This window comes from Oryctolagus cuniculus, chromosome 14, assembly GCF_964237555.1.
Source record: "Oryctolagus cuniculus chromosome 14, mOryCun1.1, whole genome shotgun sequence".
NCBI classification, from domain to species: Eukaryota; Metazoa; Chordata; class Mammalia; order Lagomorpha; family Leporidae; genus Oryctolagus; species Oryctolagus cuniculus.
In genome coordinates this window covers 19,005,879-19,077,967 of record NC_091445.1, presented here as the reverse complement: position 1 = coordinate 19,077,967, position 72,089 = coordinate 19,005,879, and the positions used below count along the sequence as shown (strand labels likewise).

Here is a 72,089-nt window from a genome sequence, read left to right as displayed (position 1 = left end):
AGGCAGAGAAGAAAATGTTGTGGATCTACAAAAAAAGTGCATAAGAATAAGAACGTTTACAAGGCAAGACCAGATTAGGAACTTCAGGATTCCAGAGGAAGGGATGGCGTGTTCCCAAAATAGAGAGAAGAGTAGAACTTGGAGAGAAGAGACAGATTTTTATTACTATTATTATTATTATTATTATTATTTGACAGGTAGAGTTATAGACTGAGTGAGAGAGAGGCAGAGAGAAAGGTCTTCCTTCCGTTGGTTCACTCCCCAAGTAGCTGTAATAGCCGGTGCTGTGCCGATCCGAAGCCAGAAGCCAGGTACTTCTTCCTGGTCTCCCATGCAGGTGCAGGGCCCAAGGACTTTGGGCCATCCTCCACTGCACTCCCAGGCCACAGCAGAGAGCTGGACTGGAAGAGGAGCAACTGGGACTAGAACCCGGTGCCCATATGGGATGCCGGCGCCACAGGCGGAGGATTAACCAAGGGAGCCATGCACTGGCCCAAGAGACAGAGTTTTAAAGAGGGACAGCCTGTAAGAAAGACAAGAAGAGGGCAAATTTAGAAAGACAGGAACTAGTGAAAATGACAGAGCCTGGAGATCCAGAGAATACCCAAAAGGGACTCATGAAACATCTGGGCAATGAGGCCAATTCTCTGGTGCAGATGACTACACAATACCTTTGTCGATTGAATCCTCCACAAACCCCATTCTGTATGTTTTCATTTCACTGCTGGAAGCCGGTATGTTCAGTCTAGGATCAGTGGCCCAGGTCATTCTTTGCAAAGGCATGGACACAAGGACATTGGGCCTCTCCAGGACAGATCACAGGAACCGTGAAGCACACACCCCATATCTGGCACTTCAGCATCCATCCCAAGGGCATCTCATGGCTCACTCCTTGAGATTTCGAAAGAGAACTTCATACGGGTTGCAGAAATAGGCTTCTCTTTATTTAAAGGAATTGCACTGTAAACTTTGCTGTTTACCTGGTATCGAATAGGCTATGGCAGGTCTGCCCCTGGAGAGCTGCTCAATGCACATAAATGGAAACTTCCCCCAATTCAGGTGCAGAATTAAGTCAATCCAAAAAGCTTGTGTTGCAATAAAAATCTCCGGACCCAGCACCCAGACAAAGGCCTAGATGTCAGGATTGCTGAGTTGCAGAATTGTTACCTTCCATGGGAGAATAAGTTGATTCCGAGCAAGGAAACAGCCTGGAAAGCAGGAGAGAAAAATCGGCCAGCTCTCTCTTTGCCCCAGGCCTCTCTGACCTGCCAGATTTCTCATCTGTTCAAGTTACTGCCTTCCATCTTGCCTCTGGGGAAGAATACAGGGGCCATGCTTGGTTAAATGCATCCTTGTCGGCATTTGATGCAGGGCACAGCTTGCGAACAGAACTCACTGGTGCCCGTGAGCTCTACTTCTGTCATTTAAAATCCAGTGAGCCTTTGCATATCTTGGCCTTAGGCAAATTGCTGAATCTTTCTAAACTCCAATTTCCCCCACTAACAATAGATAACCAAAGTGATTCCTTATAGAATTTTTGATAAAATTAAATTCATCTAATGTTCTTAGCAGAAGGGTGAGGGTAGAGAAATTGCTTAATTTGCTTTTCTTACTAATGTGTCACTTTCCACTATATATTAATACATTTCCATGTCAACAAATATTCATTAGCACAATTTTTCATGGGGATGTAGTTTTCCTTTGTATGGTTGCCCTATGGTTTATTTACCTAATCAAATATTTGAGGTGATTTAGACTGGGTCTATTTGTTTGGCTATCACACTTCCAGGTAAAGTTTATTAATTAAATGTACTCATATGTGTCTATTTTCACTCCCTCATAAAAGTCTTTCAAAACTACAGTTAAAATTTATTTTACTTTTTAGATTTATTTTTATTTATTTGAAGGGTAAGAGAAAGAGAAAGATTTTCCATCTGTGAGCTCACTCCCCAAGTGCCTGCAATAGCTATGACTGGGCTAATCTGAAGACAGCAACCAGGAACTCAATGTGTGTTTCCCACATGAGTGGCAGGGATCAAGTACCTGGGAAGTCACCACTGCTTCCCAGGAGGTACATTAGCAAAGTTAGGACTCGAACCCTGGTGCTCTGGGGGATGCGGGTGTCTTACCTTTGTGCCAAACACTCATAGAATGGGGAGAACAGGAGTGGAAACAATAGCGACAAAGGCATGGAAGATGGACAGCAAATAATTTAGCAGGCTCAAGAACACTGAATTTTAGGGCCAGCACTGTGGTATAGTGGGTAAAGTCTCTACCTGCAGTGCCAGCATCCCATATGGGCACCAGTTTGAGTCCCTGCTGCTCCACTTCAGATCCAACTCTCTGCTATGGCCTGGGAAAGCAGTGAAAGTCCTTGGGGCACTGCACCCATGTAGGAGATCCAGAAGAAGCTCCAGGATCCTGGTTTCAGATGGGCACAGCTCTAGCTGTTGTGCCCATTTGGGAAGTGAACCAGCAGATGGAAGACCTCTCCCCACCCGATCCTGCAACACCACTTTTTGAATCAATATTTTTTTTTTAAAAAAAAGCACTGATTTTTGAGCCAGCAACAGGTAAGCTAAAATGAACTTTTCTATGACCTTAAACTCCCCCAAGGCTTAAGAAGTGGTGATCACAGAATAGCTCTAGAAGTGGGGATGGAAAGAGATGCAAGGGATTGCTTGAAAGTCAGCTTCAGAACCTGGCCCTGTTGCCATCATCATTCTCCACTGCCAGGAAACCTTCCTGGAAACTCTCCACAGCGTAGAAGCCACTCTGGCAACAGACCGAAAGTATTTTTTCCCCAGAGAGTAAAACACCTGGCTCAATTAAACAAAAAGACATCACGATGAATCACTGAACTAAGTGAGGTCTGACAGATGCTGAGTTCCTCTCTCACTGGCAGCCAGCCCCTCTCCCTCTAGCTTGGAGCCTGGAAAGTCTTCCTTCTGGGATATGGTGAACCAAGAGGAAAGCCATAAAGACTCCAGTGTTGGAGTTTTTGCAGCTCTTCTACCTGGCAGGACAGTGCTACAGCAAGGATCGCAGTTGTCAGTCCCCATTTCAATGGCCACACAACCTTTCTGTCTTCACTCTTAAATGGGCTCCAGGAACCAAAGATCACCAGAGAACTGAGGAACACCCTAGCCATGAGAGAAGGGGCCGAAACCAAGTTGGAGAAACATCACAATAGTCTACACTGGAGGAGGAAAACCTTAGCAAAGCAAGCAAATGAAAACCCCTGGCATCAACGTTCCCAAAGACACGAGAAGACACTGCAGCCGTGAGAGATCAGGGACAAAGCAGGAGGGAAATTCCCAAATTTCTTGGAAATTCAGAGCATGGTGGTGAAAATGAATGAGCTGGCATACACCAAGGTACTTCCAAGCGTTCATGGAAAATGGAATTAAAAGATAAATTAATTTGGGGCAAAAAGTTTTAAAATTTGTGCATAGTTCTTTTACAATGTGCATTTTCCATGCCTTTTTGAAGACTCCTTGTAATTTAGGAAAAATTCCTCCAGAAACTACAGCAAAAATGATTGTAAATGAGAGAAAACGTAATTTGCATCTATTCTAGACAATGATTTGATGGGAATCTTTGTAGGAAAGAGTATTTTAAATTGAAGAAACCAACATATTTTGTCACTTGAGAAAAAAACAGAGAAGAATTCTATTTGCAAAAGTCTTTAAACATTGAAACATGGAAGACAGTGGAAGTTTATTCTCAGCCAGAAGAGTATTCACAGTGATCTTTCTAAATTAGACAGGTCTTATCCTTAGCTCCAATGGGGTGAAAAATTTGTTTCACAAGGCTTATTGGCAAATTGTGATCTCAAAGCATCTATTTTCTTTTTTTTTAACTTTTATTTAATGAATATAAATTTCCAAAGTACGGCTTATGGATTACAATGGCTTCCCCCCTATAACGTCCCTCCCACCCGCAACCCTCCCCTTTCCCACTCCCTCTCCCCTTCCATTCACATCAAGATTCATTTTCGATTCTCTTTATATACAGAAGATCAGTTTAGCATACATTAAGTAAAGATTTCAACAGTTTGCTCCCACACAGAAACATAAAGTGAAAAATAATAGATGATTTTTTAAATGATGATGAAATCAGATCAGACCTATTGTCATGTTTAATCCCAGTGAGAGTCAAGTTGGGAATTGCTAATTTCTTCTTTTTTTTTTTTAACAGAAGATCAGTTTAGTATACATTAAGTAAAGATTTCAACAGTTTGCACCCCCATAGAAACACAAAGTGAAATATACTGTTTGAGCACTCGTTACAGCATTAAGACTCAATGTACAGCACATTAAGGACAGAGATCCTACATGAGGAGTAAGTGCACAGTGACTCCTGTTGTTGACTTTACAAATTGACACTCCTGTTTATGGCATCAGTAATCTCCCTATGCTCCAGTCATGAGTTTCCAAGGCTATGGAAGCCCCTTGAGTTCTCCGACTCTTACCTTGTTTAGACAAGGTCATAGTCAAAGTGGAGGTTCTCTCCTCCCTTCAGAGAAAGGTACCTCCTTCTTTGAAGACCTGTTCTTTCCACTGGGATCTCACTCACAGAGATCTTTCATTTAGGTTTTTTTTCCAGAGTGTCTTGGCTTTCCATGCCTGAAATACTCTCATGGGCTTTTCAGCCAGATCGGAATGCCTTTAGGGCTGATTCTGAGGCCAGAGTGCTGTTTAGGACATCTGCCATTCTATGAGTCTGCTGTGTATCTCGCTTCCCATGTTGGATCACTCTCCCCTTTATTTATTCTATCGGTTAGTATTAGCAGGTACTAGACTTGTTTATGTGCTCCCTTTGACTCTTAGTCCTTTCATTATGATCAATTGTGAACAGAAATTGATCACTTGGACTAGTGAGATGGCATTGGTACATGCCACCTTGATGGGATTAAATTGGAGTCCCCTGGTATGTTTCTAACTCTACCATTTGGGGCAAGTCAGCTTGAGTATGTCCCAAATTGTACATCTCTTCCCTCTCTTATCCCCACTCTTATGTTTAAGAGGGATCACATTTCAGTTAAATTTCAACACTTAAGAATAACTGTATATAATTTTCAATGTGAACTGAAAAGGCCTAAGCGCGAAATGCAGGCCAGTGTGCAGAGCATCCTCTTAGGTAAGTTTCTGCAGCCAGCCTTTTTTTTTTTTTTTTTTTTTTTTTTTGACAGGCAGAGTGGACACAGTGAGAGAGAGAGACAGAAAGGTCTTCCTTTTGCCGTTGGTTCACCCTCCAACGTGATCCGATGGCAGGAGCCAGGTACTTATCCTGGTCTCCTATGGGGTGCAGGGCCCAAGCACTTGGGCCATCCTCCACTGCACTCCCTGGCCACAGCAGAGAGCTGGCCTGGAAGAGGGGCAACCTGGACAGAATCCGGCCCCCCGACCAGGACTAGAACCCGGTGTGCTGGCGCCGCAAGGCGGAGGATTAGCCTACTGAGCCACGGCGCCGGCCTATCTGCAGCCAGTCTTTAAAAGCTTCCCTAAGAGCAGCTGGATGTGGACGAGCTCTCAAGCCCTGGGGCGGTTTCTGTGATGACTCTGATTCAGCCATGAGAAATCGTTAACCACCAGACTTAATTTGCTTTGCCTATGTTTCTTGTATTGCTAAGTCCATCTGGAATGTCCTTAACGTTCCATATGTTACTGTCTGGAATATTGTGACAAGATCAAGTATACCTTAGCCAAATGAAACTGGAGAATCAAGATCATTAAAAAAGAAATCCTAGACTAATATTTCACTTTCCCTAAAATATGCAAGTAATTGGGTCCCAATTGTTCTTAAAACACTGTTTTGTTTTACTTCTATGCTTAATCAATATCCGTGCTTTGCAGAAGAACACAGAGAGCAGGAGACTGTTCAATGTGATTCATTTGTCCTCAGTAGACACCCCATGGTGACCAATAGAATCATCTAGCATGCTCTGTGCCACTCCAATTAGATTACAACCTCTGGGTTTAGGGTCAGGGCACCAGTTTGTCCGGAAGCTACTAAATGATTTGAATGTGCTGTCAGAATTTTGATAATCACTGATAAAGATGATCAATTACATAATTTAGGTTAAAAAACACCTTGGAGACAATGATTTGCATTTCTCTAAAAGCTGGCAATTGGGAAATATCTACTTTCTTCAAAAGGGGCCACAGCTGGTTGGTGTGAGTGGCTTAATATTTGGCACTTGAACTTCTTATCTAGTTTCTCAGCATTTAGGTGCAGTAAGTTGGTTGAGACCTGGGGAGGATGGTGGCAACTGATGTCATTCTTGAAATGTCTGGCTGGCTTGAAGCAAAGGATCAATACAAGCAAGATATCTATTGGATTGTAAAGATAATGATCCCATACCTGGTTATGCTTCTTCACAGGAAAGACTTTAAAACTTACTGTCTGGGAATCATTAAATGTGGATCCAACATTAATAAGCTCTGGAAACATCCATGGGCTATTTTGCTCTTTGTGAGAGGGTCAGGGCTTATAGTGATGTGAATAAATTATCACCTACTGATTAGCTGCCTAATTGCCTCCAATAAAATATATATATATATATATTTGAGTAATTATTTTGTTTTTTTCCCTCTAGGTTCAGTGGCATTTTCTCTAAAGAGATAATAATAGAGCTAGCCTAACAGTCGAAAATAACCTCAGGCATCCATTAGAAAGGCTTAAAAAAGAAGAAGAAAGAAATGAGAAGAATGTAGAGGGGCGGATGAGGATGAGGATGGGGAGAGGTTGAGAGGACATCAAGGAAGGTGGCGGAAGAGGAGGAGGAGGGAGGTGAAGAGGAGGAGCAGGAGGAAAATCACATCAGGGGAGGAGCCAAGACCAGGTAAGGGACTTGCACAACATTCTCATGACTTGGGAGGGCATTTGTCACAGTCTGTAGTCCCCTGGGCCCCACACCATCCCAGGGTCAGGATGGGGGAGGGGAACTAAGGAGTCAGCTTGTTAAGCAAGCACGTGAGGTGCAGAGGATGTGTGATAAATCAGCTGAAAGCGATCACAGTACAGTACTCGGATTTGGGGCACTGATGCCAGGGTGCTTCCATGTTCACTGATTTATTTTTCCAGCTTTTATACTTCTCAGAGCAACGAAGGGTAACACTATTTTATGACAGTATAAACCCAAGGACATACTTCTTCTGGGATTAATCTGAAACTATGAACAGTTCTCTTTGATAGGAAGCCAAGGAATTGATGAGCAGACAGACCAATAATCAGGACGGCTAGCCTTTACTGAGCCCTTGCCATGGGCCATGCTCCGTGCTAAGCAATGTATGGGATTTTGTCATATTCAATTCTCCCAAACAAGAGGCAGTGTGATTTTTCCCTTCTCCCAGGTGAGGAAGAGGGAGCTTCAGGACCTGTCTTAGCTGACCATGCAGAGAGGACTCAAACCCTCAGCTGCCTGCAATGGAAACATCAAACTGTTCGACAAGATTGGAACACGGCAGCCACTACAGACCAGCATTTTAGCTTCAGCTCTGTCAGATCACCTAAGCAAGCCACAGTGGCTGCACCTGCCTGTGGCTTAGTTTACCCACCTATGAAATGAGAATGAAATACTGGCCTAGCGAGAAGCCAATAGATCGAAATTATAAAGTACTATATAAACGCCTGTTATTACTATACTCCCGAAATCACAGCTCAGCCGGACTCCATGCACACCTTCCCATAACAACTTAGGAAATGAAGTAACGTGATTACTCTTTGATCACACGCAAATGTCAACTGTGTAAAGAGGAATGATCTGGCATGCAAGTCATATTGTGCAAGCTATGAACAAACAACTCACTACCCTTCATTTCGGGGAACTATGGTTAATAAAACCTGCTCTACTTCTCTCAATAGGCATACAGGAAAAAAAAAGAAGTTGACAATACACAGGACGATGAGAGACAGAAAGGAGGAAGGGGAGCAGTCTGAAATCAGTGAGTAGGACAACAGGAGAGAGAGATGGAAGAGTTGGAAGCCAGAGCTGGGCACCTTTAGACTTGGAAGTTCAATGCTCTATTCCACCTGCTCTCACAACCACACAACTTCGTCTCCACTTCAGGGTTTGAGAAGCATTTCCTTAACAAACTAGGATGTAACCAGCGTGCTTGTTTTTTGCACAAAAATAACTGTCATCTACTTGTACCAGACAGTGTTGTGTGTTACATCTAATACCTCCATCAGGTAAATAGAATCCAGTTTATAAATGAGTTAAAGCCAAGGAGTGCTGCAAATACGTCCAATGTCCCCGGCTAGTAAGTGGCAAAGCTGGGGTTCAGGCCCAGGTGCGCTGCTTTAAGGCTGCTCTTAACTCTGTGCTTGATGCTTTTTGAAACAGCATTCCCTAGAGACTGGGCAGTTTGTCCGATGGTGTGAGTTTTTCCATTAACTCTCAACTAGGCCTGGAAATAAAGTTCAAGCCGCTGCTCTGCTTTGTCCTGCAATAAAGCACTAGGAAAGGAGAAGCCGGATGTTGGCCCCTGCCCCCCAGAAGCGTGTCCCCACACCCATTTCTTCACCAGCTTTCCAACAGCCAAATCTCCACAGACCCCTTATGTGTAGGTGTGTCCCCCATCCCAGATTTCTCATCAATTCAGAGAGGGCAGAAGAACCTGAGTAGCTTTAAACTAACCCCCTCTCCCTGCTGCCATCTATCCCACCCTCCACGCACAAGCCCATTTTTTCCCAAGTTCAAGGGCTTAGAATGAACTCTTACTACCTGCTGGTAACATCCCTAGCTAGTACCCATTAGTAACCTTCCTCCCTAGGATGTGACCACCCAGACATGGCCAACACACACAATTTGCTTGAGACGTGGGTACCCACTAGTCTCTGCCTCTCTTTCTTGCTGTGGGCTAAGAGTGATGACTTCAGAGTGGCCAGGTGCGAGCAGCTCATTAGAGTCTGCAGGAGGCTGTGTGCTCTTGCAGACAGAAATGCTCACAGGAGACAGGCAGATTCCAAATTGGAATGGATTAAGTTAGATATATTAAAAATCTCCTTTTTTATATTTATCTGTTTATCTTCCATCTGCTGGTTTACTTCCCAAATGCCTTGCAACACCTGGGGCTGAGCCAGGCTGATGCCAGGAGCTGGGAAATCAATCCAACTCTCCTAAGTGGGTGGCAGGGCCCCAGGTACTTGAGCCATCACTTGCTGCCTCCCAGGGTGTGCATTGGCAAGAGACTGGAACTGGAAGAGGAGCCAGGACCTGAATCCAGGCACTCTGATATGGACTAGTTAGAGTCTTAACCACTCTGCTCCACAGAAAATTTTCTTCAAAATCAGGGAATACGTGAGGCTCTGGAATTCGACTAGATGGAGGAAAAGGTGGGGTAGATGTAATTACAGAAGTTGATACTTTGGCTCGCCAGAGAATAGTCAGAGTCACTATTTCCAAATAGACATTTTCCAGTTTTTACAGAAATCCAGATTTTTGACTAGGCATATGCTCCAACTACTTTAGAATTTTTAAAGTAATGCACTGTGGACTGATTCTGCTTTAGCACCTCTCATTTTCTCCTCCAGCTGGTGTCAGTCAAAGGGTCCCAGGAGGACACAGAGAGAAGCAGCCGAGAACTACGGTGTCTGCTTGGGTGTGAAGCAGCACAGATGTAGCAACATCACCGCAGGCTTTCTTTCTAGCAGATGCCACTGAGGGATAAACCGCAGTGCACTGGTCCTAACATCACCTTTCCTCCTCTCCTTCCTCCAGTGAGTGCTGGAATTCATCTATCCATCGTTGAAATGCATGTAATCCTTGAACAATTGCATTGGAATTCTTATAAACAAGCAGGGAAAAGTAATTGTCTCTCCGTGTGGTTAAAAAGATAGAGCCACCCTCGGTCCCAGCTGTGATGAGCAAGAAATACAAACAGCAAGACTGGAAAGTAATCTTCTGACATGTGGAGTAACAAGTAGTGACTGTCACAGACATACATCCATGCACCAAAATGTAAATTTGAAGAACATTACTATACAATGGTTCTCTGCATACTGACTGGCAGTAATTTTTTTGCATTAAATATTCTTTTTCAAATAATAACTTTGTTGTGGAGAAACCTGGCCAATATCATCTTTAGCATCTCTCATCATTAGACAGAGACAGCAGGGACCAAGGCAGTGAAACCTCACAGCATCATTTCCTGCCAGGAAATGTATAACCCCCACCTGATAACAAGAGATGTTATGCTCGTTATGCTTCAAAAGTTTCAAGGTCATGAAAGGCAAAGAAAAACAGGTTACATTCCAGACTGGAAGAGACAAAACAAACAAATGCAATGGGGAACCTGATTTGAGTGTTGGACCATAGAGAAGACATACTAAGAAAACAGCTAGAAAAACAGAACTACAGGCTGGTTAACAGCATTCCGTGAATGTTGATTTCCTGCTTTATCTAATATGATAGTTACACCAGATGGAAGCCACTGGGGAAGCTGATGAAGAGTACGCAAGGGCTCTTAATACTGTCTCTGCAACTTTTTGTACATTTAAAATTATTTCAAAATGAACAGTTAGAATAAAAAATTATTTTCTTCACAACTCTACCTCAAGTCTACTTCAAGTAATTTAAAAGAATTTAAATTCATTACATGTTATGTTTGCATGATTTTATCTACATTAACTAATTCAGCACTGATATTTGCTTTTAAGCATGAAGTGCAGGAGAAGCATATGAAAAAGGGAAAATTACAAATCGCCAATGATGACTTTTTCCTTGGGTTCTCCCTGCTGAAGGTCGTGGTCCTTGTTTACAATCCTTAGCACTTTTTCTTCCTCTATTATGAGTATCTCCACCCATCTCCCTCTGTGGGGAAGAGCTCTTACTGAAAACACTGGCACAGTGGATGTGGTTACTGAGACAGTGGTGTGGCTGACACCCTCCTTCCTCCTTCCACTTTCAATGTCAGGTGAGCCACAGGGCCTAAGCCTGACCAATCACAAAACTAAAACTTCCTAACTATGATGACCTGGCCAGGGAGAATGAAATATCCAAGGCCAGTCCTTAACAGTTCTTCTCTGTGGCTTTAACACTGAACAAGAAAAAAGATTCTCTTTTTCTTCTTCTATCAAGACCTGGAAAGCTGTGATCCCACAAGTACCAACATTTATGTGCTTCACCCTGCAGAGACTCTGAAAATGAGAGCGATGAAGGTGTAGATGCTACGAACACAGAAACAGAGAGCGGCTATCACTATTTAAGTCTGTGCTTCTAGCGTCCTTGGCCAGCCCCATGTTTACTTTTTCATGCTCTAATTACATGAGCCCATACATTTCCTCTTTCTTGCTTAAGCTAGTTTTAGTGAGGATATTGTTCTTGGTTTTTGCAGTTGAAATAATTTTGATTCATCCAAGGTGACTTTTGTTTTGTCAGGCAAAAAAATGCCATATATCAGATGCTACTATTTATGTACTATGATGAGTCTTATTCAATTGGAAGGAACGGGTAACATGGTTAAGTTTTTTTGTTTTAAGATTTATTTACTTATTGGAAAGTCAGAGATACAGAGAGAGAGAAAGGGAGAGATCTTCCATCTGCTGGTCTACTCCCCAGATGGCTACAATAGCTGAGGTTGGGCCAGTTTGAAGATAAAGCCAGGAGCTTCATCTGGGTCTCCCACATGGGTAATAGGGGCCCAAGCACTTGGATCATCTTCTGCTGATTTTCTCAGGCCATTAGTAGAGAGCTGAATTGGAAGCAGAGCATCTGGGACATGAATTGGTGCCCATATGGGATCCAGGCTTTGCAGGTGGCAGCTTTATCCGCTATGCAACAAGGCTGGCCCCCATAGGTAAACTTTAATGTCAGAATAAATTGGCTCTAAGAAGGAGACACCTGAACTAGTGTCAGAGCTCACTGAGGACTATTAGAAATTAGAATCAAGATCAGCATGTAAGGACTGGAAAAGGTCAATAATTTCAGTTCCAAGAACAAAAATATGATGTTTCCATGAACTAGATCAGAGGACAAACATTAATTTTGAACAAATTATTAAACAATTGATTTACATTACTCACACACACACACACACACACAAACTGACCACTGGCACTCAGCATGGATACAACAAGTCATGCTGAAGCCAGCCTGAGTCAATGTTACAGCCTTTATGTGAGGACAACTGGACTTTGTTTTTTATTTCTTAACAGAATAGTCACTGGTAAGGTAAAATAGTAACTGCTTCTACAGAGCACTGATCATGAGATCAATTTTGACTAAAGAGTTCTTGGTGGCTTTATATTCTGGCAGAGTAGGTTTAGCCTCCATCCGTGGTGCCCACATCTCATACAGGTGTCAGTTTGAGTCCTGGCTGCTCCACTTCTGATCAAGCTCCCTGCTATTGTGTCTGGGAAAGCAGTGGGAGATGGCCCGTGGGTTTGGGTCCCTGCATCCATGTAGGAGAACTGGAAGAAGCTCCTGGCTCCTTGTTTTGAATTGGCCCAGCTCCAGCCATTGTGGACATTTGGGGAGTGAACAGGTGTATGGAAGACCTCTCTCTCTCCCTGTAACTCTGTCTCTCAAATAAATAATTAAATTTTAAAAACAAAAACATAAAGCCAATATAAGTCAGGTTGGAAATGTGACTTAATAGCAGAACATGTGAATAAAAATAGAGATTATAGATTTCTAGCTCAGTAAGAAAAAAATAAAACTAATTTGATTTTAGGTAATTGTGTCAAAATAATAATTTCCAAAAGAGGGGAAATGCTTGCTTTAACCAGTCAACTATCTTTTATTCTGGCTGCCATAATTTTACACTTATATTTATAGGATCCTATCCAGACAAGAGTAACCAGGATGTAAATGTATTAAAAACATTGGGAGTGTATAACTACAGTTGAAAAAAGTTAGGCAAGACATACTAATCATCTTTCAAGTACAAAGAACTAGGGCTGCCATGTGGGAAAGAGATTGAGAGCTGTTAATGTGATATTACAGGGCAAAATCTGCGCGCTTGACTAGACGTAGATAATGAGGGGCAGTTTATGTCACAGCAAGGGAAGGACTTTTTGACCATTTGTGCCCCTCTAGACCAGTGAATGGGTTGCTTTGGAAGACTATGAATTACCCAACAACTTGATAGTAGTATCACAGAGGAGTATCATGTATATAGAGAGTTAACTGGGTCAGTGCTTCTGAAACTAATTTCATACAGATTTCTAGGGAGTTGTTGAAAACACAAATACTGATTCTGTAGTTCTGGGGCAGGTCTTGGGGTCTGCATTTCTAAGATCCTATGGGATGCCTGGAATGCCAGTACGTATACCAAACTTTGAGAAGCAAGGATCTAGATAGCCTTTCACATCACTTTTCAATACTAAAAATCTGTAATTCTTATAGAAAAATAAACTTGAGCAAAAGAAAGCAGTCTACTAGGTCTTCCATATTTAAAAAAAAAAAAGGCAGGATTTGCAAGCAGCAAAGAAAACAGGACTTTTGCCAGGAAGTAGAACAAGCATACTCTCAAGTTCACTCAGTACCTGTACGTTTAAAAAGAACCTGCTCCAGGGGCCAGAGCCGTGGCACAGTGGGTAAAGCTGCTGTCTGCAGTGCCTGCATCCCATATGGATGCCAGTTGGAGTCCTGGCTGCTCCACTTCTGATCTAGCTCTCTGTTGTAGCGTAGGAAAGCAGTAGAAGATGGTCCAATTCCTTGGGCCCCTGCACCCACATGGGAGACCTAGAAGAAGCTCCTGGCTTCGGATCGGTTCAGGTCCAGCCATTGCAGCCAACTGGGGAGTGAATCAGCGATGGAAGATCTCTTTCTCTGCCTCTCCTACTCTTTCTCTGTAACCCTGACTTTCATATAAATAAATAATTTTTTTTTAAAAAAGAACCTTCTCCAACAAAAGAAAAGTTGTTTCTAAATACTTGCCTGAAACTATACTTAACTAACAATTTTCATTAGAAGAAACCAACCATATCCCACCACTGGCATTAATAGTTCTCATTACTCCATTTTTATCATTGTTGAACTCAATGCTACATTAAATTTGAGATTTTAAATGTTTATCTAATTCATTCAGTGAAAATCCTTCATAATTATTCATTCTCCTGAATGTACACACTTGGCTTTGTTACCATCATTCCTCCACATTGATAGATCAGAGCTTCCCAAACTGGAAATATGTTCCTCGAGATAATGAAGTTATGCCTTGCTATCTGTGGCAGAACCTGCTATGTGTGTGTGCCTTTCCATCAGGTGAGAGGGTCTCTGGACCTGCAGGAGAAGTTCATAGCCTACGTGTTTATCTAACACAGCATGCCCACCACAATTTGGTCATGGGAAGAAGGACATTGAGAAAGCAATTCAGATGCACCTGGCAGATGTGTGAGCAGGTGATGGCCCCAATATCAGTCTTCTATATATGAGATGCTTGTATTCATTTATGGTAAAGCTGTTGCACATAAGCTCTCTTAAAGTCACGTGAATTTTTCAGTATAGGATTTTAAGTATATGTTCTGTAATACTTGACATATAAAACTTAGGTAGATTCTAAATCTTTAGGCATCCTCATATGAAATTACAATGGCAAATTTGGCAAATAAATAAAGGAAGAAGCTGTGACATTATTTAAATTTTGAATGTTCCAAATTTTTGAATGGTTAAAAGTGGTTTTAAAATATTTTACTCTCTACTTGTGTACAAGAACATTTTCATTGACAGCAGCTTTTAGGAATCTGAAAAGATCACTTGTCATTAAAATGCTTCCTTAGAAATGCTACACAGTTTTCAAGCATAAAGCCTGAAATAAAAAGTTATCCTGGCCGGTGCCATGGCTCACTAGGCCAATCCTCCATCTGTGGCGCTGGCGCTCCGAGTTCTAGTCCCGGTTGGGGCTCTAGATTCTGTCCCGGTTGCTCCTCTTCTGGTCCAGCTCTCTGCTGTGGCCTGGGAGGGCAGTGGAGGATGGCCCAAATCCTTGGGCCCTGCACCCAAATGGGAGACCAGAGCGGGGGGGGGGGGGCACCTGACTCCTGGCTTTGGATTGGCACAGCACGCCAGCCATAGTGCACCAGCCATGGCGGCCATTTGGGGGGTGAACCAACAGAAGGAAGACCTTTCTCTCTGTCTCTCTCTCTCACTAATTCTGCCTATCAAAAACAAAAAAGTTATCCTGATGGAAGTATATTTCTCAGTTTTACATTATCTATAGTCAATTTTAATATTTTGCCCCAATTGTTGTGCTTTATCATTCTTGTATCAGATATAGGAAATGCCTTCATCAAGGCCATACAGATGTCCCAAGATTTCCTCTAATTTACTTGAGTGTGCCATAGAAGTTTTATTATTTTATGTGTTGGGAAATTCAGCTATGGAGAGTTTCACCTCTGTAGTATGAGGGCACTTAAGAGAGTTTGTGGACAAATGGAATTAGAAGATAAGTTTATGTTGGTATCAAAATCAGAATCTATGTTAGTCTTTTTATAATATGTATTTTCTTTGAACTTTTGAAGACCCACTCATATATTCTGTTATCAAATATATTCTAGTTTAATTAGAGATTTATTAATTGCACATTCATGTTTATGTATGGTTACTGTTACTTGTAGCAAACAGACAAATTCACATGGTAACTGGAAATTGTTAAACCTAGGTTATTTCTTGAAAATTTTGGTATTTTAGTATGTAGGGCTAAAATTGCATTTTTCTTCACCTAAATGTTTATACAGTGTTCATTTGTTACAGATCATTGAGCACATTGCTTAGTGTACTTGAGGGTGCATGTTTTACTTCACAATAACAGAATGTTTTAAAAAATTAGCTTTCTAAGACTAAAGAGATGTAGGGATCTATACATGTTCTCAACATATTCTTGTTACTCTCCTGGAAAACTCAGTAAATGATTAACTGGGCATTGGAAGCAGTCATGAGAGGCATGGCACTGGCTTGACTGAGCATTCACAATAGGAACACAGCCCTGTTTGCTTCTGAATTATCCTGTTTTCTATATACTTAATCAGATGAAATAAATAATATTAAAACCTACTTAAGGGTGATAATTGCCCCTCCCCATTCATGATGTACAATATAACACTGAAGTTATGACTATGAACCAGGAAGAAGGACAGAATTAGCCATTGATATGAAAAAGTTAAGATGGATTTTAAATTCATTTGTAGCCCCTGCCTTTAGAAAAATTCATTTCTTTTGCATCCCAGAAATTGCAGCAAATAACATCCACAGGATAAAAACCAGATAATTTCAGAATATATAACTGAATAATATCTATTTATCTATCATCCATCCATCCATCTACCTGTCTGGTATTAAGGGGGATACTACCTTCTTTCCATGAGAAATTAGATTGTCCTAGTGGGTAAACCAACCAAATGTTTACTCCAGACTTGCATGGTTCTCCATTTAAGACAAATGCTCCATTAATGAGTCACTGACTTATTGCCAACACTCTTGCCAAACTGATTAATTTGAACAATAACAAGAAAGGGACACACATGTTCCTGCCCTGCCTGTATCTACCATTATTAAACATTTGCTGCAGGTTTCTCCTGCCTTGCTAGTGCACAGTTAGCATCTGTCTGCTGTGAGAATGAAACACCCAGAGAGCTCGAGGCCACAATTCAGGCTGAGGCCCGAATAGAAAGGAAGACAGCTCACAGGTGGATTTACAGAGCACACAAGAGAGCTACCTAGCTGAGCCCATTCTGCAGTATCTCACATGAGAACAGTTCACTGCCCCATCACATGTCTTGTTAACACTGGCATTTGCTTTTGACAAGATGTACTATGGGTAAATAAATTAGCAACCTAGTACACATTTCTGCAAACACAGAGATAAAATCAACTAGCTAGCATCCCTGAGTCCCATCCCCCACCATGTTTTGAAGTTTTGTCTCATTTGCTTCTTGTACAGAGCAAGTCTTGTTGCCTTTCTATATACACACACACACACACACACACACACACAATTCTCCCTTTTCTTCCCTTCCTCTGAAACAAATTGCGCCCCCCGGCGGCTGGGAGCTTTAAAAAAAGAAACAAGAAAGAATCCCTTTCTCAAACGCACTACACTTGCTCACTTTCTCCTCCCTGCAATTTTACTTTGGGGCTGACTCCAATGCGTGCCCGCGAGCAAGACCCAAGTAGTCACGATTAAGAACCTAACCACACCACCTCCTGCGGCCAGTTTCCTCTTTTGTTATTCAAAAAGAAGGGGAAAGCGCAAGCCGAAAGGGAAGCCCTTTGCCGCTGGCCAGGGCGGAGATCTTGGCTCTGCGCAGGGAGGGCAGCTTGGCTGCGGTGGCGCGCGCGCCGCTGTCCAGGTCTCGGTGCTGAATTCCAGACACGCCGGTGGATCCCGTCAGGTTCAATCTTGCAGGCTCCAAACGGGCTCCGCCGAGGTAAACTGAACTCATTTTCCTCGCGTGAGCGGATACGGGTGCACTTAACATGTTTTCTTGTTCTCTTTAAACGGGAGAACATTCTTCCTCAGAAAGTCAGGCATGGCACTGCTTCGGTTCAGCACCAAAAATGAGGGAAAAATGGAAAGTTTAGGATTAGTGAAACCTGCTCTTTCTCCTCCTTGAGTCAACACAACGGCACATGGGACCCTAGGTCCCCCTGTTGATAAAAAAAAATCTTGGATTTTTAAAAATTGCGTGGCTAATCATTTTTCTGATGCACACTGGCATTGCAATGTGCTCGGATGGTGTCTGGAATAGAATTTTAGATATTGTTTTTACCACTTTAAGAAGCAGGACAGGAGGAAGTAAATTTGTAAACAAGGCTGCTTTGTATGGTTTAAAATTCATTGTTAAATGTATGGCTTTGGCGCTGTCTCGGGGATGTGCTCATTTTCTTTGGCGATTTAGAACAGAATGGGAGAACAGTGGCTTCCCCCTTCTCCCTGCCCTCCCAGCCTCCATCCGATCTGAAAGATCTAAGAGGCTACTGACAGCCAAAGAGCCCTCGGCAGAATCCTACCTCGACCCCCCCCCCCCAAACAGGATGATAAAGTAAATAGGAAGAAAAAGGATGCAAGGGGGTGAACCCCTGCCGCCTCTCCAGCCTTTGGTTCCGGGCAATTATATTCGAACGAGGCATTCTCTTTGAGAAGTGATGTTTCTCCCAGCCACAGAATTTATGGGCCGGCAGGGAGCAGACTCAACCGATGCCAGCAAAGAGTCCTTCCTTTCCCTAATCCCTCGCTGCTTATTTTAGCCGCGTCTCCACCCCGCCGGGAATGCCATCCAGATCTTGGTCCAGGTAGATCTGACGTCAAGAGATGGCTTTCGTCGATTTGACGTGTAAACACTCATTTCCATTCTGCCTGGGAAGGGCTGGGGCTCCACTCAGCCGGGAGACCGAAGCGCTTCAGTGAGCGCTCGCCGCCGCCGCCCAGCCTCGCCTCGCGCGCCTGCCAGCTCTTCGCAGAGCAGCCCGGAGCTAGGAGTGGTCCAGAGCCCGAGGGTGGGAAGGGCGAGTCTGTCTGGCTTTTTCCCTCTCCGGCTTCTTTTCCCTCCTCCTTCCCACTTGTGTGCGGACGAGTGTGTGAGCCATGGAACGAGGAGCCTGGACTCTGCAGCGTGCCGCTCTCGCCCTCCTTTGCGCTTGGTGTGCACTGAACAGCGCAAAAGCCAAGAGGCAGTTTGTCAATGAATGGGCGGCGGAGATCCCCGGGGGCCCGGAGGCAGCCTCGGCCATCGCTGAGGAGCTGGGCTATGACCTTTTGGGTCAGGTAAGAGTTTGCACTTTCCAGAAACTTTCGGGGGCTCAGGGGGACTGGCTGGACGGGAGAGCGCGGTCTCTCAAGTGGGAGCCCGGTTGCACTTCCCTGCACCGAGTGTGGCCAAGAGAGCCCGGAGCTTCTCCCGCTGTCGCCCCAGGCGCGCAGGGAGCGAGAGAAGCCTTGCATTATTTACTGTTTGAGCTGGGCGCAGCCAGGCAGAAGGAAGCTGCTGCAGCTGGGTTGAGCTGGTTCTTGCGGTTGTCCGCTCTAGGATTGAAATCTGTTCCCGCGCGGTTTGCAAGAGAAATGCTTCACGCTTGTTCTGGGAACTTGAGATGCACGCAGACTCTCACCAGCCCAGCGCCCCCCGGGAGAGGCAGTGCGCGCCTTCCCCCGGGACAACTCGGGCAGTCTGCGTCAGGAGCCAATATGGCAGCAGCAGATCCAAGTCTCGCTGCAAGGGGCCGAGCCGGCTTGGAGATATTCGCTGGTAGCATCTGGGGGCACGCCCAGGGCATTGGGAGAGCGCCAACTGCCCGGACACGCGGCCCGGAGGTCGGGGGACCACGCAGTGACCTGGGGAGCTGGCAGGAGGAGAGGTGGGTGAAAGACAAGGGACCATTTCTATGCCTCTTTGGGGAGCTCCGGATTGTCCCTGGGAACTTGGAAAGTCTGAGCCCCCTAACTTTGCTTGTCCAGGGCGCCTTTAGCGTTAGGCCTCCGGGCTGCCTGGGGCGGGGGATCAGTTTCTTTTCCCGTGCCTGTCAAGTGCGTAATCCTTTTCCCAGGGAGAGTTGGCTTAGGTGGAAACCGTAGCCTGTGCAAGTGGGGGTTAATTAGGTAGCCCGAGCAGGCGGGGGCGCTCAGGTTAGGGAACCCGCTGAGCTGCGCTGTCCGGAGGAGGCCTCAGGGGGCTGTGACTTCTAATCTAGAGCTTTCCTTTTCTTTGACTCAGAACCCTTGCCTTAGAAGTTGGTCCGCATCGAAGCGGGGGAGGAGGGAGTTGTAAAACATTTTGGCGCGTTTTCTCTGGAGGGGGTGGTTGAAGCGCGCTGAAGTCATGGATGAGTAATCCGCGTGGGCGTTGGCGATTCCATAGATCCAATCCTCCGGGGAATACGCCTTCTCTCGCTGGAGGCTGCGGTTTCCAACTTTGTGAGTTGAGCTGTCTTTGATAGATTGACTTCCCAGTGTCCCAGCTGCAGACCGAGCGCTTTGCTTTTGCACAACCCTGGCTCTATGCCGGGCTAGGTGTTAGGTGCTGAGAAAGACGCGGAGGAAAAGAAACGTTGGGTTGGCCAGGAATCGAGTAACTGGCGGAGACTGGCTTAGAAGCCAATGATAGCAAGTGTATTTGATCTGTGTCGTGTGTGAAGTTGTGCTTGGAGCCTTGATAGGATATTTGTTCACTGACGACGTAAAGGTGTAAGGCGGTCTGGGAGAAGTGAAAGAAGACAGCCCAGCGGAGGAAACATTTGCACAGGGTTTAGGAAGGAGAGTCAGGCGCTGCCAGGAGGGCAGGGTAAGACTGGAGGTGGAGGAAACAGGGCCACAGAGTAGCTCAACTGCACGCAGTTGTCCGGGTTCTGGAGGGGCAAAAAACAGTAGCAGATGGAGCTGTACTGGGGGAGGGAGGGAGTGGGAATCGTGGAAATCTTGTATGTCTTACTGGGAGAGGGGAGGCAAAAACTGGGGAGTTAATCCTTTGTACCTCTGACAGCTACTCAAAGTAGGACTAGTAATTGTATAGAAAATAATAGGGAGAGAGAGGGAAACAACAACAAAACAAAGCAAAATCCCCTCTGTTTTCTCACCTATTAGCCCCAGACACAAAGCCAAACCTGGACCATTGAATGTGAGAACTGTTTTTCAAACAAAGAAAATATAAAGCCAGAAAATTTAAAAAAAAAATTTTTTTTTAGTATCCTTGGGAGAATTTGGGGGATGGAGATGGCACAGTCATAAGCACCATTATAACATAGCAGGGAAAACCCAACTAAGTTTACATATGATTTGCAATGCTTTATTTCCTCTGGCTATTTCTAATTAAAATGGCATTGCTAACAAGTTTTGAAAATAGTAGTTCTTAATAAAGATGATACTTCCTTGCTGTTCTGCTTATTTTTCCCTTTGTTAATTGTAATTACAAAAATTACACAAATTTACTGTTACTAGCCTACGTCACGTATGGCCTCAGGGTAGTCACGATCAAGGTAGTGACAAGAAGCAAAACCAGCTGACTCATCATCAGTGATCTTTTCCCATGTCCTTCTGCAGCTTGTAGACAATTCACTGCCAGGGTTCAGGCTTGGACCAGGGCCCAAGCATGTCCATTAAAAAAGTCTAGGTGATGAGAACCACCAATTTAAAGAACATACTTCTGAAATAAACTGTAGTCAACTGTTTGTCTCTTAATTAAAAACACACTGAACATCTAGAGAACTCAGTAGCTTCGAATTTAGTACTGATTTGTGTATAGGGACACCAGCTTATACGAAGCTGAACATAGTTCTAAAAGGACCAAAGGTATTGAGAACTCTCCAAAGTACACACACCCTAAGTTGGAGCACCTATTCTACACATGGCATGTGCTTTCTTGAAAGCCTTAAACTAGTGGGAAATCAAATGGTCACCATTGGCTGATGGAAATTATCATTATGGAATCAAGGCCTACATTTTATAGCAACAACAAATTATTTTAGCTGAATGTGGCACTGATCATAGATAGTACCCTAGGGGTTCACTTGCTTTCCACAAACAATTGCTCTCTAACTTGAAACATTTTATTAAATGGACAATATTTTGAGAAATGTCTATCTGTACAATATTATCTGACACAAATACATGCACACATACTCATCCAAATGTAGTTTTCCTAAAAGATGTGAAACAGAGGCATCACATGTCACTGTGAGCCCAAGATCATCTCCAGAGGGGCATCTTAAGAGCTGTACTAGACGGCTGGTGCTGCGGCTCACTAGGCTAATCCTCCGCCTTGCGGCCCTGGCACACCAGGTTCTAGTCCCAGTTGGGGCGCCGGATTCTGTCCTGGTTGCCCCTCTTCCAGGCCAGCTCTCTGCTGTGGCCAGGGAGTGCAGTGGAGGATGGCCCAAGTACTTGGGCCCTGTACCCCATGGGAGACCAGGAGAAGCACCTGGCTCCTGCCATTGGATCAGTGCAGTGTGCTGGAGGGTGAACCAATGGCAAAGGAAGACCTTTCTCTCTGTCTCTCTCTCACACTGTCCATTCTGCCTGTCAAAAAAAAAAAAAAAAAGCTGTACTAATGCCTTCCTCATGAAGAAAACAGGTTAATTTCCAATACACAGGATGGACTAAATAAAGGTGGCCTGTCTCTAGAGCAGTTTGGTTTCAAACTAGACCACATATACTTGTTTGAGGAAGTGGATTTTAATTTTTTTCTTTTATAGATTGGATCACTTGAAAATCACTACTTATTCAAACATAAAAACCATCCCCGAAGGTCTAGAAGAAGTGCCCTCCACATTACGAAGAGATTATCTGATGATGACCGTGTAAGTGTTGTGCACTGCTCTCAAATCAATACCCTGACCTATTTACTTTCTTTTTGATGATTAATAAGAGCAAATGTACTTTGAAAATGTGATTCCTTTTTATTGTGATGCGATTTTTCATCTGTAATATGTCTAGTTTCTTTCCACAGATTATAATTGTACACAATAATATTGAATTGTGTTGAGCTAACTATATATATACTTTAATTATAGATGCCTTATATATCTACAAAGCTGATTATATTTATCTTCCCACAAATCTAAGAACATGAAAGTGAATACTGAAGATCAGGTGGCAGCATTAGTAAAACATTTTGATAGTACAATCAATCAACAACTTTTATTATCTACCTGTTGTGTACAAATCAGTTTAGCACCAACGTGGGAATTCAAAAAAATATATGACTCTTGCTTTCAATAACAATTGAGCATAAATGAAAACATTCTGCCAATTCTATTTGGTTTTGCTATATAGGGAATTAGTGCTTATGAGAGAGCTGTAAATCCATATCTTTGTGAGTCAAATGTTTCTTCAACTATTGTGTTGTTTGACCCAAACCATTTGATCTCTTTTCATAGTGGTTTTTAATCAGATTTGATGGCTAGATGACAGCAGGAAATGTCCAGAATGAACACAGATAATAGAGAAGGGACAATTTGAACACAAATTTAATATACATATTGATTTTGAAGTCTATTTTTAAGATCAGCAAATATATCAATAAAAAATGTTAACTACATTAGGAGTATTGAAATTTTCTACACAATGTTGCTTTTCTTAAAATTATTTCATACTAAGTGAAATTTATCCTGGTTGGGCTGATATCTGTATACATGATTTCTGTTGCCTTGGACACCCTAGAGAATTACTATGATAAATGGAAAACATCCTCTTGGTGAGAGGATTGAAAAGATCCACTCAACTTCAAAGAAAAAAAAAAAAGGATATGACAGAAAGATGATAGAAAGTACATGGAATTCTTTAAGCCTGTGAAGTAGTTTACATTTTATTTATTCTGAAACCAATAGAAGTATTAAAATTAGAAGACAAATGGGGGGGTAGAGAATGATTTGGCCTTGGTCACCAGTGTTCAAATATAAAAGTGGCAGGCCCTGACAAATGCAGAATATTGTATCAGGACCATGGACAGGGACACCACAGGGACATCCATTGCTAGCTCTTTGTGTCAAGTTATGTCTATATGTGGGATACCAAAGTGCAGTCTATGAACCTTATTTTAAAAGTCTTCTTGCCCAGTGATGTCTTCCATTAGTGATCCCCCCTGCCCCCCATGCAGATGGTTCATTGTGCATGGGCTCTAAAAAGTAGGATAACTTTCAACACTCTGGCAAGGCTTGGTCCTTAGGCAAGGCAACAGAGATTTCCTTCTCTGCTGAATGCATTCCCAGTATTAACGCACAAGGTAGTCAAACTGACCTCCCTTCTCATCTTCAGTGGGGAACAGTGGACAGAGTGGAGCATACTTAACTATTATTCTCACTCAAAGAATCTCATGAAAATGAGCAGATGGCCCAGTTCTACTCTCTAGGCATTGAATAGTTGATTTTGAGAGGAATCCCCAGGCACAATAAAAAAGAGCTAAGAATTTATTCTCCAACATAACTCCATGAAAAAGGAGTTTATATAATCCTATGAGAAATTAGTTCTAGAACAATTTTATTTTGGGAAAAATCCTGAAACCATAGAAGCCTACAGGGGGAAGGGTGGACTAGATGGCTTTTAATACTCTTTCCAGTTCAAACCATTATTTACAGTTAATTACAGGATACCTATTATACACATAACAGAAAGACACTGCCAATGCTCTCTATCCCATTTGGTCTGCTCTTTTATGTATTAATATATAATTTTGAGTTAATGACTTTAATCATAACACTGTTTTATACAACTGGATGTTTATCTGATCAGATGGCAGAGTGCCTCTTCTTATATTCCATTTTTTAAAATTGCTCTGATTTTCATTTAATTGCTCTTTTTGATAGGGATAATATCCTTGCAATTGAGCCCTATTAAGTGCAGTGGCCATCGTCCATCTTTAAAAGTCTGCTAATGAAATCTCCAACTGTAGTTGACTCAAAGATTAGTACTTATCCCCTCTCAGCCAGCTTCCAAAATGCCAATTGAAATGACAGGCAGTGTATTCCAAGCATCGAGGTATTTTAAGCCAAAACAATTAAGCTTGAAAATACAAAGACCTTAAAAATAAATGATAGTGACTAATATCTAGCTCCAAGTCCTTCCCAGTGTTTATAACAGGTTTGCAGTATATTTTCTTATTGAAAATACTGGACAGTCTTGGTGGATAGTTTTAGTTACAGATTATTTTACTGTTTTTATTTTGAATCTGACTCACAAGGACTCTCATATTATAAAATCCTACCACATAATAGTCATGTTGCCCCCCAAATAAAAGCAAAACACTGTTTCACAATGAATATAACCACAATACAGCCCCTCAGTCTCCCAGGGCCTCCATTCCATAATAGGATTACGTTATAGATGTGGGGCAGGTAATTATCATATTGTTAGATCTCTTTGCATAATACATGAGACTGAATTAACAGCAAGTGTGTCTGATCAATAATGCTCATTCATCACCTCAGATCTGATTCTCATGATAAATACTCTTAGGCAGAGGCTTAAAACACAAAGATTCAAATTCACAAAGTCAGAGCACCATTCTTGTCTTGAGTTACATTTGCAATTTCTACCTTTCGTTTGTAAAGAAAGAAATTAAGCTGTAAGAGCCCCACCATGGCAGCCTCCACACTCTCTTACCTTGTTGACTCATTCCATGAAAATGCACAAATTTTCAGCTTCAGAGTCCTGGAATTTCAACAGAAAAATAAAAATGAGTATTACAGACTATTTGCTGATGAAAGCATGCTAAATTTTCACCTACAGTGTAACCACAGTGTAAATAATTGGAGGGAATCTTTGCTTCTCTGACTGTATCTCCTCCTTCCTAAAGGTACAATTTACTGTAATAGAGGGAATGCTCGCCCCTGCTCCCTCCCCACCAGTGGGCAGTCCCTTCTCACTGAGCTGCCAGCTTGATCTATGGTCAAATGAAAATATTACGGAGCTGCCTGAATTCTGATGAGAAAAGCACAGGAGATAGAGGAAAGATTATTCCACAGAGATGGCTCTTGGACTTGTGATTTCCTTTCTATAATACTCCTTGTAGGTGATCTGGGCTGAACAACAATATGAGAAAGAGAGAAGCAAACGTTCTGCTCTAGGAGACTCTGCATTGAACCTCTTCAATGATCCCATGTGGAACCAGCAGTGGTACTTGGTAAGTACCTCCAAGACTGCCTTACATCTATGTAATGGGTTGTTTTGTTGTAATGAGAAACCCAGTGCTATCTGGAGATTAGGGCTGCGGATCTTCTGACTTGCCAGGTACATGGATCTGAAACACAGATCTTCACCTGCCAGGAAGGGAGGAGTTGTCATCATTTTGCCCTCTTATGCTAATCTGATACAAGGACGGAAGAATCATGTCTTGCCATGCTAGAGATTCCAATGACAATTCCAGTAACGAAAATCCCACTTTTGGTTAAAATTACTCTTGAGAACCCTCTAAATCACTGATTTGGTGGATAGGGCCCTGGATGTCAGTTCTTATGTGCCATAGGTGAGAATCTCCAAATGAGACTGAAGGCAGGAATACAAAGAAAGTCTACTTTGAAATGTCTAGACTTGCTTAGTGTTGGTGCTTTCCTGTAGGCTCTTCTCTCTTCTGTTTAATCTTAAGCCTCTACAGTTGCAATACAAGTTAGTAGAAGTATTTGTTGTGGAGAATATTGCACAATTTTCACATGACAACCATAAGCAAAGGCTTAGATACGTTAGTTGCATAATGCATGGAAAAGGGAAGAAGTTCCTTTTGCCATTCTGGTAACCTAAGCAGCACTTGGTCATTGTAGCAAACGAGCCTTCTCCACCTGCCTTTGTGCATTTACTCTATACCAAATATCATTGTTAGGTGTTTGACATGAATTGACTTATTTGTTACTCACAATGACCCTATGTTTAGATTCAGTTACTATATCCATTTCACAGATGAAGAAACAGAGACACTGGCAAGTTGAACAATTCGCCAAAATCACATGGTCCCTAGTAGTAGGGGTCATAATTCATGGCTCCAGAGCTATGCTCCATAATTGCACCTGCACATGACACAGAGACCTTCTTCTGTAGCTTTGGCTAATACATTGAGTGTAGTTCCCAACCCCTGAGATTCAGCTCTATGCTAGTTGGATAAATTCTTGTTTTCTCCCTTCCCCCATCCCCTGCACCTCTTTCTGAGGAGCATCAGCAAGGAGCAGTCTATTCATTGACACTTGATGGCTGTTACTTATTTTTTATTGACACCTTCACCAGGCACCTGACACTCCTCCTCTGTAGGTCTCCTGCATTCCTGGAAGTGTGCTTAGATTCATGTCCTCTTGCTGCCCAGCTCTTCTCCCACTCAACACCTCACACTTTAACTCTCAGAAAAGTTGTCTGGAAGAGACATCCCCAGATCTCCTCTCATAGATCCTAAATCACTCATACTTGGAAATAGACAATTAGATTGCAACTCCTGTTGAATTCACAGTCTCCTGAGCCTTCCAGGTTCTGCACTTTCTAGATGAAGAAAAGCCATAACACATATATGTGTGACTGTGCCCCAGACATCAGAATGTGAGTTCAGTATGGCAACATAAGCTCAGGGGGCAGATGGAAACATAAGACATCAAGTAACTCATCAGCCAATGAGGAACTCAATCACATTAATATGAAAAAAACTCATGGACAAACCTCTTCAAAGCTTCAAAGAGAAGCGACCCAGGGTGATTCATCCTTCCAAGAGATTTTCTATTAGAATATTGGAAGAAGAACAGAGCTCTGATGATTCATTTGGTCCTACCTTCTACTTTTTTTTTTTTTAATTGCATCTCATTGCCATCTTTTAAAGAGTAGAATGACCCAAGGAAAAAGAAAGATGTGTCTCCATGTTGGAGCTTAAGTTCCCAATTTGTAGCAAGAAGATCATTATTTTACCAATTCTTCTTTGTTTTTCTTAATCAGCAAGACACTAGGATGACTGCAGCCCTGCCCAAGCTGGATCTTCATGTGATACCTGTTTGGCAAAAAGGCATCACGGGTAAAGGAGTTGTTATCACTGTACTGGATGATGGCCTGGAGTGGAACCACACAGACATTTATGCCAATTACGTGAGTCTGGGGCCTCCCATAACTACAACTTAGGTAGCTGTCTATGCAGACATACAGTTGGGGCTTTTTTCTCTTCAAGGAAGGTGCTGCTCTTTGCTCCTCCCCTTAGCCTCTGTCCAGCTTCTGAACTTGTTTTATACCAAGGGTCATTGGAAGAACTCAGCGGGGCCAAGTATTGTATGAAAGTATGTGTGGTGGGAGGAGTGGAGGTACCTTTATTATTAACAACTATTCAGACTCTGAGCCACTCAGTGTTTGGGGGGCCTTGAGCCAATCAAATCAAGCCCAAAGAAAAATCATTTTCTCAGTCTTCCTCCTCACATCCATTAGAGTCAGTTTCCTTGACATTGTGAAGTTATGTGAATATGATTCCTTCCATAAAAAGTCAGTGTGAATGCCACACAACGAAAAAAATGCCAAGCTGAGAAAGAAAAGTTTACTTGAAATGAAAAAATGAATGAATGAATGAATGAAAACTATTTGCTTAATTGTTCATGAGGTTCGTAATATAACGCAAACTCCATAGTGTATCTTAGGTCTTCAGACTGGAGTAGTGGACAGTTCATCCTTAAGACTGTCCCTTGTTTTTCACCCTTTCCACCCATCCAGTGTCCCTGCAGTCATAACTCCAGGATAAAGAGTGAAGGAAAATAAGAGATGAGAAAGCATAGCAAAGGGTGGAAGGCAGGAGCTACTGGGACGTAAGGAGCAGGAGCAGCAGTGGTCTCAGAATTCCTGTGTGGGAGAAGCTGAGGGGCAGCAAGCTGGTGGAGAAGGGGGTAGGTCCTGGAAGCTTGTCTTGCCGTTCAGGCACACTCTCTTTCATGAAATCACATGCTTATATCATGTTCCTGGGGAGACTGAAGGAGCCCATCAGGGCCCTGAGCCCCACCCCACAACCATGACTTTGCACCTGTAGTCAAAGAGACTTAAGCACCAGAGGGTCACTAATTAGCTCTGCTGCCTCAGTGGAGCCACTCAGCTTCTCTGGGCTTCATCTTTCTCATCTGAAAAACATGGCTGAGTTTCTAGTGCAGTCCAGGAGCTGCAGTCTGCTAGAATTCCTTGAGAACTGTAGGCTGGCTCATGTTGCCATCTTCATTGTAGCTGCTTGGTTTGTGGTGTAATAAATATTCAATAAATATTCAGTTCCTAGGCCAGAAGCTCCAAAATACAGGCTTTTGAGCCGGTGGCCAGGATGGAAAGGGAGGGGTAGAAGGCCTGGGATGTGCTACCTTTATAAAAATGGTGCTACAGTGTTACTTTTGTTGTCTCTTTAGGATCCAGAGGCTAGCTATGATTTTAACGATAATGACCACGATCCATTTCCCCGATATGATCCCACAAATGAGAACAAGTGAGTAAATGCCTTTGGGGGAATAAAGTGCTCTAAAATGCTTTTATCTTGTTGGAGAAAATTATATTATAAATTGGGTGTACATTCCAGCTCTCAGAAAATAGTAATGCACCCCATCCATACCATGGTATTTTGTTGCTTTTGAAACAGAAACCAAAGATAGCTTCTATTTTTATATTCCTTTTGGTTTACAGAACCATAGTTTAATTAAACTTCTTATATCATGAAATTCTCACCTCAAATGTTACTGAATAACTGTACCTTTAGAAGGAATGGTGGGGACATAAAGTGGACAAATTTTGAGTTTGCCCCCAATTCCTCTAAGAACCTTTTACTAATAGCAAGGTATTTGGTGTCAGTCATGAAGATAAATATACATGAAGAAATACGTATTAGCAAATCCCTACAACTTTCCATGGTGGCTACAGCCACTCTGACCCAGGCACCGAGAAGGGCGTGGCCAAGTACCTGGCAGAAGTGCAGCTGAGACCTGGCCAAGCCCAGAACAGCCTACAGGATGTGGAACCTGTTAGAAGCCTCCTCCAGAGTTCCTGCTGCATGTGAAGCCAAAGAGAAGAGAAAGACGACAGCACCTGCACCTGACCCCTAGATTAACAATCTCTCTATGGCAGTCACGGGGTGACAAGGGAGGCCATGAGCCACAGTGACCAAGGAAAGACCCAGATCAAGAGGCTTTTTACCTCTTCCAGCCCCAAAGAAACCTCACTGTGTACACACACAGCCTCAAAGGAGAGCTCATCTTTGCTCAGACTGGTATCTCTCATAGACTTCAAGGGGACAATCAACTTTCCCCTTCATTCTCTGCACCCAAGAGACTTGCACAAGGATAGATCAAAGTCAAGGCCAAAAGTTGGCCTTGCTGCTACAAGTAGGGGTGTCAACAGCAAAGTAACTGTGTTTTTGGTAGATGGCACATCCAGTGTTGCCCTTTTCTCTCTGGATTGGCACCTAATTTGTATCAGTCAGGCCTTCCCCCACCTCCAACCACATCCCACCACCACCCCTGTCCTTTATTCCCTCTCAGAACCCCCATGTAGATGGGGCATGAATATTGACCTGAAATTCTTCCTTTCTTTGGATGGTTCCCTCCTTCCAGAAGGCCAGTGAACTCCAGGAAGGGAGGCTGGGGCACACATCTTGGTCTCAACTTTGGGGTGTATATTTCCTCCTTAGATGGAGACTTCTTTTAGTACCACTTGTTGCTCTGAGGGTTTGGGCAAAGGCATTAACTACAAGCACACTTTAGATGTTAGACTAGCTCAGTGACAATACAATAGAATCCACCAACAGGCACGCCCTTGGAAGAAAGTGGGAGTATTTCACCAAGGCAGAGCAGGGTCCCCAGACCCTGAGCTGTCTTTCTGAATCAGAACAGTGCAGGACCAGGAGGAAATCTACTTTTGGAGCACAGCCTTATGATGCTAGCCTGGCTATAGTCAGGGCTTTGTCCATGGCCAGTATACAAGATGACCTTGGGCAAATCACTTGCCTCTCACTGCCTCTATTTTTTTTTTTATTGTCACTTAAAATGAGTGACAAGACTCCTGCTCCCTACATTGTTAAAGGGAAACTTACTAAGGAAGTAGATGGCCAGTCCATGGAAGAAATTGGTACCTTTCTTAGAATGGAATAAAAATAACTTTCATTCCACCCCTTTTGCTAAGACTTAGGGGGAGCTCTGCTTGTTCCACACAGGTACAGCTAAGGAGACCTGGATGGATGTGTCAGTCCCCTTCCTGTGCAGATCCTGGTCTGGCCTCAGGAACCAATGTGGGTGAAAACTTGTGTCATGGCTTCACAGCAGGTGCACACTTGGTGAAACGATCATTCTGAGTTTCTCTAGCCCTGAGAAGGGTGACTCAGGCCTCCCTCTTTCCTCTTCCCTTAAAGAGGGACTCTCACAACCTGGTATTATAACAGCCACATTTCCCTCAGCACAGGGAGCTGTAGGCCCCCATGTAATGGTATTTACTGTCTACCTGAAAACTCTGACGTTCCACATAGTATGGCGTTAATATAGCAAAACCCAACAGCTATTTAGGACATCTGTCCTAAATATGTCCTATTAAGGACATCTGTCCTAAATAGCACTCTGGCCTCAGAATCAGCCCTTAAGGCATTTGGATATGGCTGAAGAGCCCATGAGAGTATTTTAGGCATGGAAAGCCAAAACAATCTGGAAAAAAAAAAAGAAGACCTAAATGAAAGATCTCTGGGAGTGAGATCCCAGTGGAAAGAACAGGGCCATCAAAGAAGGAGGTACCTTTCTCTAAAGGGAGGAGAGAACTTCCACTTTGACTATGACCCTGTCGGAATAAGATCGAAGTTGGCAAACTCAAAAGGCTTCCATAGCCTTGGCAACTCATGACTAGAGCCTAGGGAGATTACTGACGCCATAAACAAGAGTGTCAAATTGTTAAGTCAACAACAGGAATCACTGTGTACTTACTTCTCATGTGGGATCTGTCCTTAATGTGTTGTCCAATGTGAAGTAATGCTACAACTAGTACTGAAACAGTATTTTACACTTTGTGTTTCTGTGTGGGTGCAAACTGATGAAATCTTTACTTAATATATACTAAATCAATCTTCTGTATATAAAGATAATTGAAAATGAATCTTGATGTGAATGGAATGGGAGAGGGAACGGGAGATGGGGGGGTGTGAGTGGGAGGGAAATTATGGGGGGGCATTGTAATCCATAAACTGTACTTCGGAAATTTATATTTACTAAATAAAAAAATATATATTGAAAAAAAAAAAACCAACAGCTAAGAGCACAGATTTGGGAGCCAGACTTTGATCAAATCCTAGTTGAGTGACCCTAAGCAAATTGTTTAACTCTTTGTACCTAGGTTTTTATCAATTTTAATAAGGGATATACACTTAATTGGGTGATTATGGGGATTAACTGTGTTTACATATATGAACCTGGGCACCACCTGGTCCCTTAAAAAGGTGTTTGCTGGGATGATGATGAAGACAATGACAGTGATGAGGATGATAATGCTGATCAGGGCTTCTCATTCAGCAACCACGGAATGAGACCTTCTGTCAGTGGGAAGTCATGACAAGAATAATATCATCCGTTAGGAATAGAAGCAGAGACAAATCAATTTTCTGAGCTAGGTCAGAAACTGCTACTTGAAAATGACACAGTGAACAACTATCTCTCAGGGTTTTCTTGTCTATCGACAAAAAAGGTAGCATCCCTATCATTTTTCAAAAGATATCATAAAAAAATAGAGTTGCCAATCTAGCATGTTGTCAGACATAAATCCCTTAGGTTTTGAAGATGAATGGTCCCATTTTGTTAGCCTTTCTAGCAATTGGAGGCCTATTATCTCCCAATTTCAAGGGTTTTTATCTCTCCAAGCTATCTCTTCTACAACAGTTCTTTATTACTATGTAAATGAGACTAATAGAGGCTGCATTTGCTCCTCTGCAAATCAAAAGAGGAATCACTAAATAAAATCATGAAAGTGCAGGTAGCTCTGATGATTAAGCAGGCCTGGATCTATAGTCAGTATTTCAACACCAATTACCGATTATTTTTCTAGCTAAATAACATGTGTGATAAGGATATTTTCCCCAGAATAATAGTAGTCTTTATCTTGTGGAATAAGTTTTTTTAATCAATTTGTTTAAATGCCAGTTACTGCCATTGTTCTGAGATCATAGAGGGTTTTTTCATCTCAATGGCTGGCCTCCAAAGAGGTCTAGCAGCTGCAGGTCTAGAAGGAAGGAAAGAGGCACACTTTGGTAAGGTCTTCCCTTTTCTCAGTGTATGCAGGAGGGAAGTGAGGAGATCTAGGAACGGGGGTGGGCAACACCCGTATCTATATTGTGGTCTTACTGCAACTTTGCCTAGAAAAGAGCCAGTCCCCAGGACATAGGGGAAATAATGTGGCGCCACCTTGCATCATCTTTCAGAGGCGCAATGCTCATGGCGTTGTCAGTGGGCTGAATCTGTTGGCTCAGGATGGAGACTTGCTCTGGCTCCTTTTGCTACCTGGGCCCTGTGTCTCATCCTGGGTAAATGGAAACATGGGCAATGCTGACTTCTGGAAGGACATTTCTGTGAGGATGACAACTGAATGTCTCCCTCAAAGGCAGACGGCGCCAATTCATCAACAAAGCCTGAGATGCCTTCCTGTGTTCAGATTTGCACACATTTTCAGAGAATGGGTGTTTGGGCCTGGACAGCTTCTGCTAGAGAAAAAAATCGTAACTCAAAGAGTAAGCAAAATGGGGATTAATAAAAAACTTCCATTTAAGGGGTACTCTAGTTTCAGGTATTGCAAGATCCAATAGTCCTCAATAGTACTCAAGATCCAATAGCTGTACTCAAATGTCCTTAGGGCACCAATCACTCACTCTGTACCTCCTAGGCGCCTCACCCCTACTTGGCTTCATTCTCAATAGAATCTTGCCTGACAACAAGCGCCACATGGCTCCTTGGAACTTAAATAAGCTCAAGGTTCCCAGGAAAGACTATGGTTCTCTTTCCTAGAATCTGCGTGAAATCTTGAACATTCTTGAGAGGAGGGGGCCCCAGGCTTGCCAGAATCCTAAGGAGTCAGAGAGGGCCACTTGCCAAAAGGGGAAAAATGCTAGCAAACCTCAAAGAAGCAGATGCCTGCCACATCAGGAAAGATCTTGAACTAAAAATCCTGCTGCTGTTCTGGCTAAGGATTCCCACCCAATAGTAACATGAAGGAGCAGGAACACATGCAGTGGGAGGAACCGGGAAGTCATCTTTGGTGTTCCAGGAAAGAAGGCTAAGCTAAGAGGAATGACTTTGGGTGGTCCAGCCAAGGTAGGTGGTTTATATCCCATTCCAGGCTGAGTCAGAAGGCAGCCAGGCAGGTAGCATCTGAAAGTAGTTGGCTGGCTGGAGAAGTTGTTCAGAGCTAGCCCTTCCCCTCTTTTTCTTTAGGTCGTCGTTTTCCTTTATGTTGGCCAGAGCTGTATCCGGCCAACAGCTCTGCCAGGCCACCAAGAGCCTTCACCCCACTCTCAGGTGTTTCCACAGTGGAACAAAGCCATGAAAGAGATGCCTTCACATGGATGTGCTCTTGATGTATGGGTCCTCTTGGGTCAGGATGGTGGCGAGAAAAGCCAGCTATCACCCACAGAATTCAGAATTGAGGTATTAGTGGTGGGAACTGATATTGAAAGCATCAATTATCCTCTCTGCCTGTGCATGCCCATTTTGCTCAGGGTCAGACTTTGCTCTCGGTCAGAGTTGTAGGAGCATCTTGATTGTCAATTAGTCTGTGGTGTGTTGTGAAAATCTCCAGCTCTTCTTGGTTGCAGGAACTCCTCCGACATTTCAGTGTGGTGTATATGGGTAAAGGAGAGGAGGAAGACTTCAAAAGGGCCTGGGTTCTGTCATACCCTGCTAGGGCTGGGCCAGGATAGCCTAATCCAAGGCAGCCACTAGGGAGAAAAGTGAAGAATCACCTCTATGCAAAAGAATGAAGCAGAGCCATATTTTGTGTGGGCAGAGGGGGTTGGGGGGAACTACTCCTGAGTGTCAGAGTTCTCATAATAGTGTCAATGGCTCACACTTCCTGGTGCTTACTGTACATCAGGCACTGTCCTCAGTACTCTACACACCCTGTCTCCTATGGTCTTCTCAACAACCCTGTGAGACCAGGTAACTTAGCCAAGGTCATGCCACTCTTTAGTGACAGAAACCAGAGTGTGAATTCATGTAATTTGGCTTTAGAACCCATGTCCCTCATAGGAACATAAACTTCATCTAATGCTAACAGGAAGAAAACCAGCCGCGAGGTGAATGAAAAGTTCACATATCCATGGACCACGCATTCAGGCCCAGATTCTTTCCCTTGTTTCTGTCATGTGATTCTTTCATTTCTTCTTCACTAGACATGGGACCAGGTGTGCAGGAGAGATTGCCATGCAAGCCAACAATCACAAGTGTGGAGTGGGAGTTGCATACAACTCCAGGGTCGGAGGTAAGTGTATGTGTGTATGGGGGGGGGGGTTCCTATCATTCAGCACTGCAATCTGAAGCTTGCATCACTCTTGGAAATGGGGCAGAGAGTGGGAAGAATACCTTTCTTTCAACAACCAGAGGAAGAAATGGGTTCCATACAAAATTTGCTGTAGGACATGAATGTGATTTGCAACCAGATCAATAGATCTGGATTCCTGGAAAATGGAGAGCTGAATAGAGTCCATACAACTTTGCAGGGGGCAAACATGGAAATGTTGGGTAGCATTTGAACAAAATCTAATTTTCCCCATGTTCTGGTTTAGAAGGGTTTGTTCCTGAGGGCTTGCTAAGGGAACAGAAGGAGAAGATAAATTTAGGCAAAGACTTTCCCTGCCTCTCATTTCTGTAGTTCTTAACTTCATAGTAAAGAAGAACTTCAAAAAAAAAAATACTTGTTACACTAAGTACCCAAAGATTATCTTTGTAATGGGGATGTGGTATCGCTAGTTGTTTTGGTCAGAGTCCATATAGGAAAACACATGGTTAGTGCCATTTGGGTAACTGCAGGTAACTTTAATAAAGATGCCATTTCCAAGGACTACAGGGCTAATGAATGTAGGCAGATGTTCACAGCTTTAGGTCTTACGGAGCAAGGGGAAGGAGAGACCAGCGAAAAATGAGGGGAGAAAGCTGTGGCCACGGGAGAGAGCCACTGGACAGGGACTGTGGCCTTGCATACATCAACAGAGCTGCTTGCAGCCAGAGAGGAATCCAGAACCTCCTGTTGGTGCCTTCATTTGGCTGAGCCCTGTGGAGGGTCAGGAGGAGTCACTGACGCAGCTCATGTTCCCATGGAGAAGGGTCAGGGGCTTCAGAGCGCTTTCCTCCGAAGGGGCTATCAGAGAAGCGAGTGTTTCTCCCCGCTGTTTCTACCAGCAGGCTTTCACCAGTCTGCTATAAACTCAGTTTAGTTTGGCTTTCAAAAACTACAACCACAAAAACATCGATTGTAGAGCATACTCCATTAATGCCTACATAAAGGTGCCTTGAATTTTGTCGTGGGTTCCTTTTCAGAAACCCAATAAATACATACCCAGACATATACAACAAGTTTCTGTTGGTACAGGAGACTCCCAGATTTTTAAGTATCATTCCTGATTGCTTTGTCACTGGCATCTTCAAAGCACTGTGCTAATTTTAAGAAAAATAGAGGCAGAAGCACAAATTATGCAATCAACTAGAAAGAGAATTCTCTGAAGTCCTGATGAACTAAACAGCTACAGCCTGTGAGAGAGTCATCTGATTCCTTAATTTTATAAAAAGAAAATCACAAGCATTTGTCTTAAAGTTAACAAAATATAGTGATGCCCAAGACTTCTGATTCTAGACCTACTGAATTTTTAAATTACTTCACCCTTTGATGTATTTTTAAAATGATAATTTTCATCTATTAGTTACCTAATGCATGACAACCACTTACCATACAACACATTATAGGCATCAGTATGGGATGGTAGTTAACGAGATAGATGAGGGTGCCTCATTTCTAAAATCCAAATCCTAGCTTCCCAATTTCAAACTGTGTGACCTTGAACAAGTCACACGCCTGTCTGGCCTCAGCTGCTGTACCTGTAAAACAAGAATGACAACATCCACCTCACACAGCTGTTGTAAGGACAGGTGCGTTCATACACGTGAGGCCTTGTATAATGATGACTCTGTAGGAGGTCATCCATGCCCATGAGCTGCTAATATCATCACGTTACAGTTGAAGAGGCCGAGGCTCAGAGAGGTTAAGGGGCTTGCCCACAGTCACATAGCTACTAAGTAGAAGAGTTGTCTGACTTTTCTTCCAAATGCAGTTTTAAACAACTTTCTATTTTCACAAATATGACTTGGGCTGATCACGTCAATGGCATGTTCTTTTGCCTCTGCTCCATAGTAAATAATCATTTGAAAAACCACAGGCTGTGCACACCACTGCACTGTAAGCCCGAAGCCAGGAATAATAAGGTACCTGCTTGTACCTCCAAATTGCTTTTGCCTCCCTGCGCCCGATAATGGGCGCCAGGCTGTTGGAACAGCCAAGAGCGGCCACGTTTTCCATCTCCCCATGCGACATGACACCCCCTCAGGAGGGAAAGTCTTGGCAGGATTTTATCCTTGAAGCTATTCAGAAGAAAAAGAAGCATGCTCCTTGAAAATGTTTCTTTGCAAACACATAAAAGGATGGCCTTGGGGTTATTTTTAATCAGTGCTTAGAAACAAGAGTTCTCTCCCTGCTAACTTTCCTTTTGTGGACGGATCTTTGCAAGCTGCAGTTTCCCGTCCGGTGTCCTTTGTGTGGCAAAAACTGGGCTGCAGCCATTCGTGGTAGAACCACAAGCACTCAGACTGATGGGGGCCTGTCTGAGGGGTCCGAAGGTCACTTTGCTGGGGTGGCAGAGGGAGCTGGGGAATGTAATTGACAGCAACCATGGCCGCCTCTTCTTGTCCAAAGATACAACTTCCCTTCAACCACAGGGGTATGATGGGAGACAGAGCTTTGACACAGCTGGGGACACAGCTGCCTGCATAGTGCACACACAGTCTCACCTCCGGAGTGGCAGACAAGGAAGTGTATGGGGACAAGGAGTTGTCCCTTCCTTCTGAGCTGTTAGTAGCTGGGTAGGCATTAGGGGACATCCAGTAATTACCTTGTTTTTGACTCTTAAAAAATATGGCTATAAAGAGCTTTGTGCTTTTCTACAAGTACATATTGACATGGCCGTGTTGCTGTGTGTGTGTTTTGCTGCTCAGGCATAAGAATGCTGGACGGCATTGTGACTGATGCCATTGAGGCCAGTTCCATTGGATTCAACCCTGGACACGTGGACATTTACAGTGCAAGCTGGGGCCCTAATGATGATGGGAAAACCGTGGAGGGGCCTGGCCGACTAGCCCAGAAAGCTTTTGAATATGGTGTCAAACAGGTGAGATGCTTCACACTGACCCATAAGAGGTGAAAAACCTGACTTTCTGGATATGAGGAGGGTAGTTACGGAGACAGGTGGTTGTGAATTTCTTGACAAAGCCCTTTTACAATTTTAAATGCATTTAGATGGCCCAATCATTCTTCAGAGAGATGGAAGCTAAGGGTTAAGGGAATTTCTCCTGTTTGGGTCTGACCTTGAGCTAACTTTGGGGATACTGACTAGATAATGCTAACTCTGGGGATATTGACTTGATAATGCTAACTTTAGGGATACTGACTTGATAATGCTAACTTTGGGGATATTGACTTGATAATGCTAACTTTGGGGATACTGACTTGATAATGCTAACTTTAGGGATATTGACTTGATAATGCTAACTTTGGGGATATTGACTTGATAATGACCTCTGCATATGTCTTGCTCCTTGCTCATTTATTTTCCTGCGGCTGGTGGGTTTTGAAACTAGGTAAACTATGGCCCAGACTGCTTTCAGATGCTCTGAAAATGCCTTCTCAAATACAGCAGCGTGCACCTTGCACTCTGCACGTGACTGGTTGTGTTGCTTGTTGCTCTTGCTCGGATTCCAAGGTCTTGCACTCCACAGGAGGCAGCCAAAGTAGAAACTTCAGAGGGCACCCATTGAAAGCTCCCAGAACGGGTAGCCTTGACGAGTTCCATTCAATTGAAGAGTCCCTTTTAATGCAGCTGCAAGGCAGATCTGAATAATGTCTGATTTTGTCATTCTATCAGCCAGCCAGAAGATTTTCACGCAGAAAGAGAGGATGTTGGAAGATTCAGGCTTAGTGACAAGAGCCAAGAGAAGAGTGAAAAAATAATGAGCCAGTGCTAAAGGCTAGATTATGAATCTGCATAATAATGAAAAGAAAGAGAAAAAAGAGCTGGCTCAGCCCCACCCCCAGTGATGAGGAAGGACAGGGCTGGGTCTAGGGATGTCAGCTATGGTCTCGCGAGATTCCTAGCACTGTTCCTTGAGGCCCTGATCATAGCATCTGAGAACGTCCCACGTGGACTTTGCAGCGGGGGTGGGATGGTATTGTACTTTGACAGTGACCCAGGTGTATGATAAGAGATGTTGCGTGTTCTGTCTCCTCCTCTAGGGGAGACAAGGGAAGGGCTCCATCTTCGTCTGGGCCTCGGGGAACGGCGGCCGGCAGGGGGACAACTGTGACTGTGATGGCTACACTGACAGCATCTACACCATCTCCATCAGCAGTGCCTCCCAGCAAGGCCTGTCCCCCTGGTACGCCGAGAAGTGCTCCTCCACGCTGGCCACCTCGTACAGCAGTGGGGACTACACCGACCAGCGAATCGTAGGTTGCTTTTGTCTAACAACTCCCTCCCTCCTCCCGGGAGCAGGTGCATGCCTTGCGTCGTTGGGAAGGATGCTCCTACGTGACCTTGGGCAAAGGTTGATCTGCTTACACTCGATGTTTCGGGTGGGAAGACGCTGCTTGCTCACGTGAAAGACGGGGCGTGTGCTGGGATGTTTGCTCTCCAGGGATGATGACACTTCTGCCAAGATGATCTGCCTTCCCTGTCATTTATAAAGCCAGCAACCCTGTCATTATGTACAGGCGAGCCTCCAAATGTCTTTTCTCGGGCCTCCCTGGAAACTGTCTTGAAGGAGATTTCAGGGTTGGAGGGGGCTTTATCGCCCTGTGCTGGCTGATCCCTTAATAGCAAGGCTAGAGTCTGACTTGCCCTTTGGCAGATGATAAAAATACATAGTCTATCTCAGCTCTGTCTCCCAGGAACAGGCAGCCACAGGAAAATAACAGTCTCAGTTCTCCTGGAGGTTAACCCCGCTCTTCTGGGAAAGCAGCTCCCTGGGTTACTATGCTCAGAGCCCCTGTAGCCCATGCTTGTTTCCTGAGCCTCTGTCCGTGAGTCTGACTGCCAAGAGCAATGATCAGATTTCCCTTCAAGGGTGTGACAATGAGGGCCCCAGTGGGCTTGGAGAACAGAGAGAGAGGCCCTTTTGATTTAAACATTGAAAGCCTCCTATTTAACTCTGGACATAGGACCCAAGAGCTGGCAGGATGGAGACCTAAATCTCAACAGGATCCCATAGTCACGACCTGGGAATGGGTGCAAACTTGCCACTCCCGACATCCCAGCACCATTGTCTTCATCCAGGATCCCTTCCTGCAGCTCTGCCTATCTGTGCAAGCTCATTCAGGCAGCGAAGCTCCGGTTTCAACGCAAAAGCACTGGCCTACCTCTCGGGTCCCTCTCTTCCACTTTCGAGGAGTGGACAGCGCTCTTCTACCCAAGGGCTCTACCTGGTGTAGTTTACAGCTTCTGAAAGGGGCATGACAGACACCTGCCCATGTGTGTGCCGAGCCCCTGGCTCTTGCCATTGCCCGGGGTGCTCAGAGCTGCCTTTAGCTCATCTCGCACCCCACTGTATGGACTGTCTCTCACTGGGGCTCGCTCCCTTGCACCAAAGCAGGAGCCAGCCCTGGGAGAGACAGCCGGTGGATGCTGCTTGCCACAGCGGTAGTATCATAGTTTTCCTCTTACGCAAACCTCATCTTCCCCAGCTGTGTCATCTCTGGGGGCTCAAGTGCGTCAACAGGTAAAAGGGCAGCCTCACTTCCGCAGCCCTCCAAGGAGCAGAGCCACCATAACTTGGGAAATTCAGCAGCTCTAAACAGGAAGCCAAAGGAGGTGATAATAGAACAAATTATTTTTTTTACACCTCTCTCCCACACATCGCAATCTCTAGCTAAAAACTAAAACGCTGCAGCCTGGAAGGGAATCTGGTTAGGAGTCTTTGGCCTCGCTACCTGCTCAGCCAGCACGGCCGTGTGCTCAAGGAAGACAGATTGGAAGATAACTTGTTTCTTCCCCTTCGTTTCGGCAACCTCCTTGTTATCCTCGAGTTAGCCTCGGCAATGCCTTACATGCAATGGTATTGTGCAAGAAATGCGGTCCTAGTCAGGATCTCATGTAAGCCACCACATGTGAGTCAGGACACACAGATCTCGTTTTGCAGAAGGGGAAACCAAGTGTCTTGCCCGTGGCACACATCTACCATGGAGTAGTTCTGAAACTCAAAGGCAGGATTGACTCCAGCCCGCTTTGCATTTTACGAAGCCACACTTCCCATCAGGCCGCAAATGTGGACGCTGACTCTCCCAGGTGTCAAAAGCAGTCAACTGTGAGTGGAAACTTGGTGCAGCAGGTTCAAGTGGCTGAGAGCAGGACGGCTTCCTACCCTGGTGCTGAAGAGGCCGTCACACGGCAGCCCGAAGGCCAAGGGGAATTTTGGGTGAGGCAGAATTTCTGAATGTGCCAGACCAAACACAATGGCCCGGATGATTAATGGGCCAGTGTGAGTCACCGTGATTTCGAGACTGTTCCTTTTTTATAGACAGCATTTCGTTTGGGAATCTCAGAAGAGAAAATATTCATAGTGGGAGTACTTCATCCCCAGAAAAGGCATCTTGCTGCCAGAATTATAGACAAGTTGCATGCAAAGGAGAACGAATGAGAATATCAGCAGATGGCAAACATCCGCCTGTGGGTTAGAGGAGGAAGTAGGGAATGGAATCAGCTGTTTCCTGGTCAGAGCAGATGTAGCCCTCAGTAAGCTCTGTGCTCCTGGCTCCCCCTCTCACCTGTCCCTGCCTCTTTCTCTCTCTCTGTTCCTGCTGCACCCAGACCAGCGCGGACCTGCACAATGACTGCACTGAGACCCACACGGGCACCTCGGCCTCTGCACCCCTGGCTGCTGGCATCTTCGCTCTGGCCCTGGAAGCAAAGTAAGGCCCAGGAAGTGCCAAATTAGCTTTGCTAAGATGGCGTTTCCTTTTCTTCTTCTTTCTTAATAACGCAGGTTGCTTTCTGGATCCAAGGTTACAGCGCAAATTTTAGAAAGTCACAAAACATAATAAAAATAAACTCTCTTCTGCCACTTTGAGATAAGATTTGTTAATATCTCAGTGTAGATGTTTTACTCACAGACACACACATCTTACAAAATCTGGACCTTAATATACATATTCTTTTTACTCACTCTATAATATGTTAAACGTATTTTTCAGGTTCACATTCACCTTTAAACACACACACACACACACACACACACTCACTCTATAATATGTTAAACATATTTTTCAGGTTCATATTCACCTTTAAACACACACACACACACCGCCCAATGTTCTCCCCGCTTAGGCCCTCTCACTCCTGTTTATTCCCACCTGATGGGATTTTATCCAAATGATTTCCTATGAGTAGCATTAGAAGCAAAAAATATTACAGAATAACCCCCCCACTCCCACAACCCTGTTACCTGAAGTTCATACTTGAGCTGTTAGCACTGAGTCAGGGGACATACGGATTAAAGACAAGATTTTAATTTTTTCGTGCATTGTTTGCCACGGCATAAATGCAAATTTCATAAGAGTCATCCAATCATGCATGAACACCTTGGTCATAAATACTGGTTGTCACCTCTGCTAAAGTCTTAAGGACAAACACCCAGAACTAGAATTTATGGACCAGAGAGCAGTTGAGTTCTCATGATTTTGATATATGTTGTTAAGTTGCTATCTTGAAACACTATACCATTTTATATTCCAACAGGAATATATGAGGGCCTTTCAAAAAGTCTGTTAAAAAAAAAAGGAATCAAATAAAATTATTTTGGTGCAAAAAATTTTGAAACCCATAAGTTTTTTTTCCCTAATACGGACTTTGCCTGTAAGTTTTTGAAGATGTCTCCTAGCTCAGTTTCCAGTTTCCAAAAGAACTCTTGCCCAAACTATTTTTAAATGTTTGCAATTTGGATAGGTGAAATGGCATCTCATTTTAATATGTTTGTATATCATTATTAATGAAGCTCCATACTTTCTGTCATTTGAGATTGCTTCTTTATGACCCTGCTTGTGTTTTATAGCCTTGGTTCAGAAAAGCCATCCCTGCTCTATCAGGTTGATATTTACCTTGAATTTCCTTCGTAGGTAATGTTTAATGTGATGGAGTTAATACGTATGTAGTTATGTTGATCACTCTGTCACTTTAAGGTTTCTTGCTTTGTTTTTTTATGCCAACAAAGAAACTTCACAACCCCAAATTAACCATTCTTTGTATATATTTCTTTATGATTTCTTTATCATACAAAGGATATGTCCCAAAATTCTTGGAAAGATGGAGTTAAAAGATAAGTTTAATTTTGTGCCCCCAAAATAGTGAAATTCATATATATCTTTTTCATAGTATGTGTTTTCTATGAATTTTCTGAAGATCATTCCTCTCCCTGGATCTCAAAATTGTTTTTAAAGATTTCATCTATCTTTTTTTTAAGGTTTTATTTATTTTATTTGAGAGGTAGAGTTACAGACAGTGAGAGGGAGAGACAGAAAAGTCTTCCATCTGCTGGTTCACTCTCCAGATGGCCACAATGGCCAGAGCTGTGCTGATCCGAAGCCAGGAACCAGGGGCTTCTTCTGGGTCTCCCACGTGGGTGCAGGGGGCCAAGGACTTGGGCCATCTTCCACTGCCTTCCCAGACCATAGCAGAGAGTTGGATCAGAAGGGGAGCAGCCAGGACTAGAACCGGTGCCCATATGGGATGCCAGCGCCGCAGGCAGAGGATAAACCTACTGCGCCACAGCTCCAGCCCCTCATTTATCTTTAGAGGTAGAGACATGCAGAGATACAGAGAGAACTCCTATCCATTGGTGTACTCTCCCGATGCCTACAGAGAGCCAGGGCTAGCTGGGTTGAAATCACAAGTTGGGAACTCATTCCCATGTGCATAGCAGGAGCCTAATTACTTGAGCCATCACCTGCTGCCTCCCAGGGTCTGCATTATCAGGAAACTGGAATCAAAGGTAGAACTGGGAATCAAACCCAGGGACCACAATGTGGGATATGGCTATGTTAGCCAACATCTTAATTGCTAACCCAAACATCTGCCCCTGGATTTCAAAGCTTTTTTGCACCAAAACCTACTTATCTTTTAATCCCATTCCCTACTTTTTGCAGTACTTTCATATTTAAATTCAACATTCCCCCCCTGGAATTTATTTTAGAAAGGGATTTAGCAACAATATTTTCCTTATAATAGTTACCCAATAGTCCAATACCTAATATAAGGGGGAGAATTTAACCAACACTACACAGCCAGAGATTTTTATCAGCCTTCATTCCAAGTTTATGAAGTGTGATGACAGCAAATCTTTAAATGTCAACTCAGCTCATGTGGCAGCATAATGAAAGAAGCAATTACATTTGTAAATCAGAATTATGCTCCCTAAGAAGGAGCTGCTCTAGAATAAGGTCCATATACTATGGAGACAGGACAAAGCAGTCCCCTCGAGTGGCCTTCAGTAGATTACAGATGTTCACAATAGCACACAGGTGGAACATCTTGGTTTTTGCCATAACTGGAAATGCCCAGGAGAGTCCAGCATAGCTCTAGGAACCCTGGGGCTTCCTGGGGAGGTGGGGTTTAGTCCTGGGAATCCCAGCTATGAGGTCGTCTCAGTGGCTAAGCAAGACAGGTCTAGCAAGGCTCTTACCATGAGTCTACCCACTTGGCAAGAGGTATGGAAAGGGAAGAAGCAAATCAGGAGCTTAATCAGAAATAGATCTTGGGCAGAACAAAAGAGCCCAGTCCAGAACCTGAGTTCACTGGTAGGAGGAAGGGGATGGACAGAGGACCAAATCTCTGAACATAAGATAAGGCTGCCATCGGCTGATCCCAAACAGCTTCAGGAAGAAACAATCGAGGCAGTGAAAACCACAGAGAGCCACCCGGTTGCAGGTGCTCGCTGGATCACTGGCTGTGTGGCCTCAGGCACGTCAATTCACATGTGAGGGCTCAGTCTCCATCAGTAAAATGAAAGGGTCAACCCAACTTTTTTCAAACCCCTTTCCTTTATGAGATTCATGGATTTGAAATTGAAGATGTCAGCATATATGAGGGTACTTCAAAAACAGGTGGCGAGATGAAATTTCAAGAAAAGTTGATTCTTTTGCAAAAATTTTTTAAATCCATGCCTAGTATATTCACAATATACATTTTCTGGGAACCTTTTGAAGAGTCCTCTCTATATAAATTCCAAAATTGTTTCGCACTCAAATGAACTTACATTTTAACTCCATTTCCCACCAATTTTTTGACGTGCTCTTGTACAGATAATCCATCATGGGTTGTTCTGATTGGTGTTGAGGGGTCTGGGCCAGAAACAAATGGGGTCCTCTGAGGCGCAGGACCCTATGAAATAGGCTTACAAAGCTTATGATCTTAGGATACAAACCGTTAACTCCAGGGAGCTCTTAATGTCATCCTTAAATTTTAGGTCAAGAGCCTTTCTTCTGGATTCAATGCAGGATACATGCAACTATAACCAGCCAGGCCTACCCTAAACTTGTCTAGTGACCAATATGTAGACATAGCCATCTGGCTGAATAGATGTAATGTTAATTTCACCTATGAACTACAATTTTAAAAGTATAACCTCTGATTTCTACAACTTGAAAAATTCTTTTCCTTTTCTTAAAAAAAGTCTTTATTTTAAAGGCAGAGTTAGAGAGAAAGAGAGGGAGAGGGAAAAGGAGAGAGGGAGAGAGGGAGAGAGAGGGAGATGAGAGAGGGAGAGAGAGGGAGAGGAGAGAGGGAGAGAGATTGATCTTCCATTTACTGCTTTACTCCCCAAATGGTTGCAATGGCCAGGGCTGGACCAGGCCGAAAACAGGAACAAGGAGCCTCTTCTGGGTATCTCACGTGGGTACATGGGTCCAAGCACTTAAACTGTCTTCTGCTGCTTTCCCAGGCACATTAGCAGGGATCCAGATCAGAAATGGAGCAACCAGGACTTGAACTGGTGCCCATATGGGACACTGGCATGGCAAGTGGTGGCCTTACCAGCTATGCCAGAATGCTGGCCCAAAAAAGTCTTTTTTCTATACAAGGAGAAAATGATCCAACAATGATCTAGCCTCATTAACCTCATTAGCCCTCAGTGGACAATTTCTTTTTTCTTTTCTTTTCTTTTTTTTTTCTTTTTTCTTTTTTTCTTTTCTTTTTTTCTTTCTTTTTTTTTTTTTTTTTTGACAGAGTGGACAGTGAGAGAGAGAGAGACAGAGAGAAAGGTCTTCCTTTGCCGTTGGTTCACCCTCCAATGGCCGCCATGGCCGGCGCACCACGCTGATCCGAAGCCTGGAGCCAGGTGCCTCTCCTGGTCTCCCATGGGGTGCAGGGCCCAAGCACTTGGGCCATCCTCCACTGCACTCCCGGGCCATAGCAGAGGGCTGGTCTGGAAGAGGGGCAACCGGGACAGAATCTGGAGCCCCGACCAGGACTAGAACCCAGCGTGCCAGCACCGCAGGCGGAGGATTAGCCTATTGAGCCACGGCACCGGCCCCTTAGTGGACAATTTCTAAAGCAGGGCTCCACTGCTATTGAATACATGGGTAAACTCAAAGGGATCCATGATGAATCTCTTTGTAATTAAATGCAGAATTGCTGATGAGAATGACATTTTTCTGGGGGAATGGTTGGAGGTTCTTCTAGATCCTGACAATGTTCATGATTTAAGAGATGTTATGAGTCTAAGATCTCCCTAGTGCATAGCATAAAAATTTAATTGCCTTCATTTTGATTCAGTTCATCACTAAGATGGACATAATTTATCTTAACATTTATGGCTTTCCTGCCAAAGTACATAGAGATTATTGAGATGTGCCTTCTCAACTGGACAGTTTTCTGAACTTTATTCAACCAAGTGTAGCAAGACTATTATTTCAGAAAATCTGAGTGCCAGAATTTCTAAAAGTGTGACCAAGCTGTATCCCTAGATACTCAAGATTGACAGAACCGTTTAACCATGCACCATCCCTCAAGGGACATCTAAGCAGGCTGAAGATAAAGTCTCGACTAAACACATCAACAACAATGACATCCAGTATTTATCAGCTTCTTACCATAGCTAACCTCGTGTACTGCATCCTATCTCCTATCCTTATGACATGGAAATTATTGGTTGCATTTTATAAACAATGCAATAACAGTATAGAGAGGTTGAGAAATGTAACCAACGTCCTGTAATGGGGTCAGACTCAGGCCTGCCTGCCCCTAGCAGCGTGCTCTCAGTATCTACGCTGTGCTGCTCCCAGAGCCCTGACAGGGAGAGGCAATGCCAAATGGCAGCCCATCAGCCCCTCAAATAAAGGAGGATGAAAAAGATGGAGGATGAGAAATGAACACGGATGTGTGAGTCCCTCATAAATGTTCCCCGTCACAGCACAGACCACTTCCTGTGCTGCAGTCAATGTGATGTACTACAGGTTTTCCCTATCAGGAAGCAGAAAGGGAAGAGAAAGAATGGTTTCTGGCTGAAATGCATACACAGGAATATTTTCTTACCCTAGGTCAGTGCTTGTCAAAAATCAGTATACACAAGAAATTCACAAGCAGATTCCCAGATCCTATTGCTAGCAACTCAGATTCTGAATTGTCTAGGAATCACCATTTTTCTTCAGTATCTCCAGCAATTTTTTTTTTTGACAGGCAGAGTGGACAGTGAGAGAGAGAGAGACAAAGAGAAAGGTCTTCCCTTTGCCGTTGGTTCACCCTCCAATGGCCGCCACGGCTGGTGCGCTGTGGCCGGCGCACAGCGCTGATCCGATGGCAGGAGCCAGGTACTTATCCTGGCCTCCCATGGGGTGCAGGGCCCAAGGACTTGGGCCATCTTCCACTGCACTCCCAGGCCACAGCAGAGAGCTGGCCTGGAAGAGGGGCAACCGGGACAGAGTCTGGTGCTCCGACCGGGACTAGAACCCGGTGAGCCGCGGCGCCGGCCTGGTTTTAAAAGATTTATGTATTTATTTGAAGGTCAGAGTCGCAGAGAGAGAGAGAGAGAGAGAGAGTGCTTCCATCTACTGGTTCACTCCCCAGATGGCCACAACAGCCAGGGCTAGGTCAGAGTGAAGCCAGGAGCTTTTTCTGGTCTCCCATGGGAGTGTCAGGGGCCCAAACACTTGGGCCATCTTTTGATGTTTTTCCAGGCCATGAGCAGGGAGCTGAATCAGAAGTGGAACACCAGGACTCAAATAGGTGCTCATATGGGAGGTCAGCATCACAGGTGGTAGCTTTACCTTCTAAGCCACAATGCTGGGCCCTCCCAGGCCGTTGTAATGCCAGCAGCACCTTAGCTAAACTTTGAGAAACAAGTGCTATAAGGGCTCCCTTCTGTGCTTTCCTACAGCCTGACCCAGCTGGGGCTGTGAAGACATCTAGCAGGACACTTAGCAGGCATATCCTGGAGAGAAAAGAACTCACACAGAGAAAGGAAGTCCTTGCATAGATGCCTGAAGCATTGTTATTGTTGTGAAGTGAATATACCTAAGAAAACAAGAGAAATAGCTCCAGTCTTCAGAGGAAAGATCAAAAAGCTTTAGAATAAACTGAAGGGAGAAAAATTCCAAATTGAACCACTGAATTCCATCACATCTTTGAAGGAATTAAATAGACAAGTGAATCGATCTTCTGTTTTTACTAATGTCTGGAGAAAGCGAAGTAGACTTTTGATGTTGCATGAAGTCTTTAGAAAAAAATCCCAGCACAAGCACCCTTCCCTCCGTGGGTTATGAGATGTTGGGAAGTCCAAGTCAGAGAATCTTCAACACTGAGTCTCCCAGTGGGTGTGATTAGAAGCTGAGCCAGGTAACTCCTAGAATTTTTCACTCTAAACTTTTGTCTGTGGATTTCTTTCCCTACATCTTTTTAAGTCAGAACCAACACTTCATTTCAATATTTAATTCCATAATTTATGTTTTCTGTAAACATATCTTTGATGAGCAACGTGGTGCTGTTTTTAAAAATTTAATTGCTCTGGATGCTGTGGAGCCCTAATTAACTGAGGAAGGCTGTCAAGGAGTGGCAGCATTGTTAGCAGATCCTTTGCATTTATGCAGTGCCAGCACAGGACTCCAGACTACCTGGGTTAGGAAAACAGGTTTGATTTTTCCTAATTGCATGACAAGAAAGTTCCCTGAATACTTTGCAAAGACTAGATAAAACAAAATTTAAACAATAAACCCATAACCCAATATAAAACGAAAGCTCTTCTAGAAAAATATAGAAAGCCTATGCTTTGGCTATGATTAACAGGGTTCTCAATGCCCTGCCTCCTGCTGCCTCATACACACCTGCCCACACTGATGAGCCAATGGAAACTCGAGTGTTGTTGAGCACTTTGATAAAGAGACTCTTACCTAAAACTTCGTATAAAAGATTAGAAGCAAGCAAGCATGTCGATAAAATGCTTTATCGGACAAAACTGGCTTCTGCATTGAGAAAAGAGCCATTGCTGCTCAGCTATTTATCCTATGGAATAGGAGGTGGCCAAAGCGAGAATAAGAGCTACAGAGAAGTATTTGTCATATGCGGCAGACAGAAAGTCTGACAGTGAGGAATTCTGGAGATTGCAGTATTCACTCCTCTCACGTTAGATGAGTCAAGTCAGGCCCAGAGAAAGAAATTGATTTGCTCAAGGTCATACTGTTCTTCACCACAGAGCACAGTTTAATGTGGTTGGTTAGAAGCAATGCTTGATGTCAACAGTTAATCCCACAACCTGTGTGGAATTGCACCTTCGTCTGACCCCTGGATTTGAAGGAACTTACAATTGTCTTAACTGTTTCCACCAACTCATTAATTTTGCTGTAATACAGAACTGGCTACAGGGGATTTTTCTCCCCCCCAATATCAGTACAAAAATCATGTCCTACCCTCCAGTATTTTGATCAGTAGGGTTGGGCTACAGCTCAGGAATTGTTATCTTCTAGTGTACTAGGTGATGGTGATGCAGGCGTCTTGGCCCACAGAGACCCACTGAGGGTGCCATCACCTGCTGGGCGTAAGTGTGTTTGTTAGGAGCTCAGGTGAGCTGAGACAGAGGGCACAGAATCATCAGTTGCTGGAGCAGCCTTTAATCACTGCTATGGTATCAGCCAGAATCTTAACCACCAAGTAGGCCCATTCCCTTCTCCTGCTTGGAAGGGTGCACCTGTTGGTTGGCCCAGCCAACCCCTGACAATGGGGTCATCTCACTGTTCAGGGAGCCCTGAACAAAAGGGCTCTGGCAGGTTCACTTACCCCTGAGGTATGTGTTGGAGGGTGTATGGGGAGGGGAGCAGGCGAAAATTCCTGGTATCGTCTCACTTAGAGTGGGGGAAAGTGTTTTCAAGGTTTCGCTCTCCATTCCCAGTAAGGATGCCTCTGCCCAGACCTCAGACTAAGAACCGTGGGAATAAAGGTACTCACCCACTCTCTGGAGCTGGGGACATGACTGTGCAAAGAGCACGATGGGTCTGGGCAGGCATTGAGCCTTGGCTGCCGTCCCCTTGGAGGCTCCTGGGCTGTGCCCTGAGTCTGATGCCTTTGTAATTGTGGCCAGGCCTGGGAAACCACACATAGCCTTTCACCAGGAGGCAGCCTCCCCTGTGTTTGGGAGTGTACACTGCCTTTTTCTTGTCACCAGGGGACTTTTTAACCAGTACATTATGGGCTCTGGAGAGAGAAGGCAGCCAATTGCGCCATATTCCCCTGATGATTGTTGTACAGCCTAGTGTAACACTTGAGCCTCAAGGAGTTAACGTGGGCATCTGATGCTTGACTGGCTTGATGGAAGCAATGCAGGTCTCAAAGCCAACCAAGAATCTGATTAATAACTAACAGCAGTCCGTTTTTAAATGGTACTCGGGGCTAGTTAACACTTAGGCACATCCAATCAGCCACCAGCCACTATTTCCTGGGCACATCCCCTTGTGCCTGGCATTCCTCCAGGTGCATGGTGCATGTTAGAGAATAAGATGGTTGAAGATTTCACCCCTTGTCACGTCCACATTCTAGCATGGGAGCCGAACATCAATAATACACAAAATAAATGAGTTGCCCAATATGGTGAAATGTGATATGCACTTTGACAGAAGAAAAAGTATAGCAGGAGAAGAGGGCTCAGGCACATGTGGGGAGAGTTGAATGTTAAATAGGATGATGAAGGAAACCTTGTCATATTACAGTAAATCCAACAACTCACTGATATCCAATTTATATTGATATTGCTGCTAAAATAATCTTACCAAGATTTCTGAATTTTAGTATTCCCTTGCTTAAAAATCTTCCATGATTCCCAAAGGTTACAGAATACTTTTCCTGGTGTTCAAGGTCCTCATCACTCAGAATTGTTCACTGCCTCTTCCTGCTCCAGCAATCCAGATAATCTGGTCTCCCTCCACACTGCCCCACCTTTGTACTGTTGCTCTACTTGCCTCGTACCCTCTTCTCTATCTGCCTTTCCTGAACATTCTACTCACCCTCAGAACTCAATTCACACATTTCTTACAAGCAAAACCTTCCAGCTTTTTCAAGTCCATGGAAATGCTTCCTCCAATAACACCCAATCCACTGAGGTTTGAACACAGCATTCAACAGAGACAGTTAGAAAAGACTTAGTGGGAAGGTAGACAATGGGTTTGAAAACACAGTGTGGTGGGGGAGTAGGTCTCATGTTGTTTGTGTAATAGGGCAACAATAGTCCACAACAATTAATTGCACATTTCAGAACAACTAGAGAAGAGTTGGAAGGTTCCCAACATAAAGCAATGATAATATTTGAAGAGATAGAAATGCTAATGACCTTGATTTGGTCACTGGACATTGTATACCCATATCAAATTACAAATACTGTTCTCTATAAGCAAGTACAAACATGATACATCGATTCAAAACAAAATGCTTAATTCTTTTACTGGATTGTAAGCTTCTTCAGGACAAGAACCACCTCCTTGAATATCTCCACAGTGTTCAGTGTAGGTTTCAAGAGCAATACCATGGAGCTAAGAGTTTCTTGACACATTAACTGTGAGGGGACTGGTTCCAGATCCTCCTGTGCATACAAAAACCCATGGATGCTCAAGTCCCCTTTAAAAATGAGACAGTATTTGCATTTAACCTACATGATGCTCTTGTAAACTTCAAATCATCTCTAGATTACTTATAATACCTAAATATTGTATTGTATTGTATTGGGGAATAATGGCAAGAAAAAAATCTGTACATATCAGTACAGATGCATTTTTAAAAAGAAATTTAAAAATAAAACAAAATCAAGAATTAAAAAATATTTTCAATGTGCAATTAGTTGACTCCCCAAATGCAGAGCCCGTGGGTACCAACAGCAACTGCATAAAAAAAAAGGCAAACCATACTTAAGAGTAGATAGGCGCCGGCGCTGCGGCTCACTAGGCTAATCCTCTGCCTTGCGGCGCTGGCATACCGGGTTCTAGTTCCGGTCGGGGCGCCGGATTCTGTCCCGGTTGCCCCTCTTCCTGTCCAGCTCTCTGCTGTGGCCAGGGAGTGCAGTGGAGGATGGCCCAAGGACTTGGGCCCTGCACCCCATGGGAGACCAGGAGAAGCACCTGGCTCCTGCCACTGGATCAGCGCGGTGCGCCGGCCGCGGCGGCCATTGGAGGGTGAACCAATGGCAAAGGAAGATCTTTCTCTCTCTCTCTCTCTCACTATCCACTCTGCCTGTCAAAAAAAAAAAAAAAAAAAAAAAAAAAGAGTAGATAGGCAACATAGGTCCTCAAAATCTGATTCTTTCTAAGAAGAAAGTTCAGGCCTTATCTGTGGGTTCACAATGATAAAATGCTGAGACTATTAATCGGCAACATAAGACTGGAAGGCACAAAGGAAGTACTGTCATTTAAAATTTTTGTTCCTGTTAAATGTAAGAAATCAGAAAGCTGGGACAAGATTTTATGCTACGATAGTGCTGAAGTCTTCATTTTAATCACAGTTAAGAGCTTAACTTTTGTGTTAGGGAGAGAAGTCTTGGGTACTGCATTTTGAGTTTTGAATGAAAAGACATTCTGATAGTAACTGACACTAGAATAATTTAAGCACAGTTGCAAAAGGCTCTTCACGGTGCCTGATTGGAAGTGCTGCTTTTTAGCCAACTTTCATTTTGTTCTTGAAAGATACTTTGGGTCTCTTCCCTTCCAGCCCAAATCTCACCTGGCGAGACATGCAGCACCTGGTTGTCTGGACCTCTGAGTATGACCCATTAGCCAATAATCCGGGCTGGAAAAAGAATGGGGCAGGCCTGATGGTGAACAGTCGATTTGGATTCGGCTTGCTGAATGCCAAAGCTCTGGTGGATCTGGCCGACCCCAGGACCTGGAGGAGCGTGCCAGAGAAGAAGGAGTGTGTGGTAAAGGACAACGACTTTGAGCCCAGGTACGTGTCTCCAGGCGTCTTCCACAAATGTGTGCCCATGGCCCAACGTCATGACGATGTGTGTCATTCTTCCCGATGTTTTGTCTCACCTTCTCCGAAGTCAAGGGCTATTTCACCTTCTCCGAAGTCAAGGGCTATTTGCCAGTGTTTTCTGGGGGTCCCCCAGAGGCTCACTGAGAAAACAAAGATTGCTAAATCATCTGAGCCTAGGAGCGTCCTTCAAAAATTAATGGAAAATGGAATTAAAGCTAAGTTTATTTTAATGCAAAACAAAACCCCAAGTCCATGCAAAGTCTTTTCCTTAATCTTCATTCTCCATGAATTTCTCAGAGGTCTCTCATATTTTTTATTTTCCTCTTGCAGTCCACCTAGCCCAAGAAAATCTAAGCTGCACCCTTGTTTTCTATACCAAAACAAAATGAAACGAAACACCGTCAAATTATGCCCAGTCAACCATCATTCTGAGATTCATTGTAAATTCAGGGATGCTAAACTATTTTTCAAAACGCCACTTAGGATTGATGAAATTCAGGACTTGCCAACCAGATTCCCCAGTCCACCGCCAAAACAGCCTCACTTCATGCTGCAGAGCTATGTGCTTGCCAGCCTTCCCTCCACAAAGGAGGCTTTGTCACACAGCTTTTGCAGAAACCACCTCTGCTACTCCACGTCAGCCCTCCACGCAGAGTCTGCTTGCTCTGAGTGTTTTGTTATCTTCAAGGCAGTTATGATAACATTGAAGACTCAGCACATGAAGTACCCACATTAGGAGGATTAGGGGTATGCCTTAGGAAAGCCTTACAGATGAAAGTTTTTCTTTGGCAGGTCTCTTTTTTGATGGGTCCAAGACAAACCTGCCCGAACACCATTCCATAGCAGACAGCATTGTATTTAAGTGCTGGTTTCGAATGCACTAACATTGATGTATAGCTAACCTAGCACTGGGTTCTCTTCATAACAGAGAGTGGCAACATCTAATCCAGACTGCTGTGTAGCACCCGTGCAGGATATTGCAAGTATAAAAGAAATGCACTTTTTTCAATAGTGATCCTTTAATGTATCTAGAGCCCTGAAAGCTAACGGAGAAGTTATCATTGAAATCCCGACGAGAGCTTGTGAAGGCCAAGAGAACGCCATCGAGTCCCTGGAGCACGTGCAGTTTGAAGCAACAATTGAATATTCCCGCAGAGGGGACCTGCACGTCACACTGACTTCTGCTGCTGGTAACGTTTCCAAAAATTCTTCTCAGCCATCGGCGCCAAGTGTCAAGCATCAATCGAGCGATTTCACATCAGTGATTGTTTTTTTCATAGCGCTAAAGTTTCCTAATATTTTCAAGTCTAACCACCCATGCTTGTTTTTCTTGGTGTGAAATCTGCCTCCCTGCTGGCCTTTCCCCCTAGCCCTTGGATGAGCAGAGAAAGAAGCCTATTAAGAAAATTAGCCAATTAGTGAACCTTGAGGAAGGTTTTCAGACTGTGTTCCCTGGCCCGGACTACTGATCTATCATTCCGTTCTCTTATGTAATGCATTAGTCAAAGTTACGCTGATCATTAATGAAGCTTGCAGATATAGCTGAAACATCCGGAGGCTCGACTGAAACACTGGACTCCTGATCCATGAAAGGAGCTGGAAGAGTCTGGCAGTATTTCCGTGGTGATAGGAGTAAGGCCACGGGATACGGGGTGTGCTCTTTTCTGAGAGGAGATAGTGGAGAGGAAAGGGCTTGTGATTCATCAAGTGGAATCCAGCGGGAGGACACGTGTCACTACTCTTCTGTGTTCCACTGGGACTCCACTGACTGACTCAGTTTCCCTGGGGATGGATAAGGAGAGGTGAGCTGTCTCTAGTGGAGTAGACTCCGTTAATTTTGGAGCTACACCCTCTTGAGGTCTTGGAATTCACCTGAAATATCAGTGGGATGCTTTTTATTTTTTCCATCATGGATCTACAGTTCATTTAGCCCCTTTACCTAGAAAGAAATGCTGTTTATTTATCTGTAGAGAGCCTGAACTTGAAAATTTAGAATTACTCTTCTTACTAGTTTTTATATGACAAGAGATTAGAAAACTGTGCATCTAATAATAAATTAATTCATTGATTAATGATTCTTAATGATAAATACTAAATTAATTTTTATGTCTACATTATAGACTCAGACACCTGTTACATTTTCAAGATTTCTTTTTACATTTCAAAATTATATTTCTGCTAAATATATTTTGGTTCTCTGGCTCTCTTCTTTAATCAAATTTGTAAATTTATTTCTCTAAGTACTCCTTATTCAAATAAACCTTAGCCAACATGATAATTCATTTTTTTACAATATTTAATAAGAACTTACTCTATGGCAGGTAATTTGGTAAGTACGCTGGACAAAATCATCATTATTTTCGCATGAATGCCTGTATCCTGGCATTATACTAAAAGGGAAAATTAGGAGGACAGGTCTCTCCCAGCTCTCATGCATAGTCCCCAGCTGCAGGAGTGCGTCCTACTTGCAGAGCTGTTCGGACATCCACTAACTTGTGTTTATTGCATGAAAACAGGAACCAGCACGGTACTGCTGGCTGAGCGAGAGCGGGATACATCTCCTAATGGCTTTAAGAACTGGGACTTCATGTCTGTTCACACCTGGGGAGAGAACCCCACAGGCACGTGGACTCTGCGAATTGCAGACATGGTACGTAGAAGCAAGGAGATGAAGACCAACAAGCTCACTTTTAAGGCTGATATCATCATCATTAGTACCCTGAACTTAACCACCATTAGTAGGAGTGAGCAAAATGTGTAGTGAGTGGGTGGAGCCCTGCCCACATGATTACGTGAGAGCATTTCAAAAAGTTTGTGAAAAAATGGGATTGATAGACAAACTTACTTTGGTGCAGGAGAAAAAAATTGAGGGAATCGTATATAAAAATTTCATGGAAAATGCATATTTTGAAAAAAACTGCATAGATTTCAACATTTTTTTCTGCACCAAAATGAAGTTATCTTTTTGTTTCAATTCCCAAGAACTTTTTGAAGTATCCTAGAAGTACAGTCATTGAGAAAGAAGATTAGGCCCTAAGACAACAGGAAAGAAAAGATACAGGCAGGCTAGAGGACCAATCAGGAGGCCCCACGTCTGAATACAGCCTACCACATACCTCATTCATAAATATGAACCAATCAGATTCCCAAAGGTAGCCAACTGCTCAGGCCAGCTTTGCTGTGATCCTCTGCGAGTCATGTGAAAGCTCTCCTAAGTTATTGTGAAGTTACTATTTAGAAATATCATCATGGGGCCAGCACTGTAGCTCAGTGAGCTCCCTGCTGCTCTGCTTCCAATCCAGCTCCCTGCTAATGCACCTAGGAAAGCAGTAGAAGATGGGTCAAGTACTCTGGCCCCTGCCACCCATGTGGGAGACCTGGATGCGGTTCTAGGCTTCTGACTTCAGCCTGGCCCAGCCCTAGCTGTTGCAGCCATTTGGGGAGTGAATCAGCAGATGGAAGATCCCCACCCTCCATCCTTCTGCTTCTTCCTTCCAAATAAATAAAAATAAGTCTTTAAAAAATAGTTTCACATTAGGCATGATATCTTATGTAATATGACTTTCTGTCCCTGCTGCCACCCCCACCCCTGTTTCGGTCATTAACAAATTGAAAAGCATTTTTCATTTCCCTTTCAGTCTGCTTGCCCTCTTTGACACTTCTCTGTAATTTAAAATGTTTATTTTATTTAAAAGCCAAAGAGATCAGCATAGCCCTGACTGTTAATGAACAACTTAATACATTATCCCTCTTAGTAGTTTTTTTGTCTGTTCTACTTAATATGACTGATTCAATTCTGTAATTAATACACAGTTATTCTTAAGTGTTGAAATTTAACTGAAATGTGATCCCTGTTAAACATAAGAGTAGGAATAAGAGAGGGAAGAGATATATAATTTGGGACATGCTCAAGCTGACTTGCCCCAAATGGTAGAGTTAGAAACATACCAGGGGACTCCAATTTAATCCCATCAAGGTGGCATGTACCAATGCCATCTCACTAGTCCAAGTGATCAATTTCAGTTCGCAATTGATCATAATGAAAGGACTAAGAGTCAAAGGGAGCACATAAGCAAGTCTAGTACCTGCTAACACTAACCGATAGAATAAATAAAGGGGAGAGTGATCCAACATGGGAAGTGAGATACTCAGCAGACTCATAGAATGGCAGATGCCCTAAATAGCACTCTGGCCTCAGAATCAGCCCTAAAGGCATTCAGATCTGGCTGAAAAGCCCATGAGAGTATTTCAGGCATGGAAAGCCAAGACACTCTGGCAAAAGATCTCTGTGAGTGAGATCTCAGTGGAAAGAACAGGTCTTCAAAGAAGGAGGTACCTTTCTCTGAAGGGAGGAGAGAACCTCCACTTTGACTATGACCTTGTCTAAACAAGATAAGAGTCGGAGAACTCAAGGGGCTTCCATAGCCTTGGAAACTCATGACTGGAGCATAGGGAGATTACTGATGCCATAGACAGGAGTGTCAATTGGTAAAGTCAACAACAGGAGTCACTGTGCACTTACTCCTCATGTAGGATCTCTGTCCTTAATGTGCTGTGCATTGAGATTTAATGTTATAATGAGTACTCAAATAATATATTTCACTTTGTGTTTCTATGGGGGTGCAAACTGTTGAAATCTTTACTTAATGCATACTAAACTGATCCTCTGTAAAAAAAAAAAAAAAAGAAAAGAAAAGAAAAGAAACTATCAACTCCCAACTTGACTCTCACTGGGATTAAACATGACAATAGGTCTGATCTGATTTCATCATCATTAAAAAAAATCATCTATTATTTTTCACTTTATGTTTCTGTGTGGGAGCAAACTGTTGAAATCCTTACTTAATGTATACTAAGCTGATCTTCTGTATATTAAGATAATCGAAAATGAATCTTGATGTGAATGGAAGGGGAGAGGGAGTGGGAAAGGGGAGGGATGTGGGTGGGACGGTATGGGGGGGAAGCCATAGTAATCCATTATTCGTACTTTGGAAACGTATATTCATTAAATAAAAGTTAAAAAAAAAAAAAAAAGAAGGTAAAAAAAAAAAAAAAAGACTAAAGGAAAAATTGGAAATTCAAGAGGGAGAAAGATTAAGAAAGAATACCAGAGAGGAAAAAGGAAAAAGAGTGACTGAGTTCCCAGGTTCCTCCTTGGCTGGAATGCCCATCGTTCATTCATTCATTCCACAAATATTTTTTGAGTACCCACTATTTCTAAGATACTACACACTAGGGATAAAATAGTGAACATGAAAAACACAGAAAAAATTTCTGTCCTCATGGATCTTATGTGACAGCAGGGAAAGATAGGCAATAAAGTAACAATAAAAATATGTTGTATATTAGATTGCTATAAATGCTATGGAAAAAAATAAAACAGGATATGGAGAAAAAAAAAAAAAGCCAAAGAGAGAGAGAGAGAGAGAGAGATATCTCCCATCTACTGGCTTATTCCACAAATGCCTGCAACACACTGTGGCTGGACCAGTCTGGATTCAGGAGCTGGGAATACCCTCCAGTCTCTATGTGGGTGGCAGGGACCCAAGAACATGGGCCATCCCCTGCTGCCTCCCAGGGTCTACATTCATGGGAAGCCGGAATCAGGAGCAGAGCTGAGACAGAACCCAGACCCAGGATGAAGCAGGATGTGGGTGTCCCAAGCGGTGTCTTCACTGCTGTGCCGCACATCTGCTCCCATTCTCTGTAACCTTAGTGTACAGTTACAAAATGGCAGGGCAGAACAACAGTGTCCAACCACAAAGCCAAACAGAGATTTATTTTGGCACCATTTCTCCGTCATTCTCTCTAGGCAAGAGTATAAATGAATGGTGTGTCAGCTCTGAGCTCACCTGAAAGGGGAGCTCATTAAGTATTATGATTTCCGTGCCTGCATATTTCCTTAAAAATGAATTTTTTTTTTGACAGGGAGAGTTAGACAGTGAGAGAGAGAGAGACAGAGAGAAAGGTCTTCCTTCTGTTGGTTCACCCCTCAAATGGTGGCTATGGCCGGCGTGTTATGCCAATCAGAAGCCAGGAGCCAGGTGCTTCCTCCTGGTCTCCCATGCAGGTGCAGGGCCCATGCACTTGGGCCATCCTCCACTGCACTCCCTGGCCACAGCAGAGAGCTGTACTGGAAGAGGAGCAACCGGGACTAGAACCCAGGGTGCCAGCGCCGCAAAATTCCTGAAGATGTCAGTGAAATTCATACAAATGCTGTCGTCATTTTTACTTGTTTTTCTCTTAGAATAACCTTCTCCTGAACACTGCTAAAGTGATTTAGAACTAGGACGTTGTAAAAAGTCCTGCTTAGGTAGGGAAAGTAAGAAAATGTTCTTGAACTTGGCCTCTACTTTAATTCAATTGTACCATCAGCAAACTGCCGGAATGGAACGATTTTACATCAAATCTGCAAAATCTGACTCTACAGTTTTAGATCTCTTTTATGACCATTTTAGATTTCAGCGCATTATTTATGACATAATTATTGAGTCTAAAAATGATTACTCTTCCCATAAATATATAATTTTGAAGAGCTGATTGATGATGAAGGCTGTTCACAATCCCACTACATGGAGGCTGATTTTTTTCCCAGCATAATGTTCCCATAAATTGGTAACTGGGAAATGGGAGGTATGGTCCACTTTTCAGGAATACTTACAATATAGAAAATAAGATTTATAGGGAGAGTTCTGCTTTTTAAACTACATGCTTCATCATGAAGCAGCAAGTCTTTGAATTGTTAGACCTACATAAGCTGTCATTTTTATAGTGTGAATGAATCCAGGGATTTTATTTTTAACCTAGAGCTCTGCACATGGAATATAGACTCTTAAAATTAGATTTTTGGGTCTGGCACTGTGGTACAACAGGTTGAGCCTCTGCTTGAGATGTTGGCATCCCTTATTGGAGTGCCAGTTCATGTCCTGCCTACTCCTTTTTTGCTGATACATCTGGGAAGGCAGAGGATGGTGGCCCAAGTACTTGCATCCTTGCCACCCATGTGGGAGACCTGGATGGAATTCTGAGCTCCTGGTTTCAGCTTGGCCTAATCCCCACCTGTTGCTGGTATTTAAGGAGTGAACCAGCAGCTGGAAGATCTCTCTCTCTCTCTCTCTCTCTCTCTCTCTCTCTCTCTTTCATTGCCTCTCCTTCTCTGTCACTCTGCCTTTCAAACAAATCTTTGAAACATTAGATTTTCACTAGCAAGTCCTCCTTAGCTGTTTTGAATGAGTGTACTTTGTATTTTTCAAACAGACACTAAGACACATGTGTGCTTATTCCCCAGTCCGGGAGGATGCAGAATGAAGGACGAATTGTGAACTGGAAGCTGATTCTGCACGGGACCTCTTCCCAGCCCGAGCACATGAAACAGCCCCGCGTCTACACGTCTTACAACACGGTCCAGAATGACAGGAGAGGGGTGGAGAGGATGGCGGATGCTCGCGAGGTCTGTGTGGCTCACTTCTTGGCATGCGCTCTGGGGGACTGCAGGGGACAATGTGGCGTGTGAGGCTGTGCCTCGTGCCCGGGCAGAGCATGAGGAAGACACAGCTGGGGAAGAAAGGGGATGGGCATGGGAAACTGAGCCCCCTGCCCCACCTCCACCACTAGATAAAACCTGATGGTTGTCATTTGCTCTTTTGTCCAGAATTTGTAAATTAAAATTGACGAATGCAAAATGGTTAACTTCCCTAACATGAATTTTCTCCATTTATGACAGCCAATCGCAAAGAAAGCAGTCTTTAGTCAGGATCACAACCACCTAACACTTGTACTGCACTGAGTTTTGAAGCATTGCTCACAGCGCTGCTGTCATCCCTACAACCTGGGAAGGACAGACATCAGTGTGTCCATTTTGCAGAGGGAAACCCAAGGCTCAGGTGGCCCAATCGTGTAGGCTGCTCTTTAATGATCTCAGTTTGGAAATGGGCTTGATTGGCAACAACAAGGCAGAGACAGAACCACAGGTGCTCTTGGCAAGTTTCAGAGGGCAGTTGCAGCGAGGCGTTGCTGGGCCTGGTCTCAGCCTCCCGGGGCTGCTGGCTTCTCTCCCAGCAGGTGGTGGGCACAGACCATGGCCTCTTCATCCTCAGTGTCCTGCACACAGCCTCCAGCGTGGTGGGCAGCTGTCTAGAATTTCCCCCATTGACCTGCCCTCAGTAGATGCGGCTTTGCACTGGTTGTTTGGGAAGATGCTGTATTTACTCAGGAGACAGCAACTAGCAGGGTGAAGGCCCCAACTTGGAACCTGACCCCTTTGTATGCTGCAAGGCAACTTCCCGTTAGGCCCTGAGTCCCAGGGGCCTCTTCTGCACAGTCCCAGAAGCAGATTAAGCTTGTGTTTCTTCCTCTGAGATTCTTATATGAATATGTGTATGTGCATGTGTGTGTGTCTGTGTGTGTTTGTGTGTGTATAAACTGGGCTCTTCAGTCACTAAAATATTGAAATATAGTCAGCCACACCTGTCTGCACATGCCACATCTGCAGAGTTACCAAACTGTGGTTCAAAAATATTTAAAAAAAAATTGCATCTGCCCTGAACATACTTAGAGTAAGGCAGTATCACAACTATTTGTGGAGCATTTACATTGTATTGGGCATTCTAAGTAGTCTAAAGATGATTTAAAGTGTCTGGGAGGATGCATGTCAGTTGTATGTAGAAACTGTGCCATTGTATGTAAGGTATTTGAGGAGTGAACCAGCACTTTTTCTGATCTCTCTAGTTCCTTCCTAGCTGGCCCACTTCAGTCTCTCCCCCGGCCCTTCCCCCTGCACAATGTAGAACAGGACGGCCCCTGCTGAGCAGGTGGCTTCCAAAAGACTGTGCCTATGCTACAGCAATTGCTTTGTGCCTTCCCAATGAGGAGTTAAGTGTTTAGCATCATCTTCCCCAAATGGCAGTCTAGCACATGAAGGAAACGAACACGTACTGAGCATGGACCCATGGTAGCACAGCCTTCACCACCACTGCAAACGGAGATAACTCATCCCTGGTTTACAAGCAGAGTTCAGGGAGATCAAAAAGGTTGCCAAGGGTACCTCAGTATGAAAACCTGAGGGTTGGCCCCGAGTCGGTGTGCGTCCTCCAAGCCTATATTATCCCTGTCCCCACGTTGCTTCCCAAAGGACAGGTGCAGGCCTGTACTAGGGCTGACTATGGCTTTCTGGATGCGAATAACAAGTCTTCTTCCCCTTGTTGGTGGTGTTCTGTGTTTCAGGAGCAGCCCACCCAGGAGAACCCTAAGGCCAAGTCCCTGGTGTCCAACAGCCCCAGCAACATCAGTGTGGGAGGCAGAAAGAATGAAGTGGCCGAGGGAGCCCCTTCCCAGGCCATGTTGCGACTCCTACAGAGCGCTTTCAGCAAAAACTTGCCTCCAAAGCCATCGCCAAAGAAATCCCCAAGTGCAAAGCTTGACATTCCTTACGAGAATTTCTACGAAGCCCTGGAGAAGCTGAACAAGCCTTCCCAGCTGCAAGACTCTGAGGACAGTCTCTATAACGACTATGTTGATGTGTTCTACAACACAAAACCTTACAAGCACAGAGATGACCGGCTGCTGCAGGCCCTGGTGGACATTCTGAACGAGGACAATTGACTTCAGTGTGTGGCCCCCAGGTGGAAATATTCACACACCTTCCTTCTCCTTCTATTTTGCCAGTGTCTAAAGTGATTGTTTTGTCATTGATTCCTATGCTTACAGCATTTCTTATCTTTTTCTCCCCAAAACTGTATGTGTGAAGGGGATAAGCTCAAATAGGAAATCCAACCTCCAGAATCGATCATAGCTCTTTCAGAACATGTCTTCCCTGCCTGCACAAGGGATGTGCTTTCTTCTCTATGGGCCACAGATGACACAGGGTCCTCACTGCACATGGGAATGCCTCCATGAGCCCATTTCATTTCTCCAAAGAAAAGGCAAGTCTGGGCTTTTTAATTGGTTGCAAATAATTAATTTGTGAAAGTCATCTGCAAAGAATGGGTGAGGGGGAAACCTGCTGTGTAGCTTGTTCCTGTCTTTCCCTGTGGGTCTTTGAATTTGGAAAGCTTCTAGTGAATGAGTTCACAGTTAGACTCACCCCAGGCCTTTCAATTCCCAAACACTACATATTCTGGGAGTGGCAATCTGGTCATCTAGGGTGAAAGCTGGGCTATTTAAATCTAGAAACAAACCTTAAAACCTGCATTATCAGGATACAGTGGTTCTCGAATGTTCTTTGCTTGGTGTGCCACATGGAGGCCCCTGCTGTGTGCTCTGGGCTTCCTCTATTTCTCCGTCTCCTGCAGGTTTTCTGTACCTAGCTCCTTTGTCAGCCACAAATTCAATATTGAGAGGACTCTTCTAAATCACTCTCCCCCAAACAAACTTACACTTGGGACTTGGCAAATTCCTAGCCATAAATTTTTACAGCCAGAATAAACCACTGGTAACCTGGAAAATCAGTGTACTCACAATTCTTCCACCACCAATGAGAGTTTTGATTTTTTCTGAGTTGCGGTCATCAGAACAGGTTGTTCTGGGTCTTTGATATGCAGATGCTCACCAAACCACTTCCAGGCGTCAGATCCCAAGACATAAAGTAGCAGCCCAAAGACCTCATTTCCCCCTCAGGTAGACTGTGTTTAGTGTATTGAATGTTTGAATATGTGACTATTGAAAATATGAAATTTTACATAAAACCTGGTTCTCAGATCCAGCAGTTGTCTGGAGCTGCATAGCTGCTGGTTAGACTTGAGTTTCATGTCCCCCAGGGTACCCTGCTCTGTGCTACTCACAGTATCTTACCCGTTGCTGGCCAGTGTCCAGTAGGCATTGGATTTTGCCCACTTCTGCATTAAACAAATGCATACAAAGTGTAAATGCATTAGGATAAAACCACGCTGGGCTTCTTTTAGGCTGGCTCTGTCAATAATAGTTATGAGTTTGTTATAACCTAGTTAATTTAGTTGTATTTATAGGCAGGAGAAAGAGTATTTCATACTCTGAAAGTACATCTGCAATCTAGTTTGATGTATTCATCTCATCTCACCTCACCTGACACTCACTTGCACTAAGTGTTAACGGCCAACCTCCTGGCTTCCCTCTCCCAATGTGCTCACGAGTCTCCAGTGGTCTACAGCACTGGCCTTCTCCCACTGAGTTGCCGTTTGCAATTCTTCCACCACCTTTGAACTTCTTAAGGCCACTGGTGGCATAGAATTAGTTCACGGAGAGAACTCCAGACTCAACTTTAGAGTCTGTTGCTCCCTCTGGCTTGAAGTATTTCTGGTAAGACAAATTTCCACCCCGTCTTGTACCATTTCTACAATTTGTGCAGAACTAGGCTTTCCAGAGCAAAACCCGTGACACTGAAAGGATTTTCTGCTAAAAGACTTGCAGCATCACTTTGTCCTTGGAGATGTTATGTGTTTGATATGAAGAGCTGGTTAGAAATTTGACTATTGCAACACATCAAAGAGTATTAAAACTGAAAAGAAATAGAGTCATTAACTTTCCTTTAAGAAATTAAAACTAAGGCCCACAAAGGCCAACAAGTGATCTGGAAGAGTTGGAATTAAAACTCATCCTTTTCCCATTCCTAATATAGTGCTAAATGTGTGATGCTCTCTTTATTGTTCTTCCTAATGGCATCTTTTCCCAGTTAAAATCCCAACCATCTCATTGGGTTGCAGCCAAAGGTTCACACTTTGAGAAGCTTTAATATTCCAATAAAATCATGGTTGAATGTTTCCAGCCTGGTGTATATTGTCCAGACATAAGATATTTTTGTCAGTCTTTCTTAGTGCCTGTGTGGATTTTTGTGAAAATGTAAAAGGAAACTTATTTAATATTTCCCTTGGAATTTTAAACTATATTTTCTTTACAGGTATTTATAATGTACCAAGGCTTTTGTCAAACAGAATTTTAAAAGGCATAATAAATTATATAATGGAACCAAAAGTTTTCCTGAGAATAAGAAAGTTTCATCCAATAAAATATTTTTGAAAGGCATGTTCCTCTGTCAATAAGAAAGTGTAATATGTATGTGTTGTGGTATTAAAAGTGACATTTGTCTAGTAGCCTAATACAATGTATAGCTGAGTTTAACATGTGGTCTTAGCATTCTTACAGGAACCCCCACATTATACACTTGATGTATTAACCAGAATATGTAAAATATGCTTATAAATCAGAAGAATAAATGATCTCACTAAGTCAAAAAAGAAAAAAAAGCTCATGTTTTCACCAAAAGCAGGATGTCCTTCTTTGACTGTGCATCCCTAATGGGCCATGAAAATGCAGAGTGGACAGTTTCCAGTAAGGAGCTCATTCTTTCTAGGAAAACAGGCTTTCCAGGAGGCATCTTGAAGAGTCAACTTGAACAAGGTTCTGTTTCCTTTCCCCGTATGGCTTAGGACTTCACATGCTTGATAACACCTAACATTGCGTTGACTGAGCCTTGATTGAAACGTTGAGGAAAAATGGCGCAGCTACAGGGACTTACTGCTTGGCAGAGAAAGGATCTGTAAGAGCTCACTGGGTGTGACTTAGGTGACAGGCCAGAGCTCAGCGGCCATGCACTGCACCCTCTCTGGAGATCCTTGTCAGAAGTCTGGGTTCTGAGCCGTGACCTCCTATTAAACCTTCCCTCTCCTGCTTCAAACTTTGATGCCTGGGATTTCCCACCTCCCTTTCAGAATCTCACCTTCCTGCCCAGGGCAGCTGGGTTCTTCCCAGATTCCAGGCCTGTCTCCTCCGTCTCACTCATTCGTGTACACTGGATACTCTCTCAGGAATTCCAGAAGGACTTCTCTGGTGGGCTGTTGTGCTCTCTATACAGAAACCTTCAGAGTGTTCCCATGAGGGTGGATTGAAGACACATCAGTTTTCTTTTTAAAATTAGTTACATATTTAAGGTCCACAGCACGATGTCTGATACACATACACAAGGGCACTTCAAAAAGTTTGTGAAAAATAGAATTAAATAGGGTTTATTTTGGTATAATACGTTTTTGAAACCCATGCTCACAAGGGGTATTCATAAAACTCGTGGAAATTGCATACATTTTTAAAGTACCCATGAACATAGTGAAGTGATTACTACAGTCAGGCAAATTAACACAGCCAGCCTCCTATTTCCTGTTATACTTCATGGTAAGAGCATCTACACTCCAGGCAGTTAGCAAATTTCCAGTGTATAGTGCAATACTTTTCACCGTAGTCCTCATGCTGGGCATTAACTTTTGAGAATTATTCTTCCTACACACCTGCAACTCTGTACACTTTGATCTACATCGTCCCATTTACCCATTCTGCTTTCTATATGGCTTTCTATAAAACTATTGTATTTATTAGAGAGAGTGAGAGAGAGCAAGCTCACATCCACTGGTTCACTCCCCAAATGCCAACAGAGATCAGGGCTGAATTCAATCCAGGTCCCCCAGATGGTGGAAGGGACCCAATAACTCGAGCCATCAGCGGACTGATTTTTTTTCCACGTGTGACTGAGACCATGCGGTATCTTTCTTCCTGTTTTTTTCCCCCATAGCAAAATGTCCTCCAGCTTCATCCATCTTGTTGCAAATGGCAAGATCTCCTTTTATAAGGACTATATGTATAAATTTATCTCTCTGTGTGTATATATATATTCATTCCTATAAATATGAATGTGTACAGCCTTAAAAAGGAGACCACATCATATATAAAAATATGTATATATACACAAATATGAATATGTATCTATCTATATATGTGTGCATATATTTATAGATAAAAATGTATATATGTGTATGTATACATATTTCCACAATTTATCCATTCATCCATTGATGGTCTCTGTTTTATTTTGAAGTCCATTCTGAAACTACTGGATTAACCAGGTACACACTATGAGTACAATAAAAAAAAACACACATATCCAAGAATAAACATTAATGCTTAAATACAAATTAAAACACAGAAGGAGGGGAAAATGCCCTTTTAACCAGTTCATTGTTTACAAGGCTTTCATAAGCGCATACGAGATAGTTTGGGTGATTCACTCTCCCCTCTGCCCCTGTGGACAGAGCATACTTTCCTGGGCTATTGCTGTTGAGCTTGGTCATGTGATTTGCTTTGGCCCATGGACTATTAGTGGGCGTGATGCAAGAAGGGGCCTTAAGGGTGCTTGTCCACTTTGCCTTGGTTTTCCAGTGACCCTGTGCTATGAGCAACAGATGCCCAGGGAGCTGCAGCCCCTTCAGCCTGGCTTCCCTGAACAAGTGTATATGGAACAGATCTAAACCCAAAATACATTCTGGAACCAAGCCCAGCCCAGCCAACCCATGAAGCAGAGCCATCCCAAAAAGTGCAGCCTAAATGAGCTGAACTTGTTGCCTTGCTGACTTGTGCGTATGAGGAGAAGTGGTTGTTGTCAGCCAGCCTTGGGGCAGTTTGTTACACCACCTTTCTGGTCTTGCTCTGCTTTGTGCACACTTTTAGTTTGTAATCACATTCACAGAAATGAATGTCATTGGAGTGTTGCATGGTAGTGTGCACAGTGCCTGTTCTGAACAAGGAAATGCTTCTTGGACAGAATGAATTTTGCAGCAAACATGAAAGAGAAATGAATGGGTTGCTCAAGTTCTCCTACAAGAGAGAAGCAGAATGAAGAGAGGCCACCTGGAAGATCCTGTTCATACCACCAGGCTCCCCAGAGATGGATCAACCCTCGTCATTTATCTGAGCACCCACCCCCTTGGCCCTGGTCATTCTTTGTTAGCATTTACTAAGTTTTCAGGACACAAATGAATGGCCCTGAGCCTGCAGCCATCTTAATATGATGCTATTTGTACTTACAGAAGCCAAAGGTTTCCTCAATTAGACAGGACAAATCATATTGTTGTAGTTATTAAAGGCAAAAAAAAAAAAGTCTGAACACGTGACAGTCACATGCAGTGGCTAGCAGTGCATGCCCTGAGTCGGCCTTGAGACAGAGCCTGGGCTCTGGCACAGCCCCTCTGTGTGCCCTGGGGCAGCCTCCTTGTACTTGCTGGGCCTTAGTTCCTCATCTGTAGCCATGAAGTCTACATCTTACAGGTTTGCTGTGAGGACTAAATCCAATAATGCACAGAAATCACTTAGTACAGTCCCTGCACATAGTAAACATGAAATGAATGTTAGTTTTCATTACCAGTGAGATGACTGCTTTGATTATTACTGCGTTATGAAAGGAAAATGGGCTTTATAGCCAAAGACATTTGGACGTGCAGCTCTTATCCACAAGCCCAACAAAGGAGAAAATATGAAAATCAATGAAGAATATAGAAATGCTGCAAAATGTCACTGGCTGCTATTGCACTGTCTTGGGAATCATCATGCCAACGCGAACCTCCCTCGCTCAAGGCCACAGGGAATCCATTTAATCACAGTCAATGCGTACTGAGCTGCAGTGACAAGGAAGCACTCAAAGCGACAGCGAGGACTCAGAAAGCAGCTCCCCAAGGCCAAGCGCAGGCCGGCAGTGAGTGAGGAGAAAGGAGTCAATAAATAAAGGAAATGATTTGCTTAATTTTCTCCTCTGTCCAATCGCCTTTTGTGGAAGGTGTTGGGGAACTCATTTTTAAATTATAAAAAAAAGTATAAAGCATTGAGGGATGCTGGGAATAACAATGAAAAATAATGAGCTCTTAACAATAGGCTCGGCAGTGCATTGCTTAATTGAATTCGTGCGAGAATCACAAAACAAATGTGGAATATTATTGTCCTTATTTTGTATATTAAAGCATGGAGGCACTGAGAGAGGCCTTGCTTTGTTCAAGGGTCCACTGTAGATAGTACGGTTGAGATTTTAACCTGGCAGTTTCTAGAACCAAACCTATGCTTTATGTTATTAAGATCCAGAAAGCAACATCACATTTTAAAAGATGTTTATCACATGGGAAATGAGTACTGTGTGTATTTTACACTACCTATTCTTTTCTGCTTTTTGAAATAATCACAAAAATAGTTTTTATTAATTAAACATCTACAATATAATATGCACCTAATTCTATATTGTCACAAAGATGATATCATTCCTGAAAACAAGATGTTCTATTTCTATTTTTGAGTTATCCTTCAAATGAAGTGTTTTTACACACGTGAAAAGGGAGAAAAGTTAAATCACTTGTCCAAGGTCACACAGCAAAGCCAGGATTTTAAAAACTGGCCTTTCTCACCCCAATTTATCACAATTACACTTTTTAGCTTGACTTCTAAATTCTGAAAACTGACACCTTAGTAGGCAATTGCATATTTCTAGGAACATCTAGATAGACTTTACACTGCTCCTTTAATTCAAATTTTGGGAACGCCAGTAAGTTTAAAAGTCAGAGTTGGAAATCCCAATAAACTTAAAAGCCAGAGAAGCAGTTGTCCTTGTACTCATCACTCCCTGATCTCCGCTGAAATAAAGCAAAGCCCTAGGGGTGCAACAGACCAAAGAGTAGCTCAGGCACCCCTTGGACCAGGAGTCAGCACCATAGGAGCTTACACAGAGCCCACACCCAGGGCTGCAAAAACATCGTGGGAACCAGAGCACTGACTCCAGGACCACGGATTGCACTGAGCCATCTAAATACCCTCTCCACTCCTTGGCCTCCCTGTCTTGATGCTACTGTGCCTTCCTATTTGTTAACTTCTTAAAATATATTCTTCAGCATATTGGTCAGTGGTGTGTGGGTGAGCTTACAAAGGACTCCCTGGTGTTGCACACTTATTTCTGGAAAAGCTGGCTTTTTGCACATCCTCCTTGTAGGACTTCTCGGAGGGTCCTTCAGGGTGATGGTGCCTTCCCCAGTGTCCTCCCCATCAGAATCCCTCCCTCCTGCAGCCTCTTCCAGGATTAGCATTTGCTCAACTCATGTGGGAAGGCATTATCTTCCTCCAAACAATCTCCAATGAACAATTCCCCGGCTTGATTCTGGCTCTCTCGGAAGCCAGCCTTATGAATACCACTTGCCTCATGATTTCTGAGAGCTACAGCTCATGCCTGTACTTTGCCTCGGTAGAAAGCAGGGCAGCATCAGTCAGCTGACAAAACAGGGTGTCAAGTGCATTCCAGGGGGCGGGCGCAGCACAAAGCAGAGTTCATCAGCAGTGGTGTGAGGAGCTGGAACTGAGATTCATGAAGGCAGACAGCACAGACGAGGGAGGAAGAAGGGACACATGGGTCCTGCATGCCCCTGGGAGAGTGGCCATTGTGGAGGAGATCCTCAGGTGCTGCTTGTTGTCCCAGCATTGTTACCGTATCACCATGTCCTTTGATGGTTATTGTATCCTGTCACTGGAGCACAGATGTGACTTGCCTTCTTGGCAGGCTGATGGTAATACACTTGCTAAACTGTTTTGTTCCCTCCACAAACATTATGTCTCGGGATTGGGAAGAGACGATTTATTTTTCTACTTAATTCCCCACACTTGAGAGAGGCACTGGGGAGGATTCTGGGAAAAGTGCTGCTCCTAAGTTAAAAGGGATGCAGGGAAGCACCTGCTGTTCCTCATGCAGACCTTGCCATGTCTGTGTGGAGTGCCTGGGCCTTTGACGGCCACTGGATCCTTCCCATACACGGTACCCATTTCTTAGAGCTCCCCCAATCCGTAAGCTTCAGGCCCCATGAAACCTGCATCTGCCTCCTGCTCATCTCCCTGGTCTATGTCATGGAGGCTACCATCTCTCCTGAGCAGCGTTCAAGTCTATGCATTACTCCATCTCCCATGTCACCACCGTGGGCCACACTGCTGTCTCCTCTCTCATCACTGTTGCCACAGAGTCCGCCCTGGTCTCCTTTATGCTGCGATGCTTCTATATGTCCCTCTTCTTGAAAACCCACTACACTTGGGATAAGACTAAATAAAATGCTGAACTTGACCACAAGGCCCAGAGAATTTGGCCATAACTGGTCAGTAGAGTTTCATGTCACCTCACTGTTCTATTTCCTCTCTGGGTGGCCAGCTGGCCAGCTTTGGTCATTCTGACAACCCGTTAGAGTTCTTCACCCTTCAGAGTTCAGTTTATAAATCCCTTCCCTCTAAGAAGCCTTGCTGATGGTTATGCAGATTAATCCTTGTGCGCCTAAGGAGCATCTGATCACAAAGGTGACCACATACATAATTGTCTCCATGGCTACATCCAAAGCTCCACTGGCCTCTCCCATGTTAGCTGCTGTGTCCCCCAAGATAAGCAGTGTCTTGTAGGAGGTGGACTCTTTCTTCAGTAAGTACCCACAGCATGTGATATATCTGCAGAGTTTGGGAAATTAGATATCCCAAAGCCAAGTTCACCCTTCCCTAGCAGCCAGGGCTGCGGCACGGATACGGGCTCTCAACCACTAATTCCAGAGTCTTGATCACGCGGGTTTTGATTCTGACTCTGTGACTTTCCTTCTGGGCGGCAAAGGAAGAATGATTCCTCCTGCCTAAGTCAGTTTCTTCATTCGTAAATGGGAAAAGGCATCATTCATATCTCATAAGGTTGGTTATTTGCTTATTTGACACCTATTTATTAAACACTTGCTCTGTTTAGGCACAGGCCATTAATAGAGTAATGCTACATGGACATTGCCTCTGCCCTGTGGGCTCTGGTTTTATTTATCTTTGTATCCCCAGCCCTAGCACAAAGTCTGGTATGCTAATTCATAGGAGAGGCCGGCGCCGTGGCTCACTTGGCTAATCCTCTGCCTGCGGCGCCGGCATCCCATATGGGCACCGGGTTCTAGTCCCGGTTGCTCCTCTTCCAGTCCAGCTCTCTGCTGTGGCCAGGGAAGGCAGTGGAGGATGGCCCAGGTCCTTGGGCTCTGCACCTGCATGGGAGACCAGGAGGAAGCACCTGGCTCCTGGCTTCGGATTGGCACAGCGCCAGCTGTGGCAGCCGTTTGGGGGGTGAACCGATGGAGGGAAGACCTTTCTCTCTGTCTCTCTCTCTCACTGTCTATAACTCTACCTGTCAAATAAAAAAAAATTCATAGGAGAGT

The 72,089-nt window shown here is 43.8% G+C and overlaps 1 protein-coding gene across 1 annotated transcript; it reads left to right on the top strand.

Annotated features, from left to right (window-relative positions):
- The first annotated feature begins 18,081 nt into the window (after positions 1–18,081).
- PCSK1 (proprotein convertase subtilisin/kexin type 1) lies at positions 18,082–65,330 on the top strand. Its single transcript, XM_051853986.2, has 14 exons — positions 18,082–18,713; positions 22,133–22,237; positions 25,447–25,557; positions 27,339–27,485; positions 28,766–28,842; positions 34,759–34,847; positions 37,628–37,800; positions 38,922–39,134; positions 41,491–41,591; positions 52,849–53,082; positions 54,148–54,305; positions 55,632–55,765; positions 60,404–60,565; positions 62,338–65,330. Exons 1-14 carry the CDS (start codon positions 18,534–18,536, stop codon positions 62,713–62,715), a joined length of 2,262 nt encoding a protein of 753 aa, XP_051709946.1. The 5' UTR covers positions 18,082–18,533; the 3' UTR covers positions 62,716–65,330.
- The last annotated feature ends 6,759 nt before the right edge of the window (positions 65,331–72,089 follow it).

What these genes read in the sequence shown, in the direction of transcription:
- PCSK1 (XM_051853986.2), top strand. Translation starts at nt 18,534, where the DNA reads ATGGAACGAGGAGCCTGGACTCTGCAGCGTGCCGCTCTCGCCCTCCTT. An exon ending in ACTACACCGACCAGCGAATC is followed by an intron (nt 39,135 to 41,490) that starts GTAGGTTGCTTT and finishes TGCTGCACCCAG; the next exon opens with ACCAGCGCGGACCTGCACAA. An exon ending in GGATGGCGGATGCTCGCGAG is followed by an intron (nt 60,566 to 62,337) that starts GTCTGTGTGGCT and finishes TCTGTGTTTCAG; the next exon opens with GAGCAGCCCACCCAGGAGAA.